Genomic DNA, 60,948 nt, shown 5'->3' with positions numbered 1-60,948 from the left:
CTTATATTGCAAGCATCCTCAAAAAGCCTGAAAAATCATTTTGCATCCTCAAAAATGCAAAAATTCTGGAAAATCGTGTCTTATTTTCAGGGTATGTCTTATTTTCATGGAAACAGGGTATGCACCAGTAATCGTAATACCCTTTGCTAGGAAATGAAACAGGCCTATTCTGTGCTGGTCCCAAAAGACTGAGCATGCCCTTGCCTGCCCGAGGGTTGGGCATGTGCCTTCTTCGGAGGCAGTAAGTCTAGATGCTTCCATTGTATTGACCGGAAAGGTGTGAGCAGCCGGGAAACCCAGCGAGCAGATACCCTTTTTTCATGAACCTCTCACTAATGTTGACTTTTTGGGCTAGATTGCAAATGGTTACGAGGTGATTTTCCAAAATGGCAGCCTCCACTTCCTGGATGGTGAGTTCGTCGATAGCAGAGTGGGGCGTGCCCCGGAATTGGAGCCGTTTCCACCGAAGTCCGACCACATTTGATTTGATGATGCCAGTTCTTAACTAAATCATGTGATGGGGACTCCTCTCATTGAACATCTTGCAAGTAGAGGATTTTGATGACTGCTCGGTTTTCCACTAGGTCCATTATCAGGCCTCGCACCACTTCAGCACCTATAAAAGAAAGACCGTTATCAGTTCAGAGTTGCAAATTGGCACGCAATCTATAGAGACTTATATCATTACACATGTGCAGTTTCAGCATCCAGTAATAAATAGAAGTGGGTTAGGGGAAATCTTTAATAACCACCTCTTGTAGCAGGCTACGATGTTACATAGCGGGCTACGATGTTACATAGGGGGCTAAACTGTTATATGATGTCTTGTGAACATATGACTGTGGAAAATCCATTAAAAATCATGTCCAGTGGTGAGAGCAGCGGATAACTCCCTGTTAAGTGAATACATCCAACTACGGAAAGTCCGGTAAAGTGTCAAGTCCAGTGGTGAGCAGCGGATAACTCACTTCTTTCGTGAATACATCCAGCTGCAGAAAGTCTAGTTAATTGTCCTTACCTCCAGAAGTGCGGGTTATCTCTGATGGTAATCTGATGTAATAGTTGTGGTCACCATTTGATTGAGTCAGAGATGATAATCCTGTCTGCAGTGCAGTTTTCAGCGGAACGAATCATGATGGTGCAGCTAGTCTACAGAATGAACAAAGAAACAAGAATTAACATCATCATAGAGGCAACATATTATTCACAGCAGAAGCGAGGGGTGCAAAGTGGGCAAGACACAGAAGAATCTGCAGAACTGTCATTATCAGAACTGAAAGGAAACAACGGATGATGTAGACATATCATAAACATGGCGGATTGTACATCTATGACAACAAAGCCATTGTAAATCCAAGGTGGAGCTTCCTTTTAATTCTACAGGAGACACGAGGACAATGAACATATTCCTACACGCACCTTCAGACTCCATTACTGCCTTCTGCCAATCTTTCACAATAAATAAGGCAGTTGCCATGAAGAATAGTCCTCCAATTATTACCACGCCTCCGCAGGCCATGAGCGCGTACTCCATGCTATTGAACATTATAAGTGGGGATTCCTGTTTTCCTCTGCGGATGAGTTCAGCTAACTGAGAATGAGAAGTGATAAGTAGTTGGTTAGTGATATACATACGGTTGGTGAAGGTCAACAACACAAATAAGACTACAGGTTGTTCCTCACTACAGCAGATATATAATGGTTAGGAAATCTTGCAAAGCTTGTAGCAGCAGAAGCCCCGCACCGGATTTAGTGGAGGGGCTTCCATCGTACAATCTACAGGGGGTGGACAAAAGTATGGAAACACCATACGAAATGCATGCCTTAAATTACATGGGATTCTAAATCATATTTCAACAAGACATGTAGAGACCGATTTTAAGTGGAGGTAATATGGCACAGATGCTGCTGGGCAGAAATGAACATCTGCCCGAGCAATAAGGTTTCATTGGCCAGGGGTTTGAGCCACTCAGCTGCTGTTACCGGCTAGCTCCGAAACCCAGAGCAGGGCAGGAGGTGAAGTTAACCCAAATTTGGTGGGACAGCTTTAAGCCAAGCAGGGGTCAAAAGGGCAGCACAGTGCTAATGATTAAAATCCCAGGCATTTCATATTGTATTACCATATTTTTACCCACCCCCTGTATGAGCAGCACTGGTTTTAGCTTTCTCAGCTCAGTACTAGACTTGGGCTGGAGGCATGATGGTTCATGTGGTTTCTCCATCATCAGATAATCTATTACATAGCTCCAGGCCATTGGGAATCTGCTGTCATATTCTGCTTATGCCTAAATCCTATATACATTCTATATGGTCCTATATATGAGCTCCATTGATACAATGTTTCTACTGTTCAGTGCTGTCTGTATACTGTTTGATTGCTCTACATAGAGGGAGGCATAAAATATAGCGGCAAACAGGGGACTGGTGGTAACAGTGATGTCTATGCACCATTCAAGAAGCAATATATAATAATAACTACTTACTGCCCCGATGATGTAGGGGCTGCCAGCGTCACCCAGCAGGTGGGACATGATGATCTGCATGGCCTGGGCGGTAGATCTTCTGGTAGGAGTTACCACATACTGAAAGTAAAGTATATTCTGAGTAAGCAGAAGTCACTGAACCCAACAAAACAAGAACAATCGGACAAAGTGACTGCATATCAAAATGAGTAAATATCAAAAAGGTGTAAACGGCACAACCTGCACCTAATGGGTAAAGCAGGACACAGGGGGCCGATTCAAATATCATTCCACTTTTCATAACTCACCAGGAGGATGTCGGTCACGATGGCCCAGTTTAGGCTAATTAATGTTTCAGCGATGAATATAAAGACCTGCAGAGAATAAACATATGGAGTATAATATAAGAGAACATACAAGGATAGCCCCCCCCCCCCCCCCGTGACTTGTACATACTAGTGCAGGACACTTCAGTCCTTTATCCCAGACCGTGGATACAACAACCTATACATTAGGTACTTACATAGGTGGCCACAAGATTGATTTTTGCAAGACCCAGAGCCAGAAAAAGGAAAGGGGTGGCGCCTAGCATCCCACATGCACAGACTATGGGGTCTGCACGTGGGTTGAATTTTCTGCAGCGTTTGCTTATCTCCACCCCAACAATAACTCCAAGGATGCCAGAGATGAGTGTCAGCACGCCGAATATTAGGCTGCAAAGGAAAAAAGTGTTACGGAGGTTAGAAACAAAGCTTCAAGAAATTACATAGCAATGATAGCTAAAAGAACTGAGTATGAATAAGGCCTCATGTCCACGGGGAAAAGAAGAATTAAAATCCGCAGCGGATTTTAACTCTTCTCCCGCACGCCGATCCTCATCCCATCTATGCATCCGCATCTATGCATTGATCACCCGCCGGTAGATAAATACCCGCGGATAGTCAATAAAAGTGAATAAAAAAAAATATGGAGCATGAAAACATCCGGACATGCTCCATTTTCGTGCGGGAGACCTAAAATAAGAATAAACTTACCCGCAGCGGACCGTGCAGATCTTCCCTTCTTCGCGGCCAGATCTTCTTTCTTCAGCCCGGCGGATGTGCCCGGCGCATGTGCGCGGCACGCTGCCGACGTGCCGAGCACATCCGCCGGCCGAAGAAAGAAGATCCGGACGCGGAGAAGAGAAGATCTGCACGGACCCCTGCAGGTAAGTTTATTCTTATTTTCAGCGCTCATGTCCGCGGGGCAGGAGGGCCCCGCTACGGATTCTCCATGGAGAATCCGTAGCGGGCCTGATTTTCCCCGTGGACATGAGGCCTAACACTTCAAACAAGCATAGCTAAGGCGGGGCTAAAGGGGCATGTGCCCAGGCATAGTAAGAACTAAAGGGAGGGAGCAACTACCCGCATCACACACAGTCATAAATCAATTAGGTAAGCGGAGCTGACTCCACTTACTAAGGGTGCGTTCACACGAGCGCATAAACGGCGCGTTTTTGCGACTAAACGTATATACGTGACCATCTGAGGCAATGGTTTCCAATGTATTCGTTCGCACGGGCGATTTTACGGCGCGTAAAAACGGCAACCCGAAAAAAAACGGAACATATGCGACCGAAATACGCGCCAACGCATATTCGATGGCCGAAAAGACCGTTTGAAAAGTAGGAACAAACGAAAATACGCTTTCTAGCTCTGGTCGTGATCGGCGAAAAACGTTCTTTCCGGCGATTATACGCTGCGCTCGTGCGAACGTAAATACGCCTACGCTCATGTGAACGCACCCTAAGGAATATACTAAAGAAATTCCATAAGTGTGGAAACGTGGTATGCCTGGTGGCCAATGGTAATTCACACTGTTATTGGCTGCTGTAGGTAAGCGAGGTTTTGCTTTCATACAGAATGGAATATTCCGCAACAGCGTTAGGGAATATGCCCTCCTATGGAATATCAAGTAACAAAATTTGTACTTCTAATGTGTAGATTTTGATGCTGGATTCCAAATAGCAAAGTCCTGCTGCTAACTCCGCATCTAAAACAGCAGTCTGCCATGCTGTATACTAGCCATACCTGTATACTGCTTCTGTTCATATCTGCATTGTGCGAGACAGATGCTCTGGTGCCCAACGGATACCACAAACCTTTGTTAAGGTCCATTAGGCTCCATCATGGTGCCCACCACACAGTATGACTAGAGCTAAGAATCTGACAACAGAGCTTCAAGTACAAACGTGAGCAGAGCGTTAGCCCTAGGTCGCTCAGCAGAAGTGATTCTCTAATAGGGGATCACTATGAAGAAATACATACCTGTCATTATTGATGCACGGTCCAGTCTGACAAGGTGTTAAGTTCCGTGCACGCATCAGAAAAGATGGTGCCCAGAGACCTATAGCACCGGCTACGAATGCTACAGCCGCGTAGCCAAGGGACGAAAACATAAAACTTGGACTGCGGAGAGTTAAAAAAAAAGAAGCAGCATGTAATTATCTCAGAACTCTCAGGGTGGATCAGTGATAATGATCACCACACAGAAAATACCTACTTTTTAAATAGCGTCTTTATATCTGACACCCAATGACTGGCGTTGAGGGAGGTGTTGGTCCTTTTCCCTTCAGCAGCTCCTCTTGGAGGTTCCTTGATTAAGATGGTCATGAGCAGGAATCCTATAATGCCCAGCCCAGGGGAGACCTGTGTGGATTAAGAAGACATTGTATGTTACATATAGTATAAGCTGGTCAATACAAAGTGGAAGTGATCATAGATGGGGTTAAATAGACAATAACCTAAAAATGTGGAAGTGGTTCCATTAAGATTATAGGAATTACTATATAAGCAATTGTCTCATTGCCGTCTGTAGTAGATCACAAGGCCATGTCAACTTTGGGGCTATTTCACAGGAGTGCATGAACCGCACATTATTACGGGGGACCGATATACGCGTGCATCTGTGGAATTGGTTATCAATGCGTCCGTTCACATAGGTGAATATACGGAGCGTAAAAACGACGAACCGTGAAAAATTGAACATACACGACTGAAATACGTGCCGACGCATATACGGTGGGCAAAAAGAGGGTTCTGGAAATATTCTTGGGGTGCACTAGTACCATACGTGTTATATGTATGTGTGTCATTCTGAGCCCCGTATGTTTTAAATACTATTAAATAAAGATTATTTTAAGTGTCTATACTGTGAAGGGCTATTAGATGCAATTCTAGTAGCTGTAATTCACTTACCAGTTAGCAGCAGCATCTGTGTGAGTTTCTCTTTCCCTCCCTCTACTCTCTCCCTTCTACATAGACTTCTATGTACAGCATGACATATCACCCTCTACTCAAAGGGGTTGTCCCGCGGCAGCAAGTGGGTCTATACACTTCTGTATGGCCATATTAATGCACTTTGTAATGTACATTGTGCATTAATTATGAGCCATACAGAAGTTATAAGAAGTTTTTCACTTACCTGTTCCGTTGCTAGCGTCCTCGTTTCCATGGAGCCCGTCTAATTTTCGGCGTCTAATGGCCAAATTAGACGCGCTTGCGCAGTCCGGGTCTTCTTCTTTTCTCAATGGGGCCGCTCGTGCAGGATGCCGGCTCCGTGTAGCTCCGCCCCGTCACGTGCCGATTCCAGCTAATCAGGAGGCTGGAATCGGCAATGTACCGCACAGAAGCCCTGCGGTCCACAGAGGGAGAAGATCCCGGCGGCCATCTTCAGCAGGTAAGTAAGAAGTCACCGGAGCGCGGGGATTCAGGTAAGCGCTGTGCGGTGTTCTTTTTTAACCCCTGCATCGGGGTTGTCTCGCGCCGAACGGGGGGGGGGGGGGGGGGGTTGAAAAAAAAAAAACCCGTTTCGGCGCGGGACAACCCCTTTAATGTTCTTCATCTTCTTATCTCTATTACTAGAGACAGATTTCACAAGATAAAAGGGAGGGGACGGCAAATTAGAAGGAACGAAAAACCCTAGTGGACAGCACTTTAGAGTGATTTGTCAACACAATAATGTAATTTTAGATAAGTAAAGTGCTTTGTACCTTTGCTAGTTATCTGTCACAGTGCTGCTGGTGCTGGTTTCACAACATCAGTTTTGGATCTCAGGATGCACCTGCCGGCACTTTAATGTTTTATTCGGTCCTGGATGTTGATGGTTAAACCCATTCCCACTGCTGTTTAGCAGAAGGGCTGGCTCGGGTAATTGACAGCCCAATCAGCCAGTCAGCTGCTTTCTTATCTATATATATATATAAAAGTGTGTGCATCTGTGTGTGCGTGTGTCTCCTTTATGTGCTACTACACCATTTGTCCGATCGCCATGAAACTTTGGGAAGTTGTTGAGTACACTCCTGGGAAGATTATAGGCATAGTACATTTATACTATGATAAATGGCGCGCGCGCGAGCGTCGTCAACAGTTACGCCCCCCCCACGTAGATTGTTTGATTTCCATCACTGCCACTAATTCTCTCACTTCCCGATGTCGTAGAAACATGAAATTTGGCACGGGCATTGATTATGTCATAAATAGGAAACGTAAATGAGTCCCAACTCAATTATTCAATTCTAAGCGCAAAAGAATTAGCGTCCAAATTTTACGTACGGAATCTAATTTTCTCGCTTCCCAATGTCATAGAAACGTGAAATTTGGCACGAGCATTGATTATGTCATAAATAGGAAAAGCTAATGGGTCCCAACTAGAGATGAGCGAACGTGTTCTTCCGAGCTTGATATTCGTGCGAATATTAGGGTGTTCGGGATGTTCGTTATTCGTAACGAACACCATGCGGTGTTCTGGTTATTTTCACTTCCTTCCCTGAGATGTTAGCGCGCTTTTCTGGCCAATTGAAAGACAGGGAAGGCATTACAACTTCCCCCTGTGACGTTCAAGCCCTATACCACCCCCCTGCTGTGAGTGGCTGGGAAGATCAGGTGTCACCCGAACATAAAAGTCGGCCCCTCCCGCGGTTCGCCTCAGATGCGGTGTGAGTTAGATGAGGGACAGTGCTGTTTGTACCGGAGCTGCTGTAGGGAAAGAATTGGTAGTTAGTGTAGGCTTCAAGACCCCCCAAAGGTCCTTATTAGGGCCACTGATAGCTGTGTGTTGGCTGCTGTTAGCACTGGCAAATTTTTTTTTCTCAAAATCGCCTCTGCAGACCGTTGCACCTGGCATTAGGGACAGAAGTGCTGCATAGGCAGGGAGAGTGTTAGGAGTGAGTGTAGCCTTCAAGAACCTCAACGGTCCTTTCTAGGGCCATATTTATCCGTGTGCAGTACTGTCCAGGCTGCTGTTAGCTGTGCTGCATTTTTTTTTGCTTCTCAAAATCGCCTCTGCAGACCATTGCACCCTCCATTGATACTGCAGGGAAAGAATTGTATAGGCAGGGCCACAACACAGTTATTATTCATAGAATATACGCAGTGCTGCCTTTTGGTGCTAAAAAACTGAAAACAAATCTATTTGTCCAGCCTCTGTCCGTCCTAAGGGCTGTGGACACGTGTGAGCTGCGTGAAAAACATTGCTAAATCATACGCACCCAGCTACGCTTTACTGCTGGCTTCGCCATTTGCTTTCCTTAATTGGGAAAAAAATACCTGCTCTCCAAGAGTTATAATAACTCTGCTACCCTCACGTTCTGTGACACATAAGCAGGGACACAGCACAGTTATTAAACTTCTCATGTTCATTGAATATACGCAGTGCTGCCTTTTGGTGGAAAAAAACTGAAAACAAATCTATTTGTCCAGCCTCTGTCCGTCCTAAGGGCGGTGGAGACGTGTGAGCTGCGTGAACAACATTGCTAAATCAGACGCACCCAGCTACGCTTTACTGCTGGCTTCGCCATTTGCTTTCCTTAATTGGGAAAAAAATACCTGCTCTCCAAGAGTTATAATAACTCTGCTACCCTCACGTTCTGTGACACATAAGCAGGGACACAGCACAGTTATTAAACTTCTCATGTTCATTGAATATACGCAGTGCTGCCTTTTGGTGGAAAAAAACTGAAAACAAATCTATTTGTCCAGCCTCTGTCCGTCCTAAGGGCGGTGGAGACGTGTGAGCTGCGTGAACAATATTGCTAAATCAGACGCACCCAGCTACGCTTTACTGCTGGCTTCGCCATTTGCTTTCCTTAATTGGGAAAAAAATACCTGCTCTCCAAGAGTTATAATAACTCTGCTACCCTCACGTTCTGTGACACATAAGCAGGGACACAGCACAGTTATTAAACTTCTCATGTTCATTGAATATACGCAGTGCTGCCTTTTGGTGGAAAAAAACTGAAAACAAATCTATTTGTCCAGCCTCTGTCCGTCCTAAGGGCGGTGGAGACGTGTGAGCTGCGTGAACAACATTGCTAAATCAGACGCACCCAGCTACGCTTTACTGCTGGCTTCGCCATTTGCTTTCCTTAATTGGGAAAAAAATACCTGCTCTCCAAGAGTTATAATAACTCTGCTACCCTCACGTTCTGTGACACATAAGCAGGGACACAGCACAGTTATTAAACTTCTCATGTTCATTGAATATACGCAGTGCTGCCTTTTGGTGGAAAAAAACTGAAAACAAATCTATTTGTCCAGCCTCTGTCCGTCCTAAGGGCGGTGGAGACGTGTGAGCTGCGTGAACAACATTGCTAAATCATACGCACCCAGCTACGCTTTACTGCTGGCTTCGCCATTTGCTTTCCTTAATTGGGAAAAAAATACCTGCTCTCCAAGAGTTATAATAACTCTGCTACCCTCACGTTCTGTGACACATAAGCAGGGACACAGCACAGTTATTAAACTTCTCATGTTCATTGAATATACGCAGTGCTGCCTTTTGGTGGAAAAAAACTGAAAACAAATCTATTTGTCCAGCCTCTGTCCGTCCTAAGGGCGGTGGAGACGTGTGAGCTGCGTGAACAACATTGCTAAATCAGACGCACCCAGCTACGCTTTACTGCTGGCTTCGCCATTTGCTTTCCTTAATTGGGAAAAAAATACCTGCTCTCCAAGAGTTATAATAACTCTGCTACCCTCACGTTCTGTGACACATAAGCAGGGACACAGCACAGTTATTAAACTTCTCATGTTCATTGAATATACGCAGTGCTGCCTTTTGGTGGAAAAAAACTGAAAACAAATCTATTTGTCCAGCCTCTGTCCGTCCTAAGGGCGGTGGAGACGTGTGAGCTGCGTGAACAACATTACTAAATCAGACGCACCCAGCTACGCTTTACTGCTGGCTTCGCCATTTGCTTTCCTTAATTGGGAAAAAAATACCTGCTCTCCAAGAGTTATAATAACTCTGCTACCCTCACGTTCTGTGACACATAAGCAGGGACACAGCACAGTTATTAAACTTCTCATGTTCATTGAATATACGCAGTGCTGCCTTTTGGTGGAAAAAAACTGAAAACAAATCTATTTGTCCAGCCTCTGTCCGTCCTAAGGGCGGTGGAGACGTGTGAGCTGCGTGAACAACATTGCTAAATCAGACGCACCCAGCTACGCTTTACTGCTGGCTTCGCCATTTGCTTTCCTTAATTGGGAAAAAAATACCTGCTCTCCAAGAGTTATAATAACTCTGCTACCTTCACGTTCTGTGACACATTAGCAGGGACACAGCACAGTTATTAAACTTAGATAATTCATTCACTAGAGGCAGTGGGGCCTTTCGTTTTCCAAAAAGGGCAAAAATTATATTTGGCCTGCAGTCTTGCGCCAATTTATTTCCTGCCTGTGAAATCAAATCACTGGTAATACAGCATGCTGAGGGGTAGGGGTAGGCCTAGAGGACGTGGACGCGGCCGAGGACGCGGAGGGCCAAGTCAGGGTGTGGGCACAGCCCGAGCTCCTGATCCCGGTGTGTCGCAGCCGACTGCTGCGCGATTAGGAGAGAGGCACGTTTCTGGCGTCCCCACATTCATCGCCCAATTAATGGGTCCACGCGGGAGACGGTTATTAGAAAATGAGCAGTGTGAGCAGGTCCTGTCCTGGATGGCAGAAAGTGCTTCGAGCAACCTATCGTCTACCCGCAGTTCTGCGCCGTCCACTGCTGCCAATCCGAATCCTCTGTCTGCTGCTCCTCCTTCCTCCCAGCCTCCTCACTCCACTACAATAACACCTGCTCAGGAGCGGGAACACTCCCAGGAACTGTTCTCGGGCCCCTGCTTAGATTGGGCAGCAGCGATCCCTCTCCCACCAGAGGAGTTTATCGTCACTGATGCCCAACCATTCGAAAGTTCCCAGGGTCCGGGGGAAGAGGCTGGGGACTTCCGCCAACTGTCTCAACAACTTTCTGTGGGTGAGGAGGACGATGACGATCAGACACAGTTGTCTTGCAGTGAGGTAGTAGTAAGGGCAGTAAGTCCGAGGGAGCAGCGCACAGAGGATTCGGAGGAAGAGCAGCAGGACGATGAGGTGACTGACCCCACCTGGTGTGCAACGCTTACTCAGGAGGACAGGTCTTCAGAGGGGGAGTCAAGGGCATCAGCAGGGCAGGTTGCAAGAGGCAGTGCGGTGGCCAGGGGTAGAGGCAGGGCCAGACCGAATAATCCACCAAGTGTTTCCCAAAGCGCCCCCTTGCGCCATGCCACCCTGCAGAGGCCGAGGTGCTCTAAGGTCTGGCAGTTTTTCACAGAGACGCCTGACGACCGACGAACAGTGGTGTGCAACCTTTGTTGCGCAAAGCTCAGCCGGGGAGCCAACACCAACAGCCTCACCACCACCACCATGCGCAGACATATGATGGCCAAGCACCCCACAAGGTGGGACGAAGGCCGTTCAGCGCCTCCGGTTTGCACCCCTGCCTCTCCCCCTGTGCCCCAACCTGCCACTGAGATGCAACCCCCCTCTCAGGACACAGGCACTACCGCCTCATGGCCTGCACCCACACCCTCATCTCCGCTGTCCTCGGCCCCATCCAGCAGTGTAGTTCAGCGCACCGTTCAGCCGTCGCTTGCGCAAGTGTTCGAGCGCAAGCGCAAGTACGCCGCCACGCACCCGCACGCTCAAACGTTAACCGTCCGCATAGCAAAATTCATCAGCCTTGAGATGCTGCCGTATAGGGTTGTGGAAACTGAGTCCTTCAAAAGTATCATGGAGGCGGCGGCCCCGCGCTACTCAGTTCCCAGTCACCACTACTTTTCCCGATGTGCCGTCCCAGCCCTGCACGACCACGTCTCCCGCAACATTGTACGCGCCCTCACCAACGCGGTTACTGCCACGGTCCACTTAACTACGGACACGTGGACAAGCACAGGCGGGCAGGGCCACTACATCTCCCTGACGGCACATTGGGTGAATTTAGTGGAGGCTGGGACAGAGTCAGAGCCTGGGACCGCTCACGTCCTACCCACCCCCAGAATTGCGGGCCCCAGCTCGGTGGTGGTATCTGCGGAGGTGTATGCTTCCTCCACTAAAGCACCCTCCTCCTCCTCCTCCTCCTCCTCTGTCTCGCAATCAAGATGTGTTAGCAGCAGCATGTCGCCAGCAGTCGGTGTCGCGCGGTGTGGCAGCACAGCGGTGGGCAAGCGTCAGCAGGCCGTGCTGAAACTACTCAGCTTAGGCGATAAGAGGCACACGGCCCACGAACTGCTGCAGGGTCTGACACAGCAGACCGACCGCTGGCTTGCGCCGCTGAGCCTCCAACCGGGCATGGTCGTGTGTGACAACGGCCGTAACCTGGTGGCGGCTCTGCAGCTCGGCAGCCTCACGCACGTGCCATGCCTGGCTCACGTCTTTAATTTGGTGGTTCAGCGGTTTCTGAAAAGCTACCCACGCTTGTCAGACCTGCTCGTAAAGGCGCGCCGGCTCTGCGCACATTTCCGCAAGTCCCACACGGACGCTGCCACCCTGCGCACCCTGCAACATCACTTTAAGCTGCCAGTGCACCGACTGCTGTGCGACGTGCCCACACGGTGGAACTCTACGCTCCACATGTTGGCCAGGCTCTATGAACAACGTAGAGCTATAGTCGAATACCAACTCCAACATGGGCGGCGCAGTGGGAGTCAGCCTCCTCAATTCCTTTCAGAAGAGTGGGCCTGGTTGGCAGACATCTGCCATGTCCTTGGTAATTTTGAGGAGTCTACCCAGGTGGTGAGCGGCGATGCTACAATCATTAGCGTCACCATTCCTCTGCTATGCATCTTGAGAAATTCCCTGCAAACCATAAAGGCAGCTGCTTTGCGCTCGGAAACGGGGGCGGGGGAAGACAGTATGCCGCTGGATAGTCAGGGCACCCTCCTGTCTATTTCTCAGCGCGTACAGGAGGAGGAGGAGGAGCATGAGGAGGATGAGGAGGAGGGGGAAGAGACAGCTTGGCCCGCTGCTGACGGTACACCGGCTGATTGCCTGTCATCCTTTCAGCGTGTATGGCCTGAGGAGGAGGAGGAGGAGGAGGATCCTGAAAGTGATCTTCCTAGTGAAGACAGCCATGTGTTGCGTACAGGTACCCTGGCACACATGGCTGACTTCATGTTAGGATGCCTTTCTCGTGACCCTCGCGTTGCACGCATTCTGGCCACGACGGATTACTGGGTGTACACACTGCTCGATCCACGGTATAAGGAGAACCTGCCCACTCTGATTCCCGAAGAGGAAAGGGGTTCGAGAGTGTTGCTATACCACAGGACCCTTGCGGACAAGCTGATGGTAAAATTCCCAGCCGACAGCGCTAGTGGCAGAAGGCGCAGTACCGAGGGCAAGGTAGCAGGGGATGTGCGTAGATCGAGCAGCATGTACATCCCAGGCAGTGCAACAGTCTTTAAGGGCCTGGCCAGCTTTATGGCTCCCTACCAAGACTGTGTCACCGCTCCCCAGTCACGGCTGAGTCGGCGGGAGCACTGTAAAAGGATGGTGAGGGAGTACGTAGCGGATCGCACGACCATCCTCGGTGACGCCTCTGCCCCCTACAACTACTGGGTGTCGAAGCTGGACACGTGGCCTGAACTAGCGCTGTATGCCCTGGAGGTGCTTGCTTGTCCTGCGGCTAGCGTCTTGTCGGAGAGGGTGTTTAGTGCGGCTGGGGGAATCATCACAGATAAACGTAGCCGCTTGTCAACCGACAGTGCCGACAGGCTAACACTCATCAAGATGAACAAAGGCTGGATTTCCCCAGACTTCTGTTCTCCACCAGCGGACAGCAGCGATACGTAAGCAATACGTAGGCTGCACCCGCGGATGGAAGCTACGTTCTCTCTCACCATCCAAAACGGGGACATTTCTGCTTCATCAATCTGTGTCTAATATTCCTCCTCCTCCTCCTCCTGAAACCTCACGTAATCACGCTGAACGGGCAATTTTTCTTAGGGCCACAAGGCTCACTCAAATAATTTTTCAGAACAATTTTTATAAGTTTCAATGCGCTTAAAAGCGTTGGAACTTTAACTTGAACCAATTTTTCGTTACACTGGGCTGCCTCCAGGCCTAGTTACCACTTAAGCCACATTAACCAAAGCGATTCACCTGCCATCTTGGTTGGGCATGGCCAATTTTTACTGAGGTACATTAGTACTGTTGGTACACCAATTTTTTGGGGCCCTCACCTACAGTGTAATCATAGTAATTTCTATGTTCTTCGCCTGCACTCATGGTACAGAAAGGTGTGTGGGGTTGGCCTACAGTTTAGCTACATAAATGTAACTTGTGCCTTGGCTATACTAAGGCTACTGAAATGGAACGAAGACTGCGCTCCGGCTATACTGCTGCTTCAGAATTGTTAATGGGGCCTGTCCTGAGTGCTACTATTGCTTACATGGAACGAAGACTGCGCTCCCGCTATACTGCTGCTTCAGAATTGTTAATGGGGCCTGTCCTGAGTGCTACTATTGCTTACATGGAACGAAGACTGCGCTCCCGCTATACTGCTGCTTCAGAATTGTTAATGGGGCCTGTCCTGAGTGCTACTATTGCTTACATGGAACGAAGACTGCGCTCCCGCTATACTGCTGCTTCAGAATTGTTAATGGGGCCTGTCCTGAGTGCTACTATTGCTTACATGGAACGAAGACTGCGCTCCCGCTATACTGCTGCTTCAGAATTGTTAATGGGGCCTGTCCTGAGTGCTACTATTGCTTACATGGAACGAAGACTGCGCTCCCGCTATACTGCTGCTTCAGAATTGTTAATGGGGCCTGTCCTGAGTGCTACTATTGCTTACATGGAACGAAGACTGCGCTCCCGCTATACTGCTGCTTCAGAATTGTTAATGGGGCCTGTCCTGAGTGCTACTATTGCTGACATGGAACGGACACGTGGAGAGGACACGTAGTGCCTCAAAAACATCCCCCTCCTCCTCCAACAGGGAAAACATTCTTGGCAAATGCCTTTGCATTGGTTCGTCTGGTGGCAGTCCAAGAATTTCACCTTTACCGACACAACAAGAGAGCCCCCACACCATCCCCCCGCCACGGCCCACTTAATCCTGGCCACATTCCGAAAACCAACAAAATACAACCGTGCTACTAGGTCCGCAGTCACCACCACATTACCACCAACGCGGTTACTGTTAAGGTGCATATTACCAGTCTGACTGGGGCATGCAGACACCTTGACAGAATGAATAGTGTGTGGCACATAGCTTCCCCATTGCTATGCCCACGTGTGCAGCTCCTGATGGCGGTGGCACAGGATTCTATTTCTCATTGCTTCTGTACAGCATTGTGGGCTATCGCCCCACCCCTATTAAAGAGGGTCGCTGCCTAGCCGTGCCAACCCTCTGCAGTGTGTGCCTGCGGTTCCTCCTCATGGCAGACGCACTTCTAAATAGACATGAGTGTGGCGTGGCATGAGGGCAGCTGAAGGCTGCGCAGGGACACTTTGGTGTGCGCTGTGGGGGGGAGGGGGGGCGGTTGGGCAGCATGTAACCCAGGAGAAGTGGCAGTGGAGTGTCATCCAGGCAGTGATTGTGCTTTGTTGTAGCTAGTGTGGTGCTTAGCAAAGGTATGCCATGCTAATGAGGGCTTTTCAGAAGTAAAAGTTGTTGGGAGGGGGGGGGGCCCACTCTTGCCGGTATTGTGGCTTAATAGTGGGACCTGTGAACTTGAGATGCAGCCCAACATGTAGCCCCTCGCCTGCCCTATCTGTTGCTGTGTCGTTCCCATCACTTTGTTGAATTGCCCAGATTTTCACACATGAAAACCTTAGCGAGCATCGGCGAAATACAAAAATGCTCTGGTCGCCCATTGACTTCAATGGGGTTCGTTGTTCGAAACGAACCCTCGAGCATCGCGGGAAGTTCGTTCCGAATAACGAACACCCGAACATTTTGGTGTTCGCTCATCTCTAGTCCCAACTCGATTATTCAATTCTATGCACCAAAGAATTAGCGTCCAAATTTTACGTACGGAATCTAATTCTCTCACTTCCTGATGTCATCTATATATATATATATATATATATAAAAATGACTGTCTGTCTGTCCTTTATGCGCTACTACACCATTCATCCAATCGCCATGAAACTTTGGGAAGTTGTTGAGTACACTCCTGGGAAGATTACTGGCATAGTACATCTATCCTACGATAGGTGGCGCGCGTGCGATCATCGTCGACAGTTATGCCCCCCCAGACGTAGATCGTTCGATTTCCATCTACTGCTGAGGTAAAATGAACTCTGCGCTGTCATTGGTTGCTATTCCTTATACTGATGAGGTAACAAGAAAGCTGCGCTGTGATTGGTTGCTCTTTCTTATACTGCTGAGGTAACAAGAAAGCTGCGCCGTGATTTTTTGCTATTTCTTATACAGCTGAGGTAAAATGAACGCTGCGCTGTGATTGGTTGCAATTTCTTATACTGCTGAGGTGAAATGAACGCTGCGCTGTCATTGGTTGCTATTTCTTTTACTGCTGAGGTAACATGAAAGCTGTGCTGTGATTGGTTGCTATTTCTTATACCCCTGAGGTAAAATAAAAGCTGCGCTGTGATTGGTTGCTATTTCTTACACTGCTGAGGTAAAATGAACGCTGCGCTGTCATTGGTTGCTATTTCTTATACTGCTGAGGTAACATGAAAGCTGCGCCGTGATTTTTCGCTATTTCTTATACTGCTGAGGTAAAATGAAAGCTGCGCTCTGATTGGTTGCTATTTCTTATACCACTGAGGTAAAATGAACGCTGCACTGTCATTGGTTGCTATTTCTTATACTGCTGAGGCAACGTGAAAGCTGTGCTGTGATTGGTTCCTATTTGTTATACTGCTGAGGTAACATAAAAGCTACGCTTAAATTGTCTGCTATTTCTTATACTGCTGAGGTAAAATGAACGCTACGCTGTGATTGGTTGCAATTTCTTATACTGCTGAGGTAAAATGAACGCTATGCTGTCATTGGTTGCTATTTCTTTTACTGCTGAGGTAAAATGAACGCTGCGTTGTGATTGGTTGCTATTTCTTATACTGCTGAGGTAAAATGAACGCTGCGCTGTGATTGGTTGCTCTTTCTTATACTGCTGAGGTAAAATAAAAGCTGTGCTGTGATTGGTTGCTATTTCTTATACTGCTGAGGTAAAATAAAAGCTGCGCTGTGATTGGTTCCTATTTGTTTTACTGCTGAGGTAACATGAAAGCTACGCTTAAATTGTCTGCTATTTCTTATACTGCTGAGGTAACATGAAAGCTGCGCTCTGATTGGTTGCAATTTCCTATACTGCTGAGGTAAAATGAACGCTATGCTGTCATTGGTTGCTATTTCTTTCACTGCTGAGGTAACATGAAAGCTGTGCTGTGATTGGTTGCTCTTATACTGGTAAGGGAACATGAAAGCTGCGCCGTGATTTTTTGCTATTTCTTATACTGCTGAGGTAAAATGAACGCTGCGCTGTGATTGGTTGCTCTTTCTTATACTGCTGAGGTAAAATGAACGCTGCGCTGCCATTGGTTGCTATTTCTTTTACTGCTGAGGTAAAATGAACGCTGCACTGTGATTGGTTGCTCTTTCTTATACTGCTGAGGTAAAATGAACGCTGCGCTGTGATTGGTTGTTATTTCTTATACCCCTGAGATAAAATAAAAGCTGCGCTGTGATTGGTTGCTCTTTCTTATACTGCTGAGGTAACAAGAAAGCTGCACCGTGATTTTTTGCTATTTCTTATACTGCTGAGGTAAAATGAACGCTGCGCTGTGATTGGTTGTTATTTCTTATACCCCTGAGATAAAATAAAAGCTGCGCTGTGATTGGTTGCTCTTTCTTATACTGCTGAGGTAACAAGAAAGCTGCACCGTGATTTTTTGCTATTTCTTATACTGCTGAGGTAAAATGAACGCTGCGCTGTCATTGGTTGCTATTTCTTTTACTGCTGAGGTAACATGACAGCTGTGCTGTGATTGGTTGCTATTATACTGGTAATCGAACATGAAAGCTGCGCCGTGATTTTTTTGCTATTTCTTATACTGCTGAGGTAAAATGAACGCTGTGCTGTGATTGGTTGTTATTTCTTATACCCCTGAGGTAAAATAAAAGCTGCGCTGTGATTGGTTGCTATTTCTTATACAGATAGTCCCCGACTTACGAATTTCGCTAGATACGAACTATCTGTACAGCACAGTATGATGTAATGCTATGGCATTACATCATACTGTGCAGGGACCGGACAGGCTTCTATCAAGCGACGTGCCGCGCTGCTCGTAAGAACTGTTAACACTTTAAATACCGCTGTCAGAGCGGTATTTAAAGTGTTAACAGTTCCGACAAGCGCCACGGCTCGTCGGAACTGCTGCCGCCGGGTGCCCGCTGTAAGAACAGCCGGCACCCGACGTTGTATGGAGTGGGATCCACCCGCGATCCCCTCCATACAACCATTTGTTCGACTTGCGAACAAAACGGACTTGCGAACGGGCTCCCGGAACGGAACCTGTTCGCAAGTCGGGGACTAACTGTACTGCTGAGGTAAAATAAATGCATTTCTTATACCACTGAGGTAACATAAAAGCTGCGCCGTGATTTTTTGCTATTTCTTATACTGCTGAGGTAAAATGAACGCTGCGCTCTGATTGGTTGCTATTTCTTATACTGCTGAGGTAAAATGAACGCTGCGCTGTCATTGGTTGCTATTTCTTTTACTGCTGAGGTAACGTGAAAGCTGCGCTGTGATTGGTTCCTATTTGTTTTACTGCTGAGGTAACATGAAAGCTGCGCTGTGATTGGTTGCAATTTCTTATACTGCTGAGGTAAAAAGAAAGCTGCGCTGTGATTGGTTGCTATTCCTTATACTGCTGAGGGAACATAAAAGCTGTGCTGTGATTGGTTGCAATTTCTTATACTGCTGAGGTAAAATGAAAGCTACGCTGTAATTGGTTGTTATTTCTTATATGGCTGAGGTATAATGAAAGCTGAGCTGTGATTGGTTGCTATTTTTTTATACTGCTGAGGTAAAATGCAAGCTGCGCTGTGATTGGTTGCTACGTGGAATAATTTGTATTTATTTGTATAATTTGTATCCAATTGCCACTCCCACTCAATACATTTACATGCGTTTTTTTCATTGTTTAATCGATTTCAATTCTCATAATCTTTTGAATACTGCATTCTTCCATTTATTTATTTATTCTTTTTTTCCAGCAAATTTGCGAGCATCGTCAACAGTTATGCCCCCAAAGGAAAATCGATTGGTCAATCTACAACTCAAGCACGAAAGAAAAAGGCATTGCGAGCTTCAGAAACAGACAAACAACGGGAAGCAAGATTAGAAGCTGTTCGAATACAAACTGCTCAAGGCCGTTCTCAAACGAACGAGCAACGAGAATCCAGATTGGAAACCGATCGATTGCGCACTGTTCAAGCCCGCTCGAATGAAACAGGAAAGCAACGAGAATCACGATTGCAAGCCAATTGATCACGCACTGCTCAAGCCCGCTCGAATGCCACAGTTGACCAACGGATTATGATTACAGTCATCATCATAAGTGTCGTTATTGGAAAAATGGACAACTTATGCAAATTTTGCCGTGCATTGAAATTCAAAAATGAAACTCCAGGAATGTGCTGCGCAGGTGGAAAAGTGAAATTGCCTGAATTGCATTTACCACCCGAACCATTATCAACGTTGCTATCCGGTGACACAAGCCAGTCTAAACATTTCTTGGCAAACATATGCAAGTACAATTCATGCTTCCAGATGACATCCTTCGGTGCAACAGAAATCATACGTGACAATTACATGCCAATGTTCAAAGTCCAAGGCCAAATTTATCATCTCGCTGGATCACTTCTACCACTGCAGCATTCAGATCACAAATTTCTCCAAATTTATTTCATGGGAACCACGATGAACAAATTGATCAACGTTGTCGAGTCAATACCAGCACTAATCGAGAAATTGTTGCTGTATTACAAAATTTATTTGAGCAACACAACCAATTAGTCCGAATTTATATTCGTCTGACACGTTAGGCCGCCTGTATACAGTTCATCCAAACAATCAAGAATGTTTTTACTTGCGCTTACTGTTAGTTAACATGCGTGGACCGAAATCCTTCCAAGAACTGAGAACAGTAAATGGTGAAGTATGCCAACAATTAAAGCTTATTGAAAACGATGCGCATTGGGACACAGCACTCAATGATGCATCAAATACTGCTCAACCACAGCAAATACGCACGTTATTTGCGATAATATTGACAACGTGTTTCCCATCCAATCCGAAAGATCTTTGGGAAAAATACAAAGATTACATGAGTGAAGACATCCTACGTCGTTTGCGAGCAACGAATCCGAACATGCAATTCACAACAAACGTGTATAATGAGGCGTTAGTTTCGATCGAGGATACATGTTTGGCAATCGCTAACAAAGGATTGGTGCAGTTGGGAATGTGTGCACTGAATCGAGCTGCAAATAACGCTTATGATTGTGATTTGCAACGTGAAACACACTTCGATGTCGATGATTTGGGTACATTTGTTGAAAAGAATCTTCCAAAATTGCTTCCAGAACAACGCATTGTATATGACACAATCATAAAAGCAATTACAAATCAAAGCAGAGGATTGTACTTCATAGATGCGCCCGGAGGTACTGGCAAAACGTTTCTCATTTCAATCATTTTGGCAACTATACGATCACAGAATAAAATTGCACTGGCAATTGCATCATCTGGAATTGCGGCAACACTTTTGGATGGTGGTCGAACAGCACATTCAGCACTGAAATTGCCCTTGAATTTGCAAGCCACTGAGACGCCAACATGCAATATCACCAAAAATTCCGGAATGGGCAAAGTTCTCCAAACTTGTGAACTTATCATATGGGACGAATGCACAATGGCTCACAAAAAAGCATTGGAAGCGCTTGATCGTACACTGCAAGATTTGAGGGGAAATGCACAGCCCTTCGGTGGAGCACTTATTTTATTGTCTGGTGATTTTCGACAAACTCTGCCAGTTATACCATGTTCAACACCCGCTGATGAACTTAATGCATGTATCAAATCATCAGTTCTATGGCGACATGTTAAGAAATTGACTTTGAAAACCAATATGCGTGTTCAACTACAAAATGATGCATCCGCCGAACGTTTTGCAAAACAATTGCTGGATATAGGAAATGGGAAGATGCCAATTGACAGATCTACACAATGTATCACATTGCCAACAAACTTTGGAAAGATGACATCAACCAAAGACGAATTGATTCAAAAGGTGTTCCCAAATATCGCGCGGAATTACAAAAATCATCAGTGGCTCAGAGCACGGGCTATATTAGCAGCTACCAACAACGATGTCAATGCCATCAATTTCAGCATTCAAAACGGAATATCAGGCGAAGCGACAATGTATAAGTCCATCGATACTGTGATGAATCAAGATGAAGTGGTCAATTACCCAACGGAATTCTTGAATTCACTTGATTTTCCAGGTATGCCACCGCACGTTTTAACATTGAAAATTGGCGTGCCTATCATTCTTCTCCGAAACATCCATCCACCACAACTTTGCAACGGTACAAGACTTTCGGTGAAAAAGATGATGAACAATGTCATCGAAGCTACAATTCTGAATGGGAAATTCAAGGGGGAAGATGTTCTGTTGCCACATATTCCAATTATCCCAACAGACATGCCATTTGAATTCAAACGTTTACAGTTTCCGGTGTGACTCGCTTTTGCAATGACCATCAACAGAGCACAAGGACAATCGCTGCAAGTGTATGTGATACATTTGGAGAATCCGTGCTTCTCACATGGACAACTGTATGTGGCCAGCTCACGCGTCGGAAAACCTTCGGATTTATTTGTGTATGCACCAGACGGAAAAACTAAAAATATTGTGTATCCACAAGCACTCGATTAAATACATAGAATTAAAATGACACTTTGAAATGTTTCCCATATGAAAATGAGTAAGTTTAAATAAAAATGACACAATGTAAATTCAATGTTATCAGAACGAGTTTCCTTGATTTTCCTTTCTTCTGATGTCGCAGCAACGCGCGACGGGTAAGCTAGTAATGTATAAAAATGGCTCCTCCTTGCTGAAGGCACTGGCTATACTGCTAGTATTCTAGCCCTGTTAGGACTCTCAGCATGCCTGTCAGTTGTCAGGTATGTCAGTTGTCAGAGTCCAGTATTCTGCACTCTGCATCCAGTTCTTTCATAGTACCTGATTTTCTGTGATATCATCTGTTGCAACAAATGCCAGGACCAGCGGCTGTGGAGGGGTAATTAAATCTCAGTTTATTATTTTAAAGCAGGCATTGTCCGGTAACTGAACAGCCCTTTTAACTTTGATGGAAGTGACCATTGTTACAGGAATGCCTGAGAGCAATTAGCATCTTTTGTATTTCTCACCAGTCCTCCTCTACTTTAGCTGCTCCATTGCTGCCCACATCAGGATGTAATATACATCAGCATCAAAACCTGGTGCAGCACCCGCAGCAGAGGAGAACCCTGAGAACCGGAGATGTTTCAGCAGCAAACGCTGCAGTCCCTTGGAGAAATTGCCAGGATGGGCTGGGCCAAGTAGAGAAGAAAAGTAAAGTGAGTTATCAGGTTAAATATTTATTCTGCTTGTATCAGCTTATTTTATAATATGTTTAAATCTCTTCCATTACAGTGCAAATTGGCTTTTAAGTGATTCTAGAGGTTGTGGGGGTGGAGGTGTCAATTTCCTAATCTGCCTAGGAAACAGAATCACCTTGCCCCAGCCCTTGAGCCTGAGCATGCCTAAAGGTGCAAGCTGTAAGAAGACACCAGTAAATTCAACATGATAGGTGGGAGTACAGGAGCTTTGAGTTGCACCTCACAACAAATCTCCCTTCCTGAGTTGGTCTACAAAGTTTAAAAAAGCTGTATATAATGAAGTTGGCTCACATCTAGTACTCTCCTAGTGTAGACTTCATTATTAAAATGAACCTCCTTCAACTACATAGCCTGCCTGTCAAAATGCAGTATAATGTGATATTTTGGTATTATATTATACCAATTGATTGCAAGTTCAAGCCACCTGTGGGGGCTAAAAATGTATAAATAAGTTTAAAAAAAGTGTTTTATTAATTATTGGAAAAAATAAAAGGAAGTAAAAGTTAAAAAAGACTTTTCCTATAATAATAATAATTTTTAAAAAAGCATATTTGTCCGTGAAAGTCCGATCTATCAAATAAACACATTATTTATCTTGCATGGTGAAGAATGCCAGAATTGCATTTTTTTGGTCACCCCATCTCCAAGGAAAAATGTAATAAAAAGTGATCAAAAAGTCTTATAAAATCCAAAATGGTACCAATACAAACTACTAAGACTATATAAATTTGATATCATCATAATCGTACATAATACAACTCATCCCACAAAAAACAAGCTCTTAAAGAGTTATGTTAATTGAAAAATAAAAGTGTTATGATTTCTTGAAAGTGAGGAGAAAAAAATGTAAATGTAAGAAAAAAAAGGGCTGCATTCTTAAGGGGTTAGGTGAACCCTTTGGAATTACCTGGATTTCTGCGTGGAGTTGGAACAGCCACTTCGGCTGAGTTCCGCCAAGCAGTCATGTGATATTGCATACCTCCGGTGTTGGTGACATAGTAGCTGAAGGACTGGCTGTTGGCTCATTATAATAACTAGGTCAACCCCTCTTTCTTTTACTGCATTAGACATGATAGTCACAAAGAAGAGGAACTGATGACTGTGGTGGCCACAAAAGAGGAACTAATAATGATGGGGGCCATAGAGAGGGGGAACTAATGACTGTGGGGCCTCAAAATAAGGAAACTGAAACTAGAGATGGTGGGATCACAGAGAGGAGGAGCTAATGACTGTGGGGGCCATAGAAAGCGGGACATGAATTATGAATCTCTTACACAGTGGATTATTAGGGATTTTGGCTTTCACCCCCTTTCTTGGATAAGGGTCTTGATTAATTATTCTCTCAACTAGCTTGATATAGACTAATTTAGTCCGAAACATCGCTACGCATCCTCTATGTGTAGAATCCATTTATGATATCCACATATAGAACAACTTTTTATGTGCATTCCAAACTAAAGTCTGTGGTGTAGTTTCTGTTCTTGAGATATTAATGACGTCTCTGTCATTGTCCTTGCACAATTAGTCTTTTGCTGACCTGTTTCTTTCCTTGTGTGCCCCCTCCTCTGCTGGGTTCAGTTCCTGCTTCTTTCTGTGTTCTTGTACCCTCTTCTCCCAACTCACTTCCTCTGTAGACCTGACAGCGGGAACAGGCTCCCTGTCCAGTATAGCAGCAGTAACAGAACAGCAGTGGCGTCACCCTCCTCCTGGTGAGTGCCAGCGGGCAGCAGAGGCCGTCATGTGTCATTCACTTATGTAGTGGCCCAGAGTTAATAGGGCCCCTCCATAAGTATGAATGCATTTGTCTTGTGCCTACGTGTTGTCAGTGTCTTATATGTTGCATGAATTTAATGTGTATTGCACCTCTGCAGGACTGAGTGGGTTAACATCTGGGTTATGACTGAAAAATGTATTATGCTAATGTCACGTGATCATGCTTTGTATATATGTTTGTGCAAGGTGTCTGGAAGAAAGTTCTGTTCCGGACTTGCCAGAGAGAGGACAGGAGAGTGCTGGTCTGCGAGTGAGCCACACAGACACCATCTGCTCTGTGTGGTCCGGAATGGAAGAGGCTGAAAGGTATCCAGCAGCCTACCCTGGGCCTGCTTTACCCAGGAAATACCAGTGTTACCTCTAAATACTGTGAGAGAGAGAGAGAGAGAGAAGCCTCTATGCTGCGTGGAGTGCCTGTCTCCCAAATGTGAGTGTTGACCGATAGAGAGCTGGAGAGAGTGAAGGAGATTAGCCGGGAACAGAACCCCACAGATAACATGGCCTGTAGACTTGTTTGTCATTCCGTGAATCCTCCCTGTCACACCACTTTGTGTTTTTGCACCATTTGTCCTGCTGGCATGTATATTACTGTTGGACTAATATGTTCAAGTAAGGGAGCACTGCCGACCGTTCCCAGTTTTGCTTTAAAAGTTTCCCTGTGTGTGGACTAACCATCTGGATTCACCGCAGAGGAAGGAACGGTGGCATCATGAGTGACAAAGGACATTCAGGTAAACCACTACTTGGGTTGCCCCTGTGAAACTCCCCCAGCAGAAACTTGGATGAGTCCCGTGCTCCTAGGGGAGAAGATGGTAGAACCTCATGACAAGACTTCAATCTACCCCGCTGTCTCCACGGTTGTGGGCCTGCTCCTCGAACGCTGCACTTACATTGGTCAAAACGAGTCATTCAAAGTTTTTCATGGAACTGGACAAAGGAGTTCTGTCTGCAGCTGTTGTGTTGAGCAGCCAGTCTGGAGAGAGGCCCCCATAACATGATCAGTCACAGCATTCCCACCCCAACACAATAAGTGTACAGCATAGTGGTGACGCAGAAGGATGGTTGTGATTGAGAGCTGGCCTCCCACATGTATTCCAGAGAAAACATGGCCACATAATAGCCTATGGGGGATTCACACAGCACACATTTTTATACAGACTTATGGGGAACAACAGGGTGTAATTAAGTGAATGATGGTCCATCTAACAGTTGTCATACTAAACATGAGGGACTAAGTACTCTGGAACACATTCGAAAACTTTGGCCTTGGGCATCAAGAGACTTTGTCCATTTGCTGGAGCCAACCACAGTGCCTACATGAAAGTCAGTCACAGTTTCCCCATAGAAACACTGAGCTATATTGCAGCCATAACAGAGCCACATAAAGGTTTGCATAGTACTCTCGTATTATTGCTAGAGGGATAGCGCCCCATTACAGTGCTGGTCATAAAATGTAATACATCTTTATTCCTTCTGCCCTGCTCTAACCTCCACTACTGGTAGGTAATCAATGGCTGCATCTATGTAACTTCTTCCTGTATTCAAGATCAGTATAGTAGGAAGAACTGTGCCCTGCAGAAAGATCACCTATATTGGGACAGACAAATACCCTGAGACATAAGCAACATTTGTGGACTGCCCTCTTTCATCCTCGATGCTTAGAAGACAGAACCCTATTAGGGCATAATATAACCCAGTGTGGCCTTCAGCAAGTTGTAGTCCCATTGACAGAAAACCCTTTGTATTGTTACTTTCAGCTCCGTGATCACCAGGTCTGGCAGTTGTATGCGAATAGCTCTGGGCCAGAGAACGGCACCCAACACTGTATACTAGTAACTGTTAGGGTTTACCCTATATGTCCTAAAACAGTGGTCCTCAACCAGTGGCTCAGGAGCTACATGTGGCTCGTGACCCCTTGCTGCGTGGCTCACCATGGGACTCCTGAGTTATGGTCGTGTGTACTGGCAATTGACCATAGTGCAGATACATCCACCAAACAACACCAATTTGGATGGCATTATACTGGTGTTACATGTCATAATTATATATTTATCAGCAAATTTTCTCCACATTAACATACTTCCTAAGTGTCCCTCTTTTGAACAGACAGTCCCTATTTGGAACCCACGCCCCTCTGTCCCTCTTTGGCCCTTAAATGTTTCTCTTTTTGACCTTAAAAATAGACTTGTGTTAACAGTTTATACAGCGATATGTTTATCTGTATGGTTCCTAACTGTAATTTGCATATTATTCCATCATATGGAGCAATTTGGATCATAAAAATGTCTACATTCCAATTATTTTTGTGATAATACTTAAAAGCATTCAAGTATATGGTTGTGGATAGAAAAAATGGACCCGTCACACAATGAACCATAGGTGTCGCTCAATGACTGCCCAAAAGGTAATGAGATATGCATTAGGGCTCAGGCTACATGGTGACTTTGGGTATAACACACATCACACAGCCAAAGATCAAATTATTGCCCTGCTACATGGCATCCTAATGTGATGCACACAACTACATTGGCTTATATTAGGATGCAATGTAGCAGGGCTTTAGTGTCATTTCTGGGTACACTACGTGTGTTATAATGAAAATCACCATGTAGCCCTGGCCCAACCAATGAAGAGGATTGGATGCATTACTAAAGTACACTGACTTCTCTGTTAACTTCATTCAAGGTATCAAAAACAGAAGTTTCCATTTAAAGTCAGGGCAATAGTCTTAACTGTGGCCCTGATGAGAATGATGGTGATTGGGCCTGTGACTTACACAGAGTCAAAAATTCAGCACACAAGAAAGGAAGACACCCCAGCGGGGGAATCCTCTTGGGAACCACGGCTGATGGACTGCCCTCCCTTAACCCCTTGAGTGGCACGCCCGCTCCACTGCTCATAGCAACATAGCCCGGAAGATTTCCGGGCTATGTATCACTATGGGAGCTGCAGAGCACAATGCCACAAGCTGTGACAGTGTGCTCTGCCTGCCCGATATGTCGGCAATCTCCTGCTTTGTTTACAGGTTGCCATAGAGACCATCGGCTTGTCAGAAGCAAGCCGATGGTCTCTGTGGCAGGGAGAGCTGGTTGTTAGCTGTCAGAGGACAGCTAGGTACTAGCTTTTACAGCAGAGATCAGAGAAAACCTCTGATCTCTGCTGTGTTAACCCCTTACATGCTGCAGTCTATGTGACTGCAGCATGTAAAGGGCTGTCACTGCAGCATGTAAAGGGCTGTCACCATCGGACCCCCGGAATGTGATCAGGGGTCCTGATGGGTCCCTGTGGAAGTCCCCTAAAGGGACAAAAAAATTAAAAAAAAAAAAATCTAAAAAATTATAAAAAAAATAATAAAAACACTTGTCTCCCTTTACTTTGTAAAAAAAATCAAAAATACAATCACACATGTGCTTGTATGTGGTATCCATGCGTCATAATGACACAGAGAAGGAAGTTAATGCATTATTTAACCCCTTAATGACATGGCCCCTTTTTTTCTTTTTTCCCCATTTCTTTTTTTCCTCCCCCCTGTTTAAAAAAATCACAACTTGTCCCGCAAAAACAAGCCCTCATATGGCCATGTCAATGGAAAAATGAAAAAGTTATGGCTCTTGAGACGCAACTGCAAAATTAGTTGAAATTCAATGATTAGACCATTTTAAAAAACCTGCCCTGGTGGGCACGACAGGGTGGTAGGAAACCCGCCACTCAAGGGGTTAAGGCTGTGAACCTCCTCCTTATGTCATAGGTGTCCACTGTGTTCATTGATGAAAAACAAAACTGAGAGTGGAAGTCAAGATGTTTATTGGCTGCCAAGATGATACAAAGGGGCTAAGATGTTACATAGCGGGCTAAGATGGTACATACGAGGGGCGTTCATTAAAGATTTCCCCTGACCCACTTCCTGTGGACTGAGAGCAACGAAACTTAGCCCAGTTATTAGTCCTTCCCTACATAGGTGCCCTCTAGAGACGCACACTTCCCCATCCCTTTATGCAACTGTAAACATCGCGCTTGTAGAAGTCGTCAGGTTGCTCCATAAGCCACGTTGTGACTTCGGAAATCAGAGTTCCATTGTCAGGAAAATGCTTGCCCTTTAAAAATTACTTCATTGTTGGAAAGAGAAGGAAGTGCGATGGTGCGAGGTTGGGTGAATAAGCAGGATGCAGTAGAATGTCATTCCCACAGCCGCGTGCTTCCATCTGGGTAACATGTGAGCTGTGAACCTGGGCATTGTCTTTGCAGAAAGAGGACATCTTTGGTGAGCATGCCACGTCTCTTGGTTTTTATGGAAACCCACAATTTCTGCAGCAGTGAAGCATAGTACCGTGTTTACCCCAAAATAAGACAGTGTCTTATATTAATTTTTGTTCAAAAAGGTTTAACTTTTTTACATGTATAGCTGCCTGGACACTATTTAAATTGACTTTTTTAATTACCTGTTAGCAGGGCTTACTTTTAGAGTAGGGCTTATATTTCAAGCATCCTCAAAAAGCCTGAAAAATCATTTTGCATCCTCAAAAATTCAAAAATTCTGGAAAACCTGTCTTATTTTTAGGGTATATTTTATTTTCAGGGAAACAGGGTATGCACCAGTAATCGTGATACCCTTTGCTAGGAAATCAAACAGCACTATTCCGTGCTAGTCCCAAAAGACTGAGCATGCCCTTGCCTGCCCGAGGGATGGGCACGTGGTTACGAGGTGATTTTCCAAAATGGCAGCCTCCACTTCCTGGATGGTGAGTTCATCGATAGCAGAGTGGAGCGTGCCCCGGAATTGGAGCCGTTTCCACCGAAGTCCGACCACATTTGATTTGATGATGCCAGTTCTTGACTAAATCATGTGATGGGGACTCCTCTCATTGAACATCTTGCTAGTAGAGGAACTTGATGACTGCTCGGTTTTCCACTAGGTCCATTATCAGGCCTCGCACCACTTCAGCACCTATAAAAGAAAGACCGTTATCAGTTCAGAGTTGCAAATTGGCACGCAATCTATAGAGACTTATATCATTACACATGTGCAGTTTCAGCATCGTGTAATAAATAGAAGTGGGTTAGGGGAAATCTTTAATGACCGCCTCTTGTAGCAGGCTACGATGTTACATAGCGGGCTACGATGTTACATAGCGGGCTAAACTGTTATATTATGTCTTGTGAACATATGACTGTGGAAAATCCATTAAAAGTCATGTCCAGTGGTGAGAGCAGCGGATAACTCCCTGTTAAGTGAATACATCCAACTGAGGAAAGTCCGGTAAAAGGTCAAGTCCAGTGGTGAGCAGCAGATAACTCACTTCTTTCGTGAATACATCCAGGTACAGAAAGTCCAGTTAATTGTCCTTACCTCCAGAAGTGCGGGTTATCTCTGATGGTAATCTGATGTAATAGTTGTGGTCACCATTTGATTGAGTCAGAGATGATAATCCTGTCTGCAGTGCAGATCTCAGCGGGACGTATCATGATGGTGCAGCTAGTCTACAGAATGAACAAAGAAACGAGAATTAACATCATCATAGAGGCAACATATTATTCACAGCAGAAGCGAGGGGTGCAAAGTGGGCAAGACACAGAAGAATCTGCAGAACTGTCATTATCAGAACTGAAAGGAAACAACGGATGATGTAGACATATCATAAACATGGCGGATTGTACATCTAGGACTATAAAGCCATTGTAAACCTAAGGTGGAGCTTCCTTTTAATTCTACAGGAGACACGAGGACAATGAACATATTCCTACACGTACCTTCAGACTCCATTACTGCCTTCTGCCGATCTTTCACAATAAATAAGGCTGTTGCCGTGAAGAAGAGTCCTCCAATTATTACCACGCCTCCGCAGGCCATGAGCGCGTACTCCATGCTATTGAACATTATAAGTGGGGATTCCTGTTTTCCTCTGCGGATGAGTTCAGCTAACTGAGAATGAGAAGTGATAAGTAGTTGGTTAGTGATATACATACGGTTGGTGAAGGTCAACAACACAAATAAGACTACAGGTTGTTCCTCACTACAGCAGATATATAATGGTTAGGAAATCTTGCAAAGCTTGTAGCAGCAGAAGCCCCGCACCGGATTTAGTGGAGGGGCTTCCATCGTACAATCTACAGGGGGCAGACAAAAGTATGGAAACACCATACGAAATGCATGCCTTAAATTATATGGGATTCTAAATCATATTTCAACAAGACATGTAGAGACCGATTTTAAGTGGAGGTAATATGACACAGATGCTGCTGGGCAGAAATGAACATCTGCCCGAGCAATAAGGTTTCACTGGTCAGGGGTTTGAGCCACTCAGCTGCTGTTACCGGCTAGCTCCGAAACCCAGAGCAGGGCAGGAGGTGAAGTAAACCCAAATTTGGTGGGACAGCTTTTAGCCAAGCAGGGGTCAAAAGGGCAGCACAGTGCTAATGATTAAAATCCCAGGCATTTCATATTGTATTTCCATATTTTTGCCCACCCCCTGTATGAGCAGCACTGGTGTTATCTTTCTCAGCTCAATACTAGACTTGGGCTGGAGGCATGATGGTTCATGTGGTTTCTCCATCATCAAATAATCTATTACATAGCTCCAGGCCATTGGGAATCTGCTGTCATATTCTGCTTATGCCTAAGTCCTATATACATTCTATATGGTCCTATATATGAGCTCCATTGATACAACGTTTCTACTGTTCAGTGCTGTCTGTATACTGTTTGAGTGCTCTACATAGAGGGAGGCATAAAATATAGCGGCAAACAGGGGATGGGTGGTAACAATGATGTCTATGCACCATTCAAGAAGCAATATGTAATAACTACTTACCGCCCCAATGATGTAGGGGCTGCCAGCGTCACCCAGCAGGTGGGACATGATGATCTGCATGGCCTGTGCGGTAGATCTTCTGGTAGGAGTTACCACATACTGAAAGAAAAGTATATTCTGAGTAAGCAGAAGTCACTGAACCCAACAAAACAAGGACAATCGGACAAAGTGACTGCATATCAAAATGACTAAATATCAAAAAGGTGTAAACGGCACAACCTGCAACTAATGGGTAAAGCAGGACACAGGGGGCTGATTCAAATATCATTCCACTTTTCATAACTCACCAGGAGGATGTCGGTCACGATGGCCCAGTTTAGGCTAATTAATGTTTCAGCGATGAATATAAAGACCTGCAGAGAATAAACATATGGAGTATAATATAAGAGAACATACAAGGATAGCCCCCCCCCCCCCCCCCCTGTGAACTGTACATACTAGTGCAGGACACTTCAGTCCTTTTTCCCAGACTCAGACCATGGATACAACAACCTATACATTAGGTACTTACATAGGTGGCCACAAGATTGATTTTTGCAAGACCCAAAGCCAGAAAAAGGAAAGGGGTGGCGCCTAGCATCCCACATGCACAGATTATGGGGTCTGCACGTGGGTTGAATTTTCTGCAGCGTTTGCTTATCTCCACCCCAACAATAACTCCAAGGATGCCAGAGATGAGTGTCAGCACGCCGAAAATTAGGCTGCAAAGGAAAAAAGTGTTACGGAGGTTAGAAACAAAGCTTCAGGAAATTACATAGCAATGATAGCTAAAAGAACTGAGTATGAATAACACGTCAAACAAGCATAGCTAAGGCGGGGCTAAAGGGGCATGTGCCCCAGGCGTAGTAAGAACTAAAGGGAGGGAGCAACAGCCGGCATCACACACAGTCATAAATCAATTTGGTAAGTGGAGCTGACTCCACTTACTAAGGAATATACTAAAGAAATTCCATAAGTTTTGAAACGTGGGCGCCTGGTGGCCAATGGTAATTCACACTGTTATTGGCTGCTGTAGGTAAGCGAGGTTTTGCTTTCATACAGAATGGAATATTCCGCAACAGCGTTAGGGAATATGCCCTCCTATGGAATATCAAGTAACAAAATTCGTACTTCTAATGTGTAGATTTTGATGCTGGATTGCAAATAGCAAAGACCTGCTGCTAACTCCGCATCTAAAACAGCAGTCTGCCATGCTGTATACTAGCCATACCTGTATACTGCTTCTGTTCATATCTGCATTGTGCCAGACAGATGCTCTGGTGCCCAATGGATACCACAAACCTTTGTTGAGGCTCCATCATGGTGCCCACCACACAGTATGACTAGAGTTAAAAATCTGACAACAGAGCTTCAAGTACAAACGTGAGCAGAGCGTTATCCCTAGGTCGCTCAGCAGAAGTGATTCTCTAATAGGGGATCACTATGAAGAAATACATACCTGTCATTATTGATGCACGGTCCAGTCTGACAAGGTGTTAAGTTCCGTGCACGCATCAGAAAAGATGGTGCCCAGAGACCTATAGCACCGGCTACGAATGCTACAGCCGCGTAGCCAAGGGACGAAAACATAAAACTTGGACTGCGGAGAGTTAAAAAAAAAGAAGCACCATGTAATTATCTCAGAACTCTCAGGGTGGATCAGTGATAAGGATCACCACACAGAAAATACCTACTTTTTAAATAGTGTCTTTATATCTGACACCCAATGACTGGCGTTGAGGGAGGTGTTGGTCCTTTTCCCTTCAGCAGCTCCTCTTGGAGGTTCCTTGATTAAGATGGTCATGAGCAGGAAACCTATAATGCCCAGCCCAGGGGAGACCTGTGTGGATTAAGAAGACATTGTATGTTACATATAGTATAAGCTGGTCAATACAAAGTGGAAGTGATCATAGATGGGGTTAAATAGACAATAACCTAAAAATGTGGAAGTGGTTCCATTAAGATTACAGGAATTACTATATAAGCAATTGTCTCATTGCCGTCTGTAGTAGATCACAAGGCCATGTCAACTTTGGGGCTATTTCACAGGAGTGCCTGAACCGTGCGTTATTACGGGGGACCGATATACGCGTGCATCTGTGGAATTGGTTATCAATGCGTCCGTTCACATAGGTGAATATACGGAGCGTAAAAACGACGAACCGTGAAAAATTGAACATACACGACTGAAATACGTGCCGACGCATATATGGAGGGGAAAAAGAGGGTTCTGGAAATATGTTTTGGCCAATATACTCCTATGGGAGCAGGGGAAAAAAGGGAGGGTTTTCCGGGGTGCAACATATTTTTTCGCTAAAAACCACGCTCAACGGTCGTGTGAATGGGTGAGAAAACGCTAATAAACCTGGCGGAAAAACATCCTTTCACGCTATTTTACAACGCCGGCAAGAAAACGTAAAAACACATACACTCATGTGAAAGACCCTTAAAGGGAACCTGTCAAGTCCCCATAGCACCATAAACGAAGTTATGGTGGTGTTAAGGGAGGTGACAGGCAGTCGGGTGATGTATTTTTTATACTCACCCGCTCCCATGATTCAGCACTGTTGCCCTCTGAAGATTGCGCAGCGCTGGAAAATCAGACTATTTTCAGAGTCCTGTACTTTCTCCCATAAACTTGTGTAGGAGAGCGTGCTCACAGGATTCTGAAAAAAATCTGATTCTCCAGATCTTCAGCGGGAGCGAGTCGATATAAAAAATACGTCACCCTGCTCACTGCCACATCCCCTAATAGCACCATAACTTAGTTAATAGTCCTGTGGGACCGTGACAATAACCTGACATTTATCAGTTATACTTGTGACTTAGTGATTGTCTGAGTGCCTCAAGAGATTCAGGCCGATTACTTACACGAAATGCCCAGTGCCAGTTGCCATTTGCAGCGCTCGTCACTTTGGGTCCAACGATATATCCAAGGCCGCTGTAATAGAAAAGAAGTGGTGAGAACTCTGATGTGTAACAATCTAGTCTGGGAGAATATAATATACGATTACAGGCCAGCAATGTGCTACAAGCAGTCTGTAGTCTGCTGGCCACAGCTATTACTAGAAGTACACAGGCTCCAAGGGCACCAGGTGGGCACCATTTCTTTACCCTGACACTTCCCTGTTCACACTTCAGAAAAAATCCTCCTTAGGCTAGCTGCACATGGCGAGCGTGATAGCGTTTTCACAGCGATGCCAGGCTGTGAGGTAGCGATCCTCCGACGCGACTTTCAGACGCACTAGAGCATCAGCAAGTGTTTCCCATTGTTCTCAATCACACTCGTGTGCACATTGCACGCCATGCGATGTGTTTTACTGCCCCATCGAAAACAAAGGGTGACGCGTTTCGAGGAAGGCGAAAAGATAGGACATGTAGCTGTCGAACCGAACCTATTGATTTTGAATAGAGTTATATACACGAATGACATGCACACACATTGAATGTGTATATGACTCTATTCAAAATCAATGGGTTCAGTTTGTTGCGTGTTACGGGCGTGAGTTTCACGCGCTCAAAAACGTACGCTTACACGTTTGTCTGTTTAAGCCTTTAGCACACAGCCCCATATTGGTAAATGTGGCAAAACAACCATCAGTTTTATTCCCCAGACCCCCGGATCGCGAGAAAAAGCTCATGGCATGCACTATTCTGATGCAATATGTCGACGAGACTCGTCCATTCAAGTGAATGGGGATACAAAAATAACGGACAGCCGTCAGACGCCATCTATGTGCAATCCGTCTGCTGTTCTTATTTCATAAGAGATGCAGAAAAAAAGAATTAGATCGCTTTCAGATTTTTTTTGCAGACATGAAACACAGATGAAGTAAAAAACGGACACACGGACTGCATACGGATGGCATATGGAACTGCACACGTATAAAAAAAGTAAGTTTTTTACAGTTGCAACATGAATGAGCTTCTATACGCTAGTGTGCCACTAGCCCTGCAGAGAGAAATTCTTCCAGTGAGAGATATTAACAACTGCAGATAGCCCCTCATATATAAACCCTGGTTCCTCCAACCTGGAAGACCCCTTTAAATGTCCTCTTGCCATAAGTGCTCCTCAGAGTCTATATCGAACACTCACCTGCCAACTGGTATTGTGAGATAAAAGATGGAGAGCATGCGGCTGCGCTGGTCCGCCACGAAGAGGTCAGCGATGATGGAAGGGGCGATGGTGGAAAAACTTGCTTCTGTGGCCCCAACTAATCCTCTTATAATCAGCAGCAGGAAATACTGTGAGAATAGAAAATCCAAAATATTTAAGTGAAGTTTTTGCAAGAAAGGGCTGAAGAGAGCGAGGAGAGAGAAAGAAAAATGGAAGGTTTACCATACTGCCCAACTTCTGAACAATGAACAGTGGGATCATTTTAGCAATTTTCTTCATGCTAGGTCATGCCCCTTTAAAGCTAAGCCACACCCATTCTGTCCACTCACAGTAATAGTGCCTACTAGTGACCCCTCACAGTTATATAATAGCGCCTCCTCACAGTAATAGTGTCCCTGCCTACACCGACTCAGTAATATTACCCTTGTCACACTCCTCAGTAATAATGCTACCACATGCCCCCATCCGTAGTAATGCCCCACGTACACTTTTGGTAATAATGCCACCACATGCTCTGCCACAGTAATAATGCCTCTGTCAGTAAAATAAAACAAACAGCCTATACTCAGCTCTTTTACTCTTCATACTCCGTCAGTCCCCACCAATGTGGCCCCCTGATAACTTTAAAGTAATGCAATCATGTGATCACAGCAGCCAATCCCCAGTCTCAGTATTGGTATGGCTAGTTGGTTTGTGATCAGGTACAGAAGTGATCAGGGGATCGGAATGTGGGGGAGCAAAAGGAGTGAGAATAGGACTTTCTTTCTTTTTCTGTATTCCTGACTAACCCTGCAGGATATCTCTTGCCTTTAGGAAGGGTGGCACAGTTCCTAAAATCTGGGAACTATTCCACGGAATCTGGGACTTTTGGGAGGGCATTATAGTTATTGTGTAAGATACTATATGGGGAAGTACTGGGCACTCAGTGTGTGTTTCTACCAATACAAAGTACATTGAACTAATTACCTGATTAGGAATGAATGACATGCCCAAGGTCACACTGGTCCAAAGGAAGATCCCCACGCTAATGATGTATTTTCTGTTCCAGCGGTCACCTAAGTATCCAAAGAGTGGCGCTATCAGCATAAAGCTTACGATAAATGCTAAAAGAGAGGGAAGATAAGAAGTGACAGGAAGTGAGAATGTAAAGGCCCATTTACACACAGAGATAATCTTTTTAAACGATTAAAAGTTTAGCGATCGTTTTGCATAAAGTACTAATGGGAACTAATGCCCATTAGTACTTTATCAGCTTCATTTGCGTGCAAATTAGCCTTTAGGAGCTACTGTAGAACACAGCAGGTGGTCTGAGCTCTGCAGTTAAAAACAATCACAGAAAATGGCCGTTACTTACTAAGTGAGGAGTGCATATAGATGCATCCTCTCACCATGCAGGTAGCTGACTACCAAATGGAGGAGCAAATAACACCTGTGCAGGACACCGATAAGACAACCACTCACACTACCTCTTGATAATGAGGGGGGTGGCTGCTTGGCGTACACTCCCACACATAGTGGATACAGGGTGCCAGACCATTCTGATATATGTAGTTCACCATGCAGACCAGCAACCTATTAATGACGCCATGATAATTCAGCCGGTTGCCCTGCATTTCCATCAGTGAACCACATTGGTACTGCCACCCTGGGCTCCCCCTGGAGTCTTAATGCCACGCTGCATGTGAATGATAGATAATAAATGCAAGGCTCTGCAATTAGCTCTATTTTTCTGGCAGGGTATGCTAAGAGAATACAATGTAACCTCTAGCTCACATGGGCTGCAGAGAGAATACAATGTTTTCTCTCACGGGCTGCAGAGAGAATACAATGTTATCTCCTACTCCTGTGGAGAACACAGCATGCAGTCTGAACAATGGATTTTAAGCTTGCCTAAAAATCATCATTTAGATGAAAAGTGCATGATGGTAGCATTTACACACAACAATTATCACTCAAAAGCCATCATTTTAATGAAATTTGAGCGCAAATTGTTGTGTGTAAATGGGCCTCGAGAAACAATGGTTTAGTGACATTAACCCCTGAAGGACATGGCCTATGTTGGGCTTAAGGACACAACAATTCTGGAGGGATTTTCATTTCCACATTGCCAGAGCCATAACTTTTTTATTTTCCGTCAACATGGCTGTATAAAGGCTATAGTTTTTATTAGTACCATTTTTGGGTGCATATAATGTATTGTACAACTTTAAGTTTATTTTTTTTGAGAGCAGGGAGAGAAAACACATCAATTCTGCCATTGTTTTTTCATTTAGTTTTTACAGCGTCAATCATACAGAATAAACGACAATACATTTTTTCTGCGGGTCGCTATGATTACAACGATACCATTAAATATTATAATTTTTTTACGTTTTTCCACAATAAAATCCCTTTTAACAAATTGTAATTCTTTTGCATCGTTGCACTCCAAGTCACATAACCTTTTTATTTTTTCATGGACGGAGCTCTGTGAGGGCTTGTTTTTTTGCGTCACAAGCTGTAGAGTTTTTATTTGTATCATTTTGGGGTATGTATGATTTTTTGGATCGCTTTTATTGCGCTTTTTGGGAGGCAAAATGAATAAAATAAGCATTTTGCCTCCTTTTTTAGTTTTTGATGCGCAGGATAATTAGTGTGCTCAAATTATAGCACAGGTTGTTAGAGACATGATGATACTTGATATGTGAGGTATTTCTTACATTTTAAATTTTTTTTCCATTCAAATAGGGGAAAATGAGCTAAAAAAGTTTTTTAAAATGTTTTTTTACACTATTTCTTTAGTTTTTTTACACTGTTTATATCTCTGAGGGGGACCTGATCTATAGCAGCTATGATTGCTATGGTAAGGCATTACAGGATTATGTACTGCAATGCCTTATCGCATGTAATAGCGATCATAGGCAATGGCAAAGCAGGATGCCTGTAGCTGGGGAACTGTTGCCATGGCAACCCATTGGCCCTCCGCAATTGCCTCGCGGGGGTACGATGACGTTACAGAGGGAGCGTCCTCATTCTGTGAACTGTTTACATAGATTGCGGCGTGTAAGGGGTTAACAGCGGTGGTCACTGTCTACATGCACCCCGCTGTTGCAGCCGGAGGCCGGCAATCAGTAACAGCTGACTCCCGCTGCCGGATGGTGCGGGATTTCTTCTGATCTCGCACTCTCCGCATGATGTAAGGTTATGTCATTTTGCATTAAGTACCCCACTGCCATGATGTAATCTGATGTCAGGTGGTGTTAAGTGTTAATATAATTCATTAACTCCTTAACTCATTTATGACTCCTTAGTTCAAAGGCAATGCAGTAAAAAAATAAATGATCACAGTGGCTCTAGTGTTAAACCCCTCCGTTGACATTACTGTCTGCATGTTTGTTGATAAAGATTTTCGAGCGGCTGAACTTTAACAATATGGATACATGATGAGGTCACATCCTTGTGGCTTGTGATGTCATCAGATTCCAATGACTAGAATGATAAACATCTCTGAAGGCTGCCTAGTCCTTATAATTGCGCTTTTGATGGGAGCTTCTTATGTAGAAATGTACCTGTGTATATTAAGCCGGATGCGCTGTCACTCATCTTAAAGTCCTTTTGCAGGTCAGGCATCAATCCTGTCAGAAGAAAAAGGATAACGCAGATCATTATTTGTTACCGGAGGACTGCGGTAATCGGTGGTCGCATCAACTTGGAGAGAATTTGATTCCATATAAATCCATGTAAAATGTGAAGTAACATTAAATTCTGTAGATATTAACAATGAAAGGCAAAAAGTGGCCGGAATGCTGACTGTTTCCCTCCCCACTTACCTGAGGCAATGAAGCGATCCATGTAAATGACCATATTCATGTAGGTCAGAATTACTACAGTTATCATGGAGCGGATGTAAGAGACTCCGGTCAGTTTATGGATGTCCTGCTCTTCTTCATCCCTGTCTTGTGGATGAGTCTCTATCGCTTTTTCTTCATCCACATTACCTGAGAGTAATGGGGTGGCTTGAGTGCCATCACTGAGAGTTGCCATGTTCACAGAGCCCTGTAAACACTGGAGAGAGGCACAACAGGGGAAAACGTTAAACATTTCATCACTATCATTAAAATTCATATAGTATAACCAGACAGTAACAAAATCAGACTGCGCTGCTTTATGTAATACTGGCTGATATACCCGGCTTCGCCCGAGTTAACTTGGTACAGGTGTTTACGTGTTGTTCACACGGAAAATTTTAGTAAGTCGTGGTTGCTTTAGAGGAACTGAGGAATAAAATATGTATATATATATAGAGGAGCGTTGGATTCTCCTCAGGCTGCATGTACCGATGTCCCTCTGGTAAAATGTGCCACCCCTCCCACTCTCCTCACTTTTTAACCTTTAGGGTAACAATCCTTTTATTCAAATTTAACACACTGTATATAGATATTGGTATATATTCCTCAGTAAATAACAGCATCACAGCACCAACATGGCTAATGTGCTCAATATTATACACTGGTATGTGCAAGCAAGATGCTGACACATATTCCCACACATCTTTTCCAGGCTTAGGAATGTCCTGAGGTAGAGGTTTCTGCCCCCTCCATTCAGAGAGAACCTACTAGAACAGTGAACACAGAATAAGTCTATTCTTAGTTTCTTAGGAATCACGTGTTTAGTAGTAACACACCTTAAGGCATTACATATGTTAAACCATTAGCACCTAGAGCCAATCATGAGTTGTTATGACTTTGTGGGGCGTGTATTTCTGTTGCTGCATCATTTGGGGTACATCTGTACTGTGATGTTGTTAATAAACCAGAAGCATACTGATGAGTGACCACCATTGTGTCACAGTCAGTTACTTTGCATGCATGCACTTCTCATTATAATCAATTTGGAGCAGTACAGTGACGTTGGAAGGTATTTTTCCAAAAATACATTTAATAATCGAGTTGTGACCCCCTTTACTATACCTATTTAAGACCTAAAGAATGGTCGTGCAAAATTTCACGTTTGTACGACACCGGGAAGTTGGAGAATTAGTGGCGAGTCAGTCATTAAGTGAGTCAGTCAGTGAGGACTTTTGCCTTTATATATATAGATTCGGGCTGCTTTCACACGCACTACAAAACGCATGTATGTGTAGGCTGCTACATTGCAAGAATACAAAATTGCTCTATACAGCCGCAATTTGCGTTTTTTTTGTAGCCCATGTTTCCCTATAAAGCCTCCTTGTTTATCGCTTCGCATAGCACGAACCTGCGATACAATATGATTTTCACATTTGAAACTCCTATTAACTTTCTCCTGACAAAATCACACAATTTTATCGCGCAAGAAAAGTGCAGGTAGCAGCAACGCGATGCAACATTTTTCCCCAAAAAAGCATCACTGACCCTATAAAATCGCGTGTACATAGCATCGATATCGCTGTCACCCGTGTGAAAGAGGCCCTATATACAAAGCTGTGGCCATTCATCTTCTGTAGGACTACTGGTTCCAGCATTCCCACAGCACCTAAACATACTAAGACTTTTAGTTCCTCGGCAGCTGGAGTTCCACCAACCTTCTTCCTACAGATGTAGCAGAGTTTACCTTGTCTGTGATCATTTTCCCCGCAGCAAGTTATCTTATCTCAAGCCATTGAAAAATATTGTCCCTCATCTAAACCCAACAGAAGTCCTTGTAAAGTCCTTGCAGGGGTAAACAAACTGGCACAGAAAGTTATTAGAACATGTTAAAATTTATGTTAAACATTGCTGCATGCATACATAGTACTCCACAGAATAAGCCAAGATTTAGGGCTCCTTCACACAAGCAGAAGCTTAAAAACGCTCACTCCTGCGCAACTTATTTGCGCACTAAAAGAGTGTTGTGTGTGCGGGCCTGCGCAAATACAGTGCGCATTGTGCAGGCACCGCTACTTCACATTGGTGGGGGAATCACCTCTGCCTTGATTTAAATGGTTATTAAGCCAAATGAGGTACCAGTGTTCACGGGTATGTGCAGTGTTTTGCGCATACCCATGTGTACATATGTGCGCCCTTTCACACCTTCATAGACTACTATGGGGACCTTTGGTGCGCAAATACCCGCAAAAACTGAGCATGTCATCTTTTAATCTTGCACGCAAAAAAGCGCAGTGAGGACGAGCCGATTGTAAACAATGGGTTATTTTCTCAGCGTATTTACGCTTGCAGATTTTAAGTATGCAACACATTTTTGCGCTTACACTTGAGCAGCTGCACCTTAAGTGGCTCTTACAGATGCGAATTCCGCTGGGTATGAGGGCCGATTCCCACCCATGTGAAAGTACCCTGAGAGAGCACACTTCACTACCTATAGACACTTCAGCTGCTCACCTTGTTCTCTCTCCAGTAGCGGGCGCTCACGTTCTCTGTCGTCGTTTAAAACTTTCTACTCTAAGCTTTGCAACACAAGTCGTGAATGCAACACACAATAGAATGCGACTGCAGACAGGAGCTCCATGTGTTTTATTAGCAGAGGCCGATTGTGACATCATCACCACTGTGATTCAATTAATGGGCGGGATTTATGTGACTGTATTATGATGTCATCGCTGCTTTAATGTAACTTCATTGGAATGCAATCTAATAAACAGTAGGAAGCATTGGGTCTCAGACAGGGCATCTGCATTACCATATAATTTTCCCAGCCTATGTTCCACCTCAAAGTCAAATTCTTGTAACGTTAAGAACCATCTTGTCACCCTGGCATTATTCCCTTTATTTTTATACATCCACTTCAAGGGAGCATGGTCTGAGATTAGTTTACATTTCCTTCCCAGGAGGTAGTACCTTACGGAGTCTAATGCCCATTTTACTGCTAACCCTTCCTTCTCAACTATGGCGTAATTTTTCTCATAAGGGGACATTTTTCTGCTTATAACAGCACGGGATGCTCTTCTCCATTAATCTCTTGAGACAATACGGCCCCCAGCCGTACTTCCAACGCGTCCGTCTGGACTATGAACTCTTTTGAAAAGTCGGCAGCTATCAATATGGGCTGTCGACACAACACACGTTTTAGCTGTTCAAACGCACGTTCCGCTTATGGTGTTCACTGCACCATTACCGACCTGTTCCCCTTGGTAAGCTCTGTTAGCGGGGCAGCAATCGTGGTGAAATTTGGGACGAAGCATCGGTAATAGCCCACTATACCTAAAAACGCCCGCACCTGTTTTTTTGTTAGGGGTCGTGGACAGTCCTGGACAGTCCTGAATGGCTTCCACTTTATTAATTTGGGGTTTAACTAGCCCTCTACCCACTATGTAGCCAAGGTATTTGACCTCTTCCATTCCCACTGCACATTTTTTGGGGTTTATCGTGAACCCCATCCTCCTGAGGGAGTCTAATATTGCCTAAACCTTGTTGTGGTGGCTTTCCCAGTCCCGGCTAAATATTATGATGTCGTCTAAATACGCTGCTGCGTACTTCTTATGGGGAGCTAGGATTTTGTCCATCACCCTCTGGAATGTTGCAGGGGCTCCTTTTAGTCCAAAAGGCATGGTCACATACTGAAAACACCCTTCTGGGGTAGAAAAAGCCGTCTTTTCTTTTGCATCGGCCGACAGGGGAATCTGCCAGTACCCTTTTGTGAGGTCTAGTGTAGTCATATACCGGGCTGAGCCGAGTCTGCCAATCAGCTCGTCAACCCGGGGCATTGGGTACGCATCAGATTCGGCAACTTCATTATGCTTCCGGTAATCATTGCAAAAGCGCCATTCCCCTGACGGTTTCGGCACTAAGACTATGGGGCTTGACCATCCACTTGAGGATTCCTCAATGACCCCCAGTTCAAGCATCCTTTTTACCTCCTGGGATACTACTTCCCTGCGGGCTTCAGGGATTCTATAGGGTTTTATATTGACCCTTACGTTAGGGTCTGTCCGGATCTCATGTTCAAGGACCCTAGCGCGACCGGGTCGGTCGGTAAACAGATCCCTATTCCTCTGCAAAAATTCTTTGCTTTCTTGTCTCTGGGATTTCAACAGGGTTTCTGCTATAATCACGTCCTGGATATTACCCTCCGGCTCCGTGACCAAGCAGGGAGAACCCAGTGAATCCCGCTCCTTCCAGGGTTTTAACAAATTTACATGGTAAATTTGGATGGGCTTTCTCTTTACCTGGTTGGAGGACTTTATAATTGACCGTCCCTACTTTTTCCACCACCTCACATGGTCCCTGCCACTTGGCAAGAAACTTACTTTCTACGGTGGGGACTAGCACCAGCACCTGATCCCCTGGGTTAAACTGTCTGACTCTGGCTGCCTGATTATAGACATTAGCCTGCCTTTCCTGCGCTTGGAGGAGCTGTTCTTTTACTAATGGCATTATCTTGGCAAGTCTCTCCTGCATTTGGGCCACATGTTCAATGACACTCTTATGTGGGGTGGCTTCGCTCTCCCATGTCTCTTTTGCTATGTCCAGTAATCCACGGGGTTGTCGTGCGTACAATAGCTCAAAAGGAGAGAACCCTGTGGAGGCCTGTGGTACCTCTCGGATGGAAAATAATAAGTACAGGAGCAAACAGTCCCAATCTGAGCCATCCTTTTCTACCACCTTCTTTAGCATATTTTTTAATGTTTTATTGAACCTATCCACCAACCCATCTGTCTGGGGGCGGTAGACGGAGGTGCGCAATTGCTTAATCCGCAGCAACTTGCACAGTTCCCTCATTACCTTCGACATGACCTGGTCTGTTAGGATCTCCTTGGGAAGCCCCATCCGAGTGAACATCTGGAACAATTCTTTACCGATACATTTAGAGGAAGTGTTCCTCAGAGGTATTGCTTCTGGATACCTGGTGGCGTAGTCCATGATTACAAGGATATACTGGTGACCTCTGGCTGACTTCACCAGGGGTCCCACTAAATCCATAGCGATTCGCTCAAATGGTATTTCTATTATTGGTAATGGTACCAACGGGCTTCTGAAGTGCGAGATAGGAGCAGATATCTGGCACTGAGGGCAGGATCTACAGAAATCCTCTATTTCTTTATGGCACCCTGGCCAGAAAAACCTCTGTAGAATGCATTCCTGTGTTTTTTCTGCCCCTAAATGACCGCCCAGTATGTGAGTATGGGCTAGGTCAAGGACCGTACGCCTATATCCACCAGGTATCAGAAGTTGTTTTATCACTTCATTATTTACTTTCATTACCCGATATAACAATTCATTCATCAATTCAAAATGAGGAAATCGCACCTCACCCCCTGCCTCTTGGGGTACACCATTAATCACAGAGATATGTTCTCGTGCATTCCCTAAAGTCAGATCATTAAGCTGTGCAGTCCCAAAATGTATACATACCTAATACCCACTACATATCTTTGACTATATGTCAAGTACATATCAACTGTAGTGGGCAATAAGAAACGAATGAAGCAATCGGACAATTTTGTCAAGAAGACTCACGGTTTGTTCAGTTATGGCAGACCGGGTAGATGGTTAATTTTACCTAGCCATATGTATTCTGAACACTAAGTCTCCCCTGAGGCGATAGGACGCATGCGCGGTGACGTCACAACGGGATAGAGCATCATGTGAGCTGGACTATGAGGGCTGGTCCCTCTGGGAGCGCGGTGATTGGAACGGAGTTAGGTGAGTCAATGACAGGGGAGGGATTTCCCCTTTATATACGGCAGTTTAAAGTCAGCATACCAGGACTGTCAGAGCGGGCATAAACACGCACTATGCCGCGCTCCTGAGTATATGGATTAACTAACACATATTCTAAGCGTATATATGACAATCTGTCCAGTGTACTGGTTATAAGCACAACAGCATCAGTACTAGGGACAATAGGGATAGGACTACACGATCACTATCTTAGTAGAGGTTTGCAGTGATTTTTCTTTGAGCAAGCCTCTCTGATCTAATCATTATATGTGCTGAGCGATTACACTGCAATTTGTCGGTAGGATTGGCTGCTACAAACACATCAGCAGTCCAGTCTATGACAACAGTGTCATTGCTAGGTGATTACTATCACAGTAGGGCTCTTGAAATACTTAGTATTTAAGCAAGCCCCACTGTAGCTACCATTACCATTCGACACAGGGGTTGCAATGGCATGGATCAATGCCCATATAGCACTACACTAAGGAGACTATATGAGGTCATGCACTCATACGTTAACGGTCATAGTCAACAAACAGTAACAGTGTCCAGTGGGAAATATCTGACTACTGGAACAGCAGTCTGATAAGCAGGCTGCATATCTTATCAAGAGACTATTCGTAACCAGCTAACCCATACCCCTGTGAATTTGCTGTCTCTATATGGGGTGGATCCACTGTTCCATTACTACACATACTTAATATATGGAACAATTGATCTATTGTGTATTGATTATATTTTGGATCCTGATGAATTAGCCCAATTACATCCTCGGGCTGAAGAAACGCGTCGATCCGTTTTAAGATCCTGATCCGTTTTTGAGATCCTTTTTAAAAAACCTGAAAAAGAAAACCTATTAGGGTCAAATACGACCCTTATACTATCATCTATCCACACTAGTAATGATCTTAAAGAACTACCTGTTGAGGCTATCTCCATAGGAAGTGGTGTTCTGAAAGATCATTAGATTATCCCCCACGATTGCTGTATATTTTGCAGTGGAATAAACATCTTTGATATATGACCAGTCCAGAAAATATTTTCGGTTATTCCGGGCCTATTTTCCTACAGTAGCAAATTCTACAATGCAAGTGTTGATGAGTTACTGAATAGGTATAACTACATCTATAGACCTCCACTTACGACGAGCGAGTTGATACTATTTGCCGTATTTTCATCATTCCTAATTATCAGGGGATGGTATACAGGCATATTTATCACATATAGCCACTGGAGTGAATTCATATCTGGTCAATGTAGTTGACAGATTTGATGTTCTATAAGCCACAGAAGGTAATAGGAATACCAAGGAATCTTGTGCATTTCGTGTTTTTGGTAGAAGTGTGTATTTATGTGTCAGTTTTTAAATTAAATTAATAAAGGCTATGTTTTAAGCAAAAATAAGTTAAATTAGTGGGTTCCCTACAGTGATTAATTTAGTGATAGGCAGGAACTTTCTGTCACAGTGATTATTATATAGTCCTGAAAAGGGAAATTCGTTATGCTGATGCCGAACACCTCCAGTGGTGCTCGACGCGCCGACTCCACAGTTCCCAAAACAACGGGAAGTCCCTCCCAATTATCAGTGAGTAGAGTAATTTGTTAACCACCCCCACCTGGTGTACATAGGTTCCGCACACTGTGCCTATGGTCACCTGGGCAACCGGGTATTCTTTAGTGTCCCCGTGTATACAGACCACCCCCAATCTGCCCCGGAGGTCCAGTCCAGTGGTGATGGTTGAGTCCAGCAACGAAATCATGCTCCCTGAGTCCAGCAAGGCCGACACTTCCACACCATTCACTGTCACTTGACACATCTGTGGCTGGGTGTCTCTATCCACCCCTCTAGCACAGGTAGAATGTGCCACCAAAGAACAGTCCCGGCCATAGGAGCATTCCATGAGTTCAACCCGAGCTGGACAATGAGCGGCGATATGCCCTGGACGTTGGCACTCCCAGCACGTAACGGGGGTGGACGGGGTTTTTTTGCCTGGGCTCCAAACCCCTCTGGTTCCTTGGCTTCCTTTCTGAAATGGATTTGGTGCTCTATCTCCGAGCGTCTGCAGGATGACTAGGAGGCCTCACAGCCGCCGCTGTCTCTTTAGCTGCAACATACCGTTCGACCAAGCCCACCATAAACCGGTCCATCACAACCTTCTCTATTATTTGTGTAGGCGAGTAGGTTTACGGCTGTAGCCATTTTTGGGCTAGGTGCAAGAGATCAAACATTTGTGACCTGGGAGGTTTGTCTTGGCTATACTTCCAGTGATGGACTCGCTGTGCTCGGACTGCCATGCTCATTCTCAGGCGAGGCAAAATCTCAGTTTTTAGCTTATCATATTCCCCGGCATCCTGTTGGGGCAAGTCATAATATGCCTTTTGCGGCTCCCCAGTGAGATAGGGGGCTATAACTTCCGCCCATTGTTCTGGTGGCAGTTTTTCCCTCACTGCCACCCTTTCAAAGATGGCCAGGTAAGCTTCTACATCATCCTCTGGGGTCATTTTTTGTAACGACCCCCTTACAGTTTTTAATATGTCCATGCTAGTGGATGACTTCTCCTCTTTTCTTTTAGTCTCCATTAGCAACGCCATCTGATGAGTCAGCAATTGATTTGTTTCTTGCTGCAGACACAATGCTTTCTGCTGCCGTGTGCTAGTTGCTGCTAGCTGTTTTATTAACTCCTCCATGGCTATGGCAACAGTTTGTTTTTTTCTCAGGGAGTCTACTACTGTCAGTGCCTTGAGCTGTTTTATTAACTCCTCCAGAGCTATGGAAACAGTTCGTTTCTTCCCTCGGGGAGTCTCCTAATGCCAGCGCATCCTCCACCCCTTGTAGAAAAGCGGGGGTTAAAGAGCACTCCAAACCGTCACTTTTCTTCTTGTTTGGTTTATTTATACAGTCTTTAACAGAAACATAAATAACTGGGTCTCCAGATAAATGGTAAATGATAGCAACAACAAAAAGTCTCTGTTCAGGTTTAACCCTCCTCAGTCCGGAGGTGACACCGGTAACTCCTCAGCTGAGGAGACCATACAAGTCCATAGAGGTGCACAGACCTGTGGATGTCCAGAGTGCAGCTGGTCCTTATGCCTTCAATCTCTCAGGCTCTAGTCCAAGGGCAGGCATATCCCCTCCAGGGGTCCTGCTGCCTCCAGGTAGTGCCTCGTCCACAGCGCCTCTCTCTCTGCTCACACTTTCAAGTCATAGAGTAACTGCAGCCTGTATCTCCCAGGCGCACACACCTCCCTCTACCTTCCACCTGTCTCCCTAAATGGCCTGCTGTACAGGTGGTAAGATCTGGCCTGGAGTGAAAGAGGACCGGACTACCTCACAGAGGTTAATAACCTCTGTGACACATACCTTCCACTCCAGACCATTCCTCTCACCCTGTTACACTACGTGTTGTCAGTGTCTTATATGTTGCATGAATTTAATGTGTATTGCACCTCTGCAGGACTGAGTGGGTTATTGTCTGGGTTATGGCTGAAAAATGTATCATGCTAATGTCACGTGATCGTGCTTCGTATATATGTTTGTGCAAGGTGTCTGGAAGAAAGTACTGTTCCGGACTTGCAAGAGAGAGGACAGGAGAGTGCTGTTCTGCGAGTGAGCCACACAGACACCATCTGCTCTGTGTGGTCCGGAATGGAAGAGGCTGAAAGGTATCCAGCAGCCTACCCTGGGCCTGCTTTACCCAGGAAATACCAGTGTTACAGAGAGAGACAGAGACAGAGAGACCGCCATGCTGCATGGAGTGACTGTCTCCCAAATGTGAGTGTTGACCGGTAGAGAGCTAAAGAGTGAAGGAGATTAGCCGGGAACAGAACCCCACATATAACATGGCCAGTAGACTTGTTTGTCATTCCGTGAATCCTCCGTCACACCACTTTGTGTTTTTGCACTATTTGTCCTGCTGGCATGTATATGACTGTTGAACTAATATGTTCAAGTAAAGGAGCACTGCCGATCGTTTCCAGCTTTGCTTTACACGTTTCCCTGTGTGTGGACTAACCATCTGGATTCACCGCAGAGGAAGGAACGGTGGCATCATGAGTGACAAAGGACATTCAGGTAAACCACTACTTGGGTTACCCCTGTGAAACTCCCCCAGCAGTAACTTGGACGGGTTCCGTGCTCCTAGGGGAGGAGATGGTAGAACCCCCATGACAAGACCTCAATCTACCTCACTGTCTCCATGGCTGTGGGCCTGCTCCTCGAACGCTGCAATTACATAGCTCGAAACGAGTCATTCAAAGTCAGACAAAGGAGTTCTGTCTGCAGCTGTTGTGTTGAGCAGCCAGTCTGGAGAGAGGCCCCCATAACATGATCAGTCACAGGACCCCCACCCCAATATCACTGCCAATCATTTCCGAAAGATCAGGCTCGCTCCATCTGTCTCCCAGAGCTTTTAAGGACCAACACAATAAATGTACAGCATAGTGGTGACGCAGAAGGATGGTTGTGATTGAGAGCTGGCCTCCCACATGTATTCCACAGACAAAACGTGGCCACATAATACCCTATGAGGTGATTCACACAGCACACATTTTATATAGACTTATGGGGAACAACACGGTGTAATTAAGTGAATGATGGTCCATTTGCAAGTTATCATACTAAACATGAGGGACTAAGTACTGTGGAGCACATTCGAAAACTGTGGCCTTGGGCATCAAGAGAGTTTGTCCATTTGCTGGAGCCAACCACAGTGCCTACATGAAAGTCAGTCACAGTTTTCCCATAGAAACACCGAGCTATATTGCAGCCATAACAGAGCCACATAAAGGTTTGCATAGTACTCTTGTATTATTGCTAGAGGGATAGCGCCCTATTACACTGCTGGTCATACAATGTAATACATCTTTATTCCTTCTGCCCTGCTCTAACCTCCACTACTGGTAGGTAATTAATGGCTGCTTCTATGTAACTTCTTCCTGTATTTAAAATCAGTATAGTAGGAAGAACTGTGCCCTGCAGAAAGATCACCTATATTGGGACAGACAAATACCCTGAGACATAAGCAACATTCGTGGACTGCCCTCTTTCATCCTCGATGCTTAGAAGACAGAACCCTATTAGGGCATAATATAACCCTGGCTAATTGTCATACTGAAAATCTCCGTCCAGTGTGGCCTTCAGCAAGTTATAGTCCCATTGACAGAAAACCCTTTGTATTGTTACTTTCAGCTCCGTGATCACCAGGTCTGGCAGTTGTATACGAATAGCTCTGGGCCAGAGAACGGCACCCAACACTGTGTACTAGTAACTGTTAGGGTTTACCCTATATGTCCTAAAACAGTGGTCCTCAACCAGTGGCTCAGGAGCTACATGTGGCTCGTGACCCCTTGCTGCGTGGCTCGCCATGGGACTCCTGAGTTATGGTCGTGTGTACTGGCAATTGACCATAGTACAGATACATCCACCAAACAACACCAATTTGGATGGCATTATACTGGTGTTACATGTCATAATTATATATTTATCAGCAAATGTTCCCTACATTAACATACTTCCTAAGTGTCCCTCTTTTGAACAGACAGTCCCTATTTTGAACCCACGCCCCTCTGTCCCTCTTTGGCCCTTAAATGTTTCTCTTTTTGACCTTAAAAATAGACTTGTGTTAACAGTTTATACAGCGATATGTTTATCTGTATGGTTCCTAACTGTAATTTGCATATTATTCCATCATATGGAGCAATTTGGATCATAAAAATGTCTACATTCCAATTATTTTTGTGATAATACTTAAAAGCATTCAAGTATATGGTTGTGGATAGAAAAAATGGACCCGTCACACAATGAACCATAGGTGTCGCTCTTTGACTGCCCAAAAGGTAATGAGATATGCATTAGGGCTCAGGCTACATGGTGACTTTGGGTATAACACACATCACACAGCCAAAGATCAAATTATTGCCCTGCTACATGGCATCCTAATGTGATGCACACAACTACATTGGCTTATATTAGGATGCAATGTAGCAGGGCTTTAGTGTCATCTCTGGGTACACTACGTGTGTTATAATGAAAATCACCATGTAGCCCTGGCCCAACCAATGAAGAGGATTGGATACATTACTAAAGTACACTGACTTCTCTGTTAACTTCATTCAAGGTATCAAAAACAGAAGTTTCCATTTAAAGTCAGGGCAATAGTCTTAACTGTGGCCCTGATGAGAATGATGGTGATTGGGCCTGTGACTTACACAGAGTCAAAAATTCAGCACACAAGAAAGGAAGACACCCCAGCGGGGGAAGCCTCTTGGGAACCATGGCTGATGGACTGCCCTCCCTTAACCCCTTGAGTGGCACGCCCGGAAATTTTCCGGGACGAGCTCCACTGCTCATAGCAACATAGCCCGGAAGATTTCCGGGCTATGTATCACTATGGGAGCTGCAGAGCACAATGCCACAAGCTGTGACAGTGTGCTCTGCCTGCCCGATATGTCGGCAATCTCCTGCTTTGTTTACAGGTTGCCATAGAGACCATCGGCTTGTCAGAAGCAAGCCGATGGTCTCTGTGGCAGGGAGAGCTGGTTGTTAGCTGTCACAGGACAGCTAGGTACTAGCTTTTACAGCAGAGATCAGAGAAAACCTCTGATCTCTGCTGTGTTAACGCCTTACATGCTGCAGTCTATGTGACTGCAGCATGTAAAGGGCTGTCACTGCAGCATGTAAAGGGCTGTCACCATCGGACCACCGGAATGTGATCAGGGGTCCTGATGGGTCCCTGTGGAAGTCCCCTAAAGGGACAAAAAAAAATTAAAAAAAAAAAAGTTAAAAAATTATAAAAAAAATAATAAAAACACTTGTCTCCCTTTACTTTGTAAAAAAATCAAAAATACAATCACACATGTGGTATCCATGCGTCGTAATGACACAGAGAAGGAAGTTAATGCATTATTTAACCCCTTAATGACATGGCCCCTTTTTTTCTTTTTTCCCCATTTCTTTTTTTCCTCCCCCCTGTTTAAAAAATCACAACTTGTCCCGCAAAAACAAGCCCTCATATGGCCATGTCAATGGAAAAATGAAAAAGTTATGGCTCTTGAGACGCAACTGCAAAATTAGTTGAAATTCAATGATTAGACCATTTTAAAAAACCTGCCCTGGTGGGCACGACAGGGTGGTAGGAAACCCGCCACTCAAGGGGTTAAGGCTGTGAACCTCCTCCTTATGTCATAGGTGTCCACTGTGTTCATTGATGAAAAACGAAACTGAGAGTGGAAGTCAAGATGTTTATTGGCTGCCAAGATGATACAAAGGGGCTAAGATGTTACATAGCGGGCTAAGATGGTACATACAAGGGGCGTTCATTAAAGATTTCCCCTGACCCACTTCCTGTGGACTGAGAGCAACGAAACTTAGCCCAGTTATTAGTCCTTCCCTACATAGGTGCCCTCTAGAGACACACACTTCTCCATCCCTTTATGCAACTGTAAACATCGCGCTTCTAGAAGTCGTCAGGTTGCTCCATAAGCCACGTTGTGACTTCGGAAATCAGAGTTCCTTTGTCAGGAAAATGCTTGCCCTTTAAAAATTACTTCATTGTTGGAAAGAGAAGGAAGTGAGTTGGTGCGAGGTTGGGTGAATAAGCAGGATGCAGTAGAATGTCATTCCCACAGCCGCGTGCTTCCATCTGGGTAACATGTGAGCTGTGAACCTGGGCATTGTCTTTGCAGAAGGAGGACATCTTTGGTGAGCATGCCACGTCTCTTGGTTTTTATGGAAACCCACAATTTCTGCAGCAGTGAAGCATAGTACCGTGTTTACCCCAAAATAAGACAGTGTCTTATATTAATTTTTGTTCAAAAAGGTTTAACTTTTTTACATGTATAGCTGCCTGGACACTATTTAAATTGACTTTTTTAATTACCTGTTAGCAGGGCTTACTTTTAGAGTAGGGCTTATATTTCAAGCATCCTCAAAAAGCCTGAAAAATCATTTTGCATCCTCAAAAATTCAAAAATTCTGGAAAAACCTGTCTTATTTTCAGGGTATGTTTTATTTTCAGGGAAACAGGGTATGCACCAGTAATCGTGATACCCTTTGCTAGGAAATCAAACAGCACTATTCCGTGCTAGTCGCAAAAGACTGAGCATGCCCTTGCCTGCCCAAGGGATGGGCACGTGGTTACGAGGTGATTTTCCAAAATGGCAGCCTCCACTTCCTGGATGGTGAGTTCATCGATAGCAGAGTGGAGCGTGCCCCGGAATTGGAGCCGTTTCCACCGAAGTCCGACCACATTTGATTTGATGATGCCAGTTCTTGACTAAATCATGTGATGGGGACTCCTCTCATTGAACATCTTGCTAGTAGAGGAACTTGATGACTGCTCGGTTTTCCACTAGGTCCATTATCAGGCCTCGCACCACTTCAGCACCTATAAAAGAAAGACCGTTATCAGTTCAGAGTTGCAAATTGGCACGCAATCTATAGAGACTTATATCATTACACATGTGCAGTTTCAGCATCGTGTAATAAATAGAAGTGGGTCAGGGGAAATCTTTAATGACCGCCTCTTGTAGCAGGCTACGATGTTACATAGCGGGCTAAACTGTTATATTATGTCTTGTGAACAGATGACTGTGGAAAATCCATTAAAAGTCATGTCCAGTGGTGAGAGCAGCGGATAACTCCCTGTTAAGTGAATACATCCAACTGAGGAAAGTCCGGTAAAAGGTCAAGTCCAGTGGTGAGCAGCGGATAACTCACTTCTTTCGTGAATACATCCAGGTACAGAAAGTCCAGTTAATTGTCCTTACCTCCAGAAGTGCGGGTTATCTCTGATGGTAATCTGATGTAATAGTTGTGGTCACCATTTGATTGAGTCAGAGATGATAATCCTGTCTGCAGTGCAGATCTCAGCGGGACGTATCATGATGGTGCAGCTAGTCTACAGAATGAACAAAGAAACGAGAATTAACATCATCATAGAGGCAACATATTATTCACAGCAGAAGCGAGGGGTGCAAAGTGGGCAAGACACAGAAGAATCTGCAGAACTGTCACTATCAGGACTGAAAGGAAACAACGGATGATGTAGACATATCATAAACATGGCGGATTGCACATCTAGGACTATAAAGCCATTGTAAACCTAAGGTGGAGCTTCCTTTTAATTCTACAGGAGACACGAGGACAATGAACATATTCCTACACGCACCTTCAGACTCCATTACTGCCTTCTGCCGATCTTTCACAATAAATAAGGCTGTTGCCGTGAAGAAGAGTCCTCCAATTATTACCACGCCTCCGCAGGCCATGAGCGCGTACTCCATGCTATTGAACATTATAAGTGGGGATTCCTGTTTTCCTCTGCGGATGAGTTCAGCTAACTGAGAATGAGAAGTGATAAGTAGTTGGTTAGTGATATACATACGGTTGGTGAAGGTCAACAACACAAATAAGACTACAGGTTGTTCCTCACTACTGCAGATATATAATGGTTAGGAAATCTTGCAAAGCTTGTAGCAGCAGAAGCCCCGCACCGGATTTAGTGGAGGGGCTTCCATCGTACAATCTACAGGGGGCGGACAAAAGTATGGAAACACCATACGAAATGCATGCCTTAAATTACATGGGATTCTAAATCATATTTCAACAAGACATGTAGAGACCGATTTTAAGTGGAGGTAATATGACACAGATGCTGCTGGGCAGAAATGAACATCTGCCCGAGCAATAAGGTTTCACTGGTCAGGGGTTTGAGCCACTCAGCTGCTGTTACCGGCTAGCTCCGAAACCCAGAGCAGGGCAGGAGGTGAAGTAAACCCAAATTTGGTGGGACAGCTTTTAGCCAAGCAGGGGTCAAAAGGGCAGCACAGTGCCAATGATTAAAATCCCAGGCATTTCATATTGTATTTCCATATTTTTGCCCACCCCCTGTATGAGCAGCACTGGTGTTATCTTTCTCAGCTCAATACTAGACTTGGGCTGGAGGCATGATGGTTCATGTGGTTTCTCCATCATCAAATAATCTATTACATAGCTCCAGGCCATTGGGAATCTGCTGTCATATTCTGCTTATGCCTAAGTCCTATATACATTCTATATGGTCCTATATATGAGCTCCATTGATACAACGTTTCTACTGTTCAGTGCTGTCTGTATACTGTTTGAGTGCTCTACATAGAGGGAGGCATAAAATATAGCGGCAAACAGGGGACGGGTGGTAACAGTGATGTCTATGCACCATTCAAGAAGCAATATGTAATAACTACTTACCGCCCCAATGATGTAGGGGCTGCCAGCGTCACCCAGCAGGTGGGACATGATGATCTGCATGGCCTGTGCGGTAGATCTTCTGGTAGGAGTTACCACATACTGAAAGAAAAGTATATTCTGAGTAAGCAGAAGTCACTGAACCCAACAAAACAAGAACAATTGGACAAAGTGACTGCATATCAAAATGACAAAATATCAAAAAGGTGTAAACGGCACAACCTGCAACTAATGGGTAAAGCAGGACACAGGGGGATGATTCAAATATCATTCCACTTTTCATAACTCACCAGGAGGATGTCGGTCACGATGGCCCAGTTTAGGCTAATTAATGTTTCAGCGATGAATATAAAGACCTGCAGAGAATAAACATATGGAGTATAATATAAGAGAACATACAAGGATAGCCCCCCCCCCCCTGTGAACTGTACATACTAGTGCAGGACACTTCAGTCCTTTATCCCAGACTCAGACCATGGATACAACAACCTATACATTAGGTACTTACATAGGTGGCCACAAGATTGATTTTTGCAAGACCCAAAGCCAGAAAAAGGAAAGGGGTGGCGCCTAGCATCCCACATGCACAGATTATGGGGTCTGCACGTGGGTTGAATTTTCTGCAGCGTTTGCTTATCTCCACCCCAACAATAACTCCAAGGATGCCAGAGATGAGTGTCAGCACGCCGAATATTAGGCTGCAAAGGAAAAACGTGTTACAGAGGTTAGAAACAAAGCTTCAAGAAATTACATAGCAATGATAGCTAAAAGAACTGAGTATGAATAACATGTCAAACAAGCATAGCTAAGGCGGGGCTAAAGGGGCATGTGCCCCAGGCGTAGTAAGAACTAAAGGGAGGGAGCAACAGCCGGCATCACACACAGTCATAAATCAATTTGGTAAGTGGAGCTGACTCCACTTACTAAGGAATATACTAAAGAAATTCCATACATTTTGAAACGTGAGCGCCTGGTGGCCAATGGTAATTCATACTGTTATTGGCTGCTGTAGGTAAGCGAGGTTTTGCTTTCATACAGAATGGAATATTCCGCAACAGCGTTAGGGAATATGCCCTCCTATGGAATATCAAGTAACAAAATTCGTACTTCTAATGTGTAGATTTTGATGCTGGATTGCAAATAGCAAAGTCCTGCTGCTAACTCCGCATCTAAAACAGCAGTCTGCCATGCTGTATACTAGCCATACCTGTATACTGCTTCTGTTCATATCTGCATTGTGCCAGACAGATGCTCCGGTGCCCAACGGATACCACAAACCTTTGTTGAGGCTCCATCATGGTGCCCACCACACAGTATGACTAGAGTTAAAAATCTGACAACAGAGCTTCAAGTACAAACGTGAGCAGAGCGTTATCCCTAGGTCGCTCAGCAGAAGTGATTCTCTAATAGGGGATCACTATGAAGAAATACATACCTGTCATTATTGATGCACGGTCCAGTCTGACAAGGTGTTAAGTTCCGTGCACGCATCAGAAAAGATGGTGCCCAGAGACCTATAGCACCGGCTACGAATGCTACAGCCGCGTAGCCAAGGGACGAAAACATAAAACTTGGACTGCGGAGAGTTAAAAAAAAAGAAGCAGCATGTAATTAACTCAGAAATCTCAGGGTGGATCAGTGATAATGATCACCACACAGAAAATACCTACTTTTTAAATAGCGTCTTTATATCTGACACCCAATGACTGGCGTTGAGGGAGGTGTTGGTCCTTTTCCCTTCAGCAGCTCCTCTTGGAGGTTCCTTGATTAAGATGGTCATGAGCAGGAATCCTATAATGCCCAGCCCAGGGGAGACCTGTGTGGATTAAGAAGACATTGTATGTTACATATAGTATAAGCTGGTCAATACAAAGTGGAAGTGATCATAGATGGGGTTAAATAGACAATAACCTAAAAATGTGGAAGTGGTTCCATTAAGATTACAGGAATTACTATATAGGCAATTGTCTCATTGCCGTCTGTAGTAGATCACAAGGCCATGTCAACTTTGGGGCTATTTCACAGGAGTGCATGAACCGTGCGTTATTACGGGGGACCGATATACGCGTGCATCTGTGGAATTGGTTATCAATGCGTCCGTTCACATAGGTGAATATACGGAGCGTAAAAACGACGAACCGTGAAAAATTGATCATACACGACTGAAATACGTGCCGACGCATATACGGTGGGCAAAAAGAGGGTTCTGGAAATATGTTTTGGCCAATATACTCCTATGGGAGCAGGGGAAAAAAGGGAGGGTTTTCCGGGGTGCAACGTATTTTTTCGCTAAAAACCACGCTCAACGGTCGTGTGAATGGGTGAGAAAACGCTAATAAACCTGGCGGAAAAACATCCTTTCACGCTATTTTTCAACGCCGGCAAGACAACGTAAAAATACATACACTCATGTGAAAGACACTTAAAGGGAACCTGTCAAGTCCCCATAGCACCATAAATGAAGTTATGGTGGTGTTAAGGGAGGTGACAGGCAGTCGGGTGATGTATTTTTTATACTCACCCGCTCCCATGATTCAGCACTGTTGCCCTCTGAAGATTGCGCGGCGCTGTAAAATCAGACTATTTTCAGAGTCCTGTACTTTCTCCCATAGACTTGTGTAGGAGAGCGTGTTCACAGGATTCTGAAAAAAATCTGATTCTCCAGATCTTCAGCGGGAGCGAGTCGATATATAAAAAATACGTCACCCTGCTCCCTGCCACATCCCCTAATAGCACCATAACTTAGTTAATAGTCCTGTGGGGACCGTGACAATAACCTGACATTTATCAGTTATACTTGTGACTTAGTGATTGTCTGAGTGCCTCAAGAGACTCAGGCCGATTACTTACACGAAATGCCCAATGCCAGTTGCCATTTGCAGCGCTCGTCACTTTGGGTCCAACGATATATCCAAGGCCGCTGTAATAGAAAAGAAGTGGTGAGAATTCTGATGTGTAACAATCTAGTCTGGGAGAATATAATATACGATTACAGGCCAGCAATGTGCTACAAGCAGTCTGTAGTCTGCTGGCCACAGCTATTACTAGAAGTACACAGGCTCCAAGGGCACCAGGTGGGCACCATTTCTTTACCCTGACACTTCCCTGTTCACACTTCAGAAAAAATCCTCCTTAGGCTAGCTGCACACGGCGAGCGTGATAGCGTTTTCACAGCGATGCCAGGCTGTGAGGTAGTGATCCTCCGACACGACTTTCAGCCGCACTAGAGGATCAGCAAGTGTTTCCCATTGTTCTCAATCACACTCGTGTGCACATTGCACGCCATGCGATGTGTTTTACTGTCCCATCGAAAACAAAGGGTGACGCGTTCCGAGGAAGGCGAAAAGATAGGACATGCAGCTGTCGAACCGAACCTATGGATTTTGAATAGAGTTATATACACGAATGACATGCACACACATTGAATGTGTATATGACTCTATTCAAAATCAATGGGTTCAGTTTGTTGCGTGTTACGGGCGTGAGATTCACGCGCTCAAAAACGTACGCTTACACGTTTGTCTGTTTAAGCCTTTAGCACACAGCCCCATATTGGTTAATGTGGCAAAACAACCATCAGTTTTATTCCCCAGACCCCCGGATCGCGAGAAAAAGCTCATGTCATGCACTATTCTGATGCAATATGTCGACAAGACTCATCCATTCAAGTGAATGGGGATAGAAAAATAACGGACAGCCGTCAGACGCCATCTATGTGCAAACCGTGTGCTGTTCTTATTTCATAAGAGATGCAGAAAAAAGAATTAGATCGCTTTCAGATTTTTTTTTGCAGACATAAGACACAGATGACTTATAGATGAAGCAAAAAACGGACACGCGGACTGCATACGGATGGCATATGGAACTGCACACGTATAAAAAAGTAAGTTTTTTACAGTTGCAACATGAATGAGTTTCTATATGCTAGTGTGCCACTAGCCCTGCAGAGAGAAATTCTTCCAATAAGGGATATTAACAACTGCAGATAGCCCCTCATATATAAACCCTGGTTCCTCCAAGCTGGAAGACCCCTTTAAATGTCCTCTTGCCATAAGTGCTCCTCAGAGTCTATATCGAACACTCACCTGCCAACTGGTATTGTGAGATAAAAGATGGAGAGCATGCGGCTGCGCTGGTCCGCCACGAAGAGGTCAGCGATGATGGAGGGGGCGATGGTGGAAAAACTTGCCTCTGTGGCCCCAACTAATCCTCTCATTATCAGCAGCAGGAAATACTGTGAGGATAGAAAATCCAAAATATTTAAGTGAAGTTTTTGCAAGAAAGGGCTGAAGAGAGCGAGGAGAGAGAAAGAAAAATGGAAGGTTTACCATACTGCCCAACTTCTGAACAATGAACAGTGGGATCATTTTAGCAATTTTCTTCATACTAGGTCATGCCCCTTTAAAGCTAAGCCACACCCATTCTGTCCACTCACAGTAATAGTGCCTACTAGTGACCCCTCACAGTTATATAACAGCGCCTAGTAATAGTGCCCCTCTCACAGTAATAGTGTCCCTGCCTACAACGACTCCTTAATAATACCCTTGTCACCCCTCCTGAGTAATAATGCTACCACATGTCCCCATCAGTAGTAATGCCCCACGTACACTTTTGGTAATAATGCCACCACATGCTCTACCACAGTAATAATGCCTCTGTCAGTAAAATAAAACAAACAGCCTATACTCAGCTCTTTTACTCTTCGTACTCCGTCAGTCCCCACCAATCTGGCCCCCTGATAACTTTATAGTAATGCAATCATGTGATCACAGCAGCCAATCCCCAGTCTCAGTATTGGTATGGCTAGTTGGTTTGTGATCAGGTACAGAAGTGATCAGGGGATTGGAATGTGGGGGAGCAAAAGGAATGAGAATAGGACTTTCTTTCTTTTTCTGTATTCCTGACTAACCCTGCAGGATGTCTCCTGCCTTTAGGAAGGGTGGCACAGTTCCTAAAATCTGGGACTATTCCACAGAATCTGGGACTTTTGGGAGGGCATTATAGTTATTGTGTAAGATACTATATGGAGAAGTACTGGGCACTCAGTGTGTGTTTCTACCAATACAAAGTACATTGAACTAATTACCTGATTAGGAATGAATGACATGCCCAAGGTCACACTGGTCCAAAGGAAGATCCCCACGCTAATGATGTATTTTCTGTTCCAGCGGTCACCTAAGTATCCAAAGAGTGGCGCTATCAGCATAAAGCTTACGATAAATGCTAAAAGAGAGGGAAGATAAGAAGTGACAGGAAGTGAGAATGTAAAGGCCCATTTACACACAGAGATAATCTTTTTAAACGATTAAAAGTTTAGCGATCGTTTTGCATAAAGTACTAATGGGCACTAATGCCCATTAGTACTTTAACAGCTTCATTTGCGTGCAAATTAGCCTTTAGGAGTTGCTGTAGAACACAGCAGGTGGTCTGAGCTCTGCAGTTAAAAATAATCACAGAAAATGGCCATTACTTACTAAGTGAGGAGTGCATATAGATGCATCCTCTCACCATGCAGGTAGCTGACTACCAAATGGAGGAGCAAATAACACCTGTGCAGGACACCGATAAGACAATCACTCACACTACCTCTTGATAATGCAGGGGGGTGGCTGCTTGGCGTACACTCCCACACATAGTGGATACAGGGTGCCAGACCATTCTGATATATGTAGTTCACCATGCAGACCAGCAACCTATTAATGACGCCATGATAATTCAGCCGGTTGCCCTGCATTTCCATCAGTGAACCACATTGGTACTGCCACCCTGGGCTCCCCCTGGAGTCTTAATGCCACACTGCATGTGAATGATAGATAATAAATGCAAGGCTCTGCAATTAGCTCTATTTTTCTGGCAGGGTATGCTAAGAGAATACAATGTAACCTCTAGCTCACATGGGCTGCAGAGAGAATACAATGTTATCTCCTACTCCTGTGGAGAACACAGCATGCAGTCTGAACAATGGATTTTAAG

The 60,948-nt window shown here is 44.8% G+C and overlaps 3 protein-coding genes across 3 annotated transcripts in view; all 3 read right to left on the bottom strand.

Moving 5' to 3' along the window:
* Positions 1-243: 243 nt before the first annotated feature.
* LOC136633585 (protein spinster homolog 1-like) lies at positions 244-23,452 on the bottom strand. Its single transcript, XM_066609346.1, has 9 exons — positions 23,435-23,452; positions 5,004-5,149; positions 4,769-4,909; positions 2,986-3,175; positions 2,771-2,836; positions 2,480-2,582; positions 1,420-1,587; positions 1,019-1,149; positions 244-616 (listed from the first exon to the last, which is right to left on the bottom strand). The coding sequence occupies exons 1-8, from the start codon at positions 23,450-23,452 to the stop codon at positions 1,145-1,147; spliced, it is 837 nt and encodes a 278-aa protein (XP_066465443.1). The 3' UTR covers positions 244-616; positions 1,019-1,144.
* Positions 23,453-28,015: 4,563 nt separating this feature from the next.
* LOC136632173 (protein spinster homolog 1-like) lies at positions 28,016-38,997 on the bottom strand. The gene is made up of 13 exons (XM_066606863.1): positions 38,943-38,997; positions 38,682-38,747; positions 36,100-36,236; positions 35,113-35,261; positions 33,888-33,957; positions 32,711-32,856; positions 32,476-32,616; positions 31,549-31,738; positions 31,325-31,390; positions 31,038-31,136; positions 29,977-30,148; positions 29,576-29,706; positions 28,016-29,173 (listed from the first exon to the last, which is right to left on the bottom strand). The coding sequence occupies exons 1-12, from the start codon at positions 38,980-38,982 to the stop codon at positions 29,702-29,704; spliced, it is 1,281 nt and encodes a 426-aa protein (XP_066462960.1). The 5' UTR covers positions 38,983-38,997; the 3' UTR covers positions 28,016-29,173; positions 29,576-29,701.
* Positions 38,998-51,975: 12,978 nt separating this feature from the next.
* Positions 51,976-60,948, bottom strand: part of LOC136632172 (protein spinster homolog 1-like) — an 11,031-nt gene continuing 2,058 nt past the window's right edge. Inside the window, exons 3-13 of the mRNA XM_066606862.1 lie at positions 60,062-60,198; positions 59,061-59,209; positions 57,826-57,895; positions 56,646-56,791; positions 56,411-56,551; positions 55,484-55,673; positions 55,266-55,331; positions 54,979-55,077; positions 53,918-54,089; positions 53,517-53,647; positions 51,976-53,134 (exon numbers count right to left, since the gene is read on the bottom strand). Of these exons, the coding sequence (XP_066462959.1) occupies positions 53,643-53,647; positions 53,918-54,089; positions 54,979-55,077; positions 55,266-55,331; positions 55,484-55,673; positions 56,411-56,551; positions 56,646-56,791; positions 57,826-57,895; positions 59,061-59,209; positions 60,062-60,198 (1,175 nt within the window). The 3' untranslated portion in view covers positions 51,976-53,134; positions 53,517-53,642. The remainder of the gene's footprint in view (positions 53,135-53,516; positions 53,648-53,917; positions 54,090-54,978; positions 55,078-55,265; positions 55,332-55,483; positions 55,674-56,410; positions 56,552-56,645; positions 56,792-57,825; positions 57,896-59,060; positions 59,210-60,061; positions 60,199-60,948) is intronic.

Source organism: Eleutherodactylus coqui, chromosome 6 (genome assembly GCF_035609145.1).
Source record: "Eleutherodactylus coqui strain aEleCoq1 chromosome 6, aEleCoq1.hap1, whole genome shotgun sequence".
NCBI classification, from domain to species: Eukaryota; Metazoa; Chordata; class Amphibia; order Anura; family Eleutherodactylidae; genus Eleutherodactylus; species Eleutherodactylus coqui.
This window is presented reverse-complemented; position numbering and strand designations above follow the sequence as displayed.

Coding starts and splice junctions, on each gene's coding strand:
- LOC136633585 (XM_066609346.1), bottom strand. Junction 4,910..5,003: donor ATAAAGACGCTATTTAAAAA/GTAGGTATTTTC, acceptor AACTCTCCGCAG/TCCAAGTTTTATGTTTTCGT. Junction 1,588..2,479: donor CTACATCATCGGGGCAGTAA/GTAGTTATTATT, acceptor ATTCTCAGTTAG/CTGAACTCATCCGCAGAGGA.
- LOC136632173 (XM_066606863.1), bottom strand. CDS start 38,982: ATGAATATGGTCATTTACATGGATCGCTTCATTGCCTCAG. Junction 35,262..36,099: donor TGTCATTCATTCCTAATCAG/GTAATTAGTTCA, acceptor CTATTCTCACAG/TATTTCCTGCTGCTGATTAT. Junction 30,149..31,037: donor GCCCCTACATCATTGGGGCG/GTAAGTAGTTAT, acceptor TCTCATTCTCAG/TTAGCTGAACTCATCCGCAG.